The sequence below is a fragment of the Lutra lutra genome, chromosome 10, assembly GCF_902655055.1.
Source record: "Lutra lutra chromosome 10, mLutLut1.2, whole genome shotgun sequence".
Lineage (NCBI taxonomy): Eukaryota > Metazoa > Chordata > Mammalia > Carnivora > Mustelidae > Lutra > Lutra lutra.
In genome coordinates this window covers 19,477,229-19,549,317 of record NC_062287.1, presented here as the reverse complement: position 1 = coordinate 19,549,317, position 72,089 = coordinate 19,477,229, and the positions used below count along the sequence as shown (strand labels likewise).

Genomic DNA, 72,089 nt, shown 5'->3' with positions numbered 1-72,089 from the left:
TCACAGAAACTCAGGGCCCACCTTTCCCCAGATGTCTGCCCCCCACCTTTCTTGGTGCAGGAATAAACTCTGTCCTGCTTGATCCATTCTTTGTGCAATTCTTTGCTACCCATGTCACCAACCACCCTGACACTATGAAAGCATTAAAGACATACACTGATAATGTATGATTTCTAAACAAGACACAATCATCTCTGAAAGAGATTATAAAGGAAAAGTTTGATATATCATTCACATTAAATGAATACATTGATTTTATTTTTAAAAAATGCCTTAAAGTTTATAGAAGAGCCACGGGCCAGGAAAAGATATTTGTAGTACAATATAATCAATAAGACTAGTATCTAAAATACATACAGAACTACTATGAATCAATTTTATAAAAGTCAAAATACTAAACAGAAAACTGAACTAAGAAAAGAACATACATTTACCAAAGGAGGAAACCCAACCTGTCATGAAACATAGGAGAAGTTGCTTAACTTTATTAGTAATCAAGCCCTGTGATTTAAAAATACAGTAGCCACAACTTCACATCATCAGATTGGCAAGTATTAAGAAGAACGTCATTGCAAAGTGTTGACAATCATAAGATGTGCCATGAATTCTCATCCACCGAGGATATGGCTTTCATTGTTAGAATCACTTCAGAAAGCAGTTTGGCATTCCCTAGCAAATGTGCTATTTGAATTCCCTCCAATTCAGCCATTCTGCTCCTGAATGCATCTTCTAGAGAAACTCTTTGACCTGTGCTCTAGACACATGCAAAAGAATGTTCATAATAACAAATAAGAAGCCACCAATATGCCTTAGGATAGTAGAATGAGTAAAGAAATAATAAAATGTAAAATTTCAACCATATGCACCAAAATCAATGAATCTCAAATACAAGTTTGAAGGGAATAAAGGCAATCATGGATGAGTCTATTTAAACAAATTTCAATGCCAGAAAAAAACTAAACAATATGTTGTTTAGTGATGCCTACATAGTGCTAAATCCATAAATAAAATAAAAGGTATTTCCTTAACAAGAACAACTTGCTAATAACTTCTGTGAGGATGAGGATAACAGAAGTACACAGAAGTAATAGATTATATTCTATTTCCTATACTGGCTGAAAAGTACACAGGCATCTGTTAATATTCTTTACATTTTATAATATTTCTAAAATATGAAAGATATTTCATAATACAAATAATTTTTTAAACTGAACTAAATAAAAACATATTATTAAATTTGTTTTGGGTACTATAACACTATAAATAGTGGATAAAATATATATTATATTTATTCCCAATCAATTAAGAATGCACCCAAATTAATTTATTGATTATGGAAAAATAATTTATTGATACATAATTTTTAACAACTTGTGTTATGTTATGTTTGGTTTGATATTAAAATACAGATTAAAATTTCACTGTGTGTTAGGGCATGCAAATGGACAAAAACAGCTTAGGGTAATTCTAAACTTTACCTAAGGCCAAAACAGCCATGATTCCTGACAGCCTTTCTTGAAAAGCTCAAAATCAGTAGTTGGTGTGATTATGCCAAAGTATCCTGTAACTTTTGGCTCTGTCCTTTGGAATAAATATGTATTTTATGTTTATCCAGGGAATTAGGAATAGCAGAAGAATAACCCCATTATACTAAGTGCTTTGAAAGTTTTGGTGGCTTGGCACCATGGGGATTTAGGTGGTTGCTTTTATGGGTAACTAGGAAAGGAGAAGTTACCCCAGTATAGCTAGGAAGAAAGCGATCAATCTATCTGTCAGGCCACGGCTAACTCTAGTTTCTAGCACCACCTTAATAGCCCAGTTAGCTATTCTTAATGTTTCTTAATAAGAGCTAGTCAGGTTACCTGAGTAGATAGGAAATAATTAAAACATGCAGGTGGATGGTCCCTCCTAGAGAATTATCACCGGAGCCCATCAGTTTGTTTCTCTATGAAGATAAGGCAAACACAAAACCCCATGATTTCTGACACTGTTCTCAGAGGGTCTGCTCCCACCACTTGAATGAGCCATAGCAACTTACATACATACACATACCTCACCTTGTGTCCTTAAGCACTGAGCATTCAGACTAATGGCAGCACGAGGGGATTCACTCCATCTAGAACCGGGCTAAATTGATGTGATAATCCTGCCTTGGGACAGATTTTGGTAGACTTGTCAAAATCATATCCAAAATCATACCCTAGCCTATCCAATCACTCTTGGTGTTTTATGGATGGAAAACTAAAACAGTGATTGATGCTAACAGGGGGAAGCTGAGAAACTTCGGATGTGAAAGAGATTGTATGAGCAAGAACAATGTTCATTTACCTTCATGCCTATGAAAACTGGCCACAAGGATATAAGGAGCAGAGGTGCTGGGGCATGTCTAAGCATCAGCATGGATCATATCCAGAAGGCCTGCTGCAATGAAGTTCTCAGAATCCCTGAAGTCAGGTATATTATCTCCCATTTCATAGATGATGAAGAAATGATGATTCAGGGAAGTTAAATAACTTGCTCAGGTTCTCAGATACAGATCATGACAGACCCAGGATTGGAATGCAAGGGTTCTAATGCATCATACCATAACTGGAAAAAGAGAATAAAGAACTATGGAAATGCAGATAATAGAAAAATCAATATATTCTCTGAACTGAAAGGGCCTTAACAATAATTTAGCTCTATCACTGACATTTTAATTTGCATGTCGCCATAAACCTCCTAGCCAAGTGGTTCTCCAGTTTCTCTCTAATCATTCCTATGTTAATTCTATCCTTTTGTCTACTAACGCTCAACACTCCAGATACCTATGAAACAAAGAATGTTATCACTGCCTTCTTTTTTTCAGTCACCAGTTCAAACATCTCAAGAACAATCAAAGCAACAATGAGAACACTGTGACCTCAAATTGAACTTTTTCATATGTAAAACTCTAAGGAAGATTTTCACCCTGGTTTCTGCTAAGTGCTGGAACCATTCTTTTTTTTGCATATATAGTTTGAAGGTATCCAGTTTCACCATTTTAGTATTTACACAGCACCTGACCCTATGAAAACATCTTTGTGGATTTTGACTCTGTCATCCAGTATAGACTGTGTTCTTTTAATCAGTGGCCTCCTGGTATCTATCTTTAAGTACTTGCCCACTAGAAGCATCTAGATAGATAGATAGATAGATAGATAGAAATGCACCTATTTATATATATTTAATTTATATCTATATAAATATATAGATATCTATATTTATTATATTTATATATATCTTATATATATAGATAGATATAAATATATATATTTACTTTGGAGAAATTGGTAAGAGAATCTCTCCAAAAAGGTAATAAATTCTATCTCCTAAGATATAATTAATATACCATAAAATTCATCCTTTTAAAGTACACAATTTGATGATTTTAATAAATTTAGAGAATTTTGCAACCAATATCACAATCCAATTTTAGAACAATTCGGGTCTTCAGAAAGTTCCCTCATGTCCATTTGTAGCCAGTTCTCATATTCTCATCCCTATCTTCATGAATCTACTGATGTACTCTTTTAATCTTTATGGACTTATCTTTTCTGGACAGTTCGTGTAAACAAAATCATACATTATGTCATCCTTTGTGTCTGGCTTCTTTCATCTAGTGTAATGTTTTCAAGGTTCACCCACCTAATGTACTTTGTTCCTCTTTATGACCAAATAATAGTCCACTGTATGGATATACCACATTTTGTTGATCCATTCATGGGTACGTGGGTTGTTTCCACTTTCAATTATTATAGTAATGTTGCTATGAAAATTTATGCACAAGTTTTTGGTGGACATATGTTTTCAGATCTCTTGAGGCTATACCCAGTGCTAGATCCAGATGACTGGTATTTCAACTTGAATTACATACAGAAGGGAAAAATGTTCATGTTGACTTATACATTTCTTCTGTGTCACATTATCCCAACTATAAAACGATATGAACTCATGCTTAGAACCTTTCTGCAGCAATAAAACCAATATGAACTAAATGTTAAAAAAGGGGGGGGGCGGTGACTCAGTGGGTTAAGCCTCTGCCTTCAGCTCAGGTCATGGTCTCAGGGTCCTGGGATCGAGCCCTGCATCGGGCTCTCTGCTCAGCGGGGAGCCTGTTTCCCCCCTCTCTCTGCCTGCCTCTGCCTACTTGTGATCTCTCTCTCTCTCTCTCTCTCTCTCTGTGAAATAAATAAATAAAATCTTTAAAAAAAAAAAAAAAGCCCATAGAACCAATACAATTCTAATGGCACTCATTTGTTCCAATGGGTTATGGGGTTTTTTCCTTCTTGAAACTTGATAATTGATATCGAATTTAATTAAAGAAAAGCATTAGATTTGTGAATCTTAAATGCTTTATTTGTCAGCTTGATTCTATTACTCAAGGTATATTCAAACATCATTTGAATTAGCCTTCTTAACCTTTGTTGTAATTTTACTTCTTTTCAAAATGACCTTTTAAAAATTATCAGTGTGTTATGTTTACTGGTTAGTTAATTAAATTTTAAAGTTACTATGGCATTTAAATTTCAAAGAAAAGTCATCAATCCAAAGCAGTCTCCATATTGGATGTCAATGTGGAGGCTGGTGGGGAACAAGATGGGCAAGCTCCAAACTGTCCCAACAAAGTGATGGGCCGCTGTGGCTCTGCGCTTGGGCACCTCACCCCTGCCCCCAGAGGCACTGGCATTGTCTCAGCTCCTGCACCCAGGAAGCCAGATGATGGCCTATATTAATGACTGCTGCACTCCCCCCTGAGGGCAGCTCGGCCTAGGCCACTTCTGATGTCATTTTCCAGACCTAAAGCTATCTTACCCCTGAACTCTGAAGACTGTGTCCACCCAGTTTCCCTATCAGGAATTCATTGACCATCTTGTAAAGACCTACACCAGAGTCTGGTGCAGAGGACCAGGCTCCAGCAACGGTCACCACATAGCTTTATACGAACATACATACATTAAATAAGTAAATGAAGCAAATTAAAGCCTGTTAAAAATCCTTAACAGGAATGGGTCAATTCCAGCAGATTTGGAGACAGGTATAGATGACAAATGCCACCACAGAGCATTATGAATATCAGAAGAGGCCAAGAGAAGGTGTATCAAAGTGGAAGAGTGGACCTTCCTACCCACCAGTGCTGTAGTGTTAAGTAAGTCTCAGAGTTTAGAATCTGTTCCAGGGAAATAAGGGTGAGGGGCAGAAAGTTTAAAATAGACTAGGTTTCTTAAATTCCACACATGCATGGAACCATATGGTATTTGTCTTTCTCTGACTATTTCGCTCAGTGTAAAATCCTCTAGCTCTATCCACGTCGTTGCAAATGGGAAACAAAACAGAAGAACATACGAGAAGGGAAGGAAAAATAAAATAAGATGAAAACAGAGAGGCAGGCAAACCGTAAGAGACTCTTAACTACAGGGAACAAACTGAGGGTTCCTGGAGGGGAGGTACCTGAGGGATAGGGTAACTATGTGATGGGTGTTAGGGAGGACACCTGACGGAATGAGAACTGGGTGTTATATGCAATTGATGAATCACTAAACTCTACCCTGAAATTAATAATACACTATATGTTAACTAAACTGAATTTAAATAAAAATTTAAGGAAAGAAAGGAAGAAAGAAAGAGAGAGAGAAGAAGGAAGGAAGGAAGGAAGGAAGGAAGGAAGGAAGGAAGGTTTGTAGCATATGAATTGCAGTTTACCCTCCATATATCCCCTCAGTATGTTTGAAATCACCCTCTCAGTATGTTTGAAATCATCAGTATGTTTGAAATTGTGGCTCCCCAGGAAACACAAAGTGACATCAGATATATATAGAGACAGAGTCAATCAAAGGCCTAAGAGTACAATGGCTAAGAGGAGACTAAGGAAAATAATAGGCCTAATTACATTTAATGGACTTTGGAAATTGTCTGACCAGCCTGTTATTTTACTTGCAATATTTTCACTGACCTTAAAGCTTACATCTCATTTCAGAGGATTTAGCAAACTGGTTTTGATTGGTTGCTGACTCACAGGATCCTCGCTGTAAGGGCTCCATGGAAACTGAAGGCGGAAAGGAGTGCAGAGAGAGATAGTCTAATTAGTTTTAAGCCTGCTGTTTCTTTTTCCTTAGATTCTGACAATAGAGCCATTGCTTTTGGCATGGCTTATGCCAAATGAACATAAATATATTATATATTCTATAACACTATGACATAAACATTTTAATACTATAAAAATACTACATTTAGTATGAAATAAAAATAATGTATCACATTATGTGTATACACATATATTGTATCTACATAAATCTCATATATAATAATAATTCACATTATTTTGTAATAAGATACTGTATTATAAATATATATTAAGTATTATATGCTAATGATTTTTTTAGCTAAAGAAAAAAAGTGACATCTTTCTTATTTCCCTGACATTTGTTTACCTTAGCCTCTCCTAAATTTTCCTCCAATGGTTACCCCATGCCCAAATTTTTAAATACTGCCAGCCAATAAGACCCAGTTTATATGTTGTTCTTCCTTTAGGCTTCCCCTGATATTTCCAGATCAAATTAACCTCTCTCATTTGAACCTACTTAGTATTTTAACTATATTTTTCTTGGCAGGTAATATATAACTTGTTTCGTAGGTTAATTACATAACCTACCTACGGCTTCGTAGCATGAAGCCGAGTGACTTAATAGATCCTCAAACAATGTTTGCTGAATTAATATTTCATTTAATTAAAATAGGAGAAAACCTATTTAGGCTTCAGATGCCTGGATGGAGGACAGAACTCCCAATGTAGTACATTCATTTCCATTCCATCATTTAGCTATATAGGCCTCTTTCCTCATTTTGGGGAGAGGTATTTCTATAAGGGATCTTTGAGGTCCCTTCCAGCACAAAGGTTCTATTTAATAATCATGACATAAAAAAGAAAATACAATTGTGATGCATTTAAACTCACTTTTCTTGTGGGGTCCAGTCTACATTTTTCCTTTTAGTTCTGCTTGCCATTAGCTTCCAAATACATAAACTTAAGTCTGTAAATAATGAAACTGGCAGAGGACTGAGGTTCATGCTACATAAGGATATCATTTGCAGGATGATATCCAATTGCATATCACAAATCCGGGAAGTCTTTCAACCGTACTCAGGCCTGTACTGAACCACGGCAGGGGGAAGAGGATGATAGGAGGTACGAGACCTACGGGGCACACAGTATGTATTCTCAGGGAACCAGCAATCTATGAGGTGGATGATACAAATACAAAGAACACTATAAAAACTTATTCTAAGAGAGGTAAGATCAACCGAAGACTCAAATCCTAGATTATATTCCAATCCTGTAAGTAAAATAACTCTGAATAGCAGAGCATCTCATTTTGTTCTCTCTTGTTCTGGGTTATTTTATGTACATTGTTTGGTTTCCCTGGGTCCTGTTGTTTCTTCGTATATAAAATGAGATAATTCCTTCAGGTGATATTTAAGGTCTCATCCATCTCTATCCTCTTAAAGGGACATAAGAATTCATATCTTTATTTTGATAGTGACAGTTTGTTTATTGGAGGCCCTAAGAAGGTTTTGATGGTATTTAGTTAAAAACAAGAGATTTCATTATCAGTATTTTATCAAAATTATTATTATTCCCATTGATTATGTTATATGTGTGTGCAACTGTGTGTTTCTTTGTGTGTGTGTTCAGGTAATTAAATATTCCTTAGTGGCTCAGTTAGTTAAGTGTCTGCCTTTGGCTCAGGTCATGATCTCAGGGTCCTGGGATTGATCCCATGTCGGGCTCCCTGCTCAGTAGGGAGTCTGCTTCTCCCTCTCTCTCTGCCCCTCCACCCTACTTGTGTGTGCTCTCTCTCTCTCTCTCAAGTAAATAAAATCTTTTTTAAAAAAAATTCCTCAGTGCCCTAAAAATAACTAAGAATGTAAAGCAGCCCTAAATCTTGGATTTCAGAATTGGCAGGGTGGTGACATAAGGCATGAAAAACTTTCACAGCATGCCTGATGGAAACAATCATCAAGTATTCAGTTCATTTAAGCCATGAGAACTGTCATGGTTGTTAAATTGAGCCTCTTACATTTCCGCTTGAAATTCACCCTGAGTCTCAAATTGCTTACTCTGGCCCTGCTGTTCAGTCTAACTGCCTTGTTTTAATTCATGCTTTTCGCCATGTGCTGGGCAAAGTCAGCTCTGAGCCCTGAAACGTGATTGACAGTTTCCCGAGGCTTCTTGGAGAAAAAAGATTCTACACTCAGAATATGCAGCCATTTAAAACCTTGACGTTAAAAATTCCCTGTTTTCACTATTCTGTGAAGACTATCTAACTGCATCCTAAGTAGCAAGTGACATTTTTATCACTAACTCTCACAAGGAAGAGAATGTCATACTCTCTCAATGCAGTGATTTAGGAAGAGTCAGCCTCATGCTGGAAATGCTAGAAAAAACGATGTGAATGAAACTGTGCATGAGCCTGTGCCTAGCAAGGAGGCTGTAAGTTATATATGTGTTACATGCATGTTACATGTGTGGCTCTCAGGCTTGGTTTTTCCTTGGAATAATAACTGCAGAGAGAACTGCAGACTGTAAACATTTTAACAAGGCTTTTGCACTTCCTGAGCCAATTTCTAGTCTCATTAACTCACTTTGCCCTATTACACTGCTCACAAGTGGGGAACAAAAATAGAGGGAAAAAAAAAAGCCAAAGTCATAACGAGCATGAGAAGCATCTCATAGGACTGGGTCCCTCTGAGATTAATTAGGTAAAAAGTTCTCTTCTCAGTGACTCCCTTGGAGAAAGCTTGTAGCTTGAGTGTCAGAAAAAGTTTTGTAAATGTGTTTCTTTCCTGGAACTTTCCATTACCTACATTGAGAAACAAGGACCATTTTTCTGAGTTTCAAGTAATGATGTTAATAGGCAAGAACACAAAAACTGTGTGTTAAAATCAGTCACACAGATCATACACTGTGCAGGAGGGGCATGAGAGCAGAATTGGGCTTGGAAGTGTATTAGTTGGCCCAGGGCTATTGGTCACAAAATACCACAGACTAGGTGGCTTAAACAACAGACATTTATTTTCTCACAGTTTCAGAGGCTAGAAACCTAAGATCAAGGTGTTGGAAAGGTTGGCTTCCACTGAGGGGACTGAGCGGGATTTGCTTCAGCCTGTGTTCTTGGCTTCTAGATTGCCATCCTCCTGCTATCCTTTCCTGTAGTCATTCCTCTGCACGTGGGTCTTTGGAGTCTCTGTGTGACCAGCTTTTCTCATCTCATAAGGACACTGGTCACCTTGGATTAGGGCCCACCTCCAACAGCCTCATTAAATTGAATCACCTCTACAAAGGTCCTATCTCCCAACATATGATACTGGGGAGAAGACAATGCAGCCCATAACAGAGAGGAGACACACTTAGATCTGAACGCTAGCTGGAGAACACACACACTACATGTGCGATTTTGACCAGGTTCCTCGAGCTTTCAATCTCATACTTTTGAACTATGAAATCAGGATAAGAAGAAGCACTTCCTTTTTAGGTTACTATGAGGATGAGCTTAGATGGGCATGCAGAGGACCCAATCTCATGCGTAGCACATCATAAATGCTCTATAAATCTCCGCTAATCACAACAAACTTTTATGTTTTCTTGGTATCTCAAACACTTCCTGAAGGAAGTTTCGGTTTGTCCTTCCCATGCATGGCTATAATGCAATAAATCTGTCTGCTTGCTTCTTTAATCTAAGTCCCATTCAATCAAATATAACCTTTAATCTTGTCTTTTAGCTTCTTTTAAATTGTTTCAACAGATTCTCTATTTCTGATAGCATTTAGAAGCAGCAGCAGCATTTCTGGTTTTCCTGACAACTTTGTATCTTGTTTACTTCTTGGGACAAACTGGAAGCAGGATCTTTTGTTTTGTTTTGTTTTGGTCTAGTTTCCTTCCAAGGCTTTTGTTTATATCTGCCTATAATTTGTTAGCTATCGCTAAAGCCCAAAGAGATGATAGGTTGAGATAAACTGTGTAATTTCAATATTAATTCCATTATTTCAGTGACTTCAAGTGAACAAAAAGTAATTGTGAGGACTGTAATAGGAAACAGAGCCTCATCAATTTTGCCTCATCCATATAATTACATAACTATAAATTAATGTATAAAATGAATGTATTAAATTAAAATGTCATATTATACACAGTGTTGGCTATTACCATGTACTTATTCTATGCTAAGCCCTCACTAAGCCCCTTTGCATGGATAACACCATTTGACCTTCACAGTGACCCTATGAATTAGGTATTTACCACATCCTTCTCCAAATACATGTGAAGAGAGCTTGCCTAATACCACACAAATGGCAAGTGGCCAGGAGAGGACTTAAACTCCAATCTGTCTGGCTACAAAGCCCAGGACACTCCCAAACACTGTTCTTAAACACTACTCCCTGCCACTAAGAGTCTTGAAGAATCATTTCCAAAGAAAAATCCTGTGAACTGAACACTGCTTTTCTTTGTCTATTTTTTACTTAAAGAAATGCATTTTTTAAAGAAACAAAGAGGGGAAGGTAACATATTTATCATGTTCAAGATACAGTGTTAGGTGATTTAAGGAAACATCCAAGTCAGTGTTTACAATTCAATGAGGTCGGCTTAAATTTTGACATTTACCAATTACAGTATAGCACTTTAAGTTATTTAAGTAACTTGTTAAAAGTCAGAAAGCGCATACATGTTAAGGTAAAATTTAAACCACATTTGTCTGGTTTTATTACTTCTGTCAGCATAAACTAGTACTATTTTTCTCAAAGTAGAGCATGAGTCTGTTCCTAGTAGATGCTTAATAACATCTAACAATGTATATAGACTGAGGTCCTAGCCAAAAACAAAATATCATCTAGAGGGGCGCCTAGGTGGCTTAGTCTGGTTAGGCAGCCAGCTCTGGATTTCAGCTCAGGTCATGATCTCAGAGTTGTCAGATGGAGCCCCACATCAGCCTACACAGTCAGCATGGAGTCTGCTTGAGATTCTTTCTCCCCTCTCCCTCTGCCCCTCCACCCACTCAGGTGAGTGCGCACATGCTCGCTTGCTCTCCAGTAAAATAAACAATCTTTTAAAAGATTTTTTCTGTTTACTCAACAGAGAGAGACAGAGATAGTGGGAGAGTACATGATTGGGGAGGAGAGGGAGGAGCCTGTCAGCCCGGAATCTGCTTGAGATTCTCTCTCTCCCTCTGCCCCTCCCCCCAGTTACTGTTCACTTTCTCTCTCCCCAATAAAATAAATTTTTTTTTAAAAGATCTTATTTATTTACTCGAGGGAGAGACACAGAGATAGTGAGAGAGCACATGATCAGGGAGAAGAGGGAGAAGCAGGCTCCCTGCTGAGTAGGAAGCCCCATGCAGGGTTCAATCCCAGGACCCAGGATCATGACCTGAGGAGAAGGCAGAAGCTTAACCAACTGAGCCACCCAGGAACCCCCCAAAAATAAAGATCCTTAAAAATGTCATCTAGAAGTCACGCTTTGATTTATTAATGCAACAAATGAGGGCTTGTGTAGTTCTGAACTTTAAGTACCCATCTGTCTCCCTTGCTTCACCTCTCTGCTCCTAGATAGCTGTTACCCTTTAGGGTCACTTTGTCAAACTTTTTCTCATGTGATGAATTGTTATTTTGTCATAATATAAAATTGAAACAGAGAAATAAGAACTTGTGTCTGAGATAAAGAAATTTCACAAAAAAATAACTGTTCAGCTTGGGTTTTGAAGGATGAGTAGAAGTTTTTCTAACAGAGGAATCAAGGAAGGGAATCCCAAGAGGAGAAAATATATTTATAAAGGCACGAAATTATGAATGAGTATACTTGAAATGTGTTTTGGAACCTTCTTCAACGTCTTTATAGGATTAATCATTTCTGTTTTAATTTTACTAGTCTATTTTATATTTTTCATTCAATATTTATTATATTTTATTTTTTTTTACATTTTTATTTAAATTCTTTTTTTTTTATTTTATTTTTTATAAACATATAATATATTTTTATCCCCAGGGGTACAGGTCTGTGAATCGCCAGGTTTACACACTTCACAGCACTCACCATAGCACATACCCTCTCCAGTGTCCATAATCCCACCCCCCTCCCAACCCCCCTCCCCTCATCAACCCTCAGTTTGTTTTGTGAGATTAAGAGTCACTTATGGTTTGTCTCCCTCCCAATTCCATCTTGTTTCATTTACTCTTCTCCTACCCCCTTAACCCCACATGTTGCATCTCCTCTCCCTCATATCAGGGAGATCATATGATAGTTGTCTTTCTCCGATTGACTTATTTCGCTAAGCATGATACCCTCTAGTTCCATCCACGTCGTCGCAAATGGCAAGATTTCATTTCTTTTGATGGCTGCATAGTATTCCATTGTGTATATATACCACATCTTCTTTATCCATTCGTCTGTAGATGGACATCTAGGTTCTTTCCATAGTTTGGCTATTGTAGACATTGCTGCTATAAACATTTGGGTGCACGTGCCCCTTTGAATCACTGCGTTTGTATCTTTAGGGTAAATACCCAGCAGTGCAATTGCTGGGTCATGGGGTAGTTCTATTTTCAACATTTTGAGGAAACTCCATGCTGTTTTCCAGAGTGGTTGCACCAGCTTGCATTCCCACCAACAGTGTAGGAGGGTTCCCCTTTCTCCGCATCCTTGCCAGCATCTGTCATTTCCTGACTTGTTAATTTTAGCCATTCTGACTGGTGTGAGGTGATATCTCATTGTGGTTTTGATTTGTATTTCCCTGATGCCGAGTGATATGGAGCACTTTTTCATGTGTCTGTTGGCCATCTGGATGTCTTCTTTGCAGAAATGTCTGTTCATGTCTTCTGCCCATTTCTTTTTTTTTATTTTTTTTTTAAGATTTTATTTATTTGTCAGAGAGAGAGGAGAGCGAGCAAGCACAGGCAGACAGAATGGCAGGCAGAGGCAGAGGGAGAAGCAGGCTCCCCGCCAAGCAAGGAGCCCGATGTGGGACACGATCCCAGGACACTGGGAACATGACCTGAGCCGAAGGCAGCTGCTTAACCAACTGAGCCACCCAGGCGTCCCCTTCTGCCCATTTCTTGATTGGATTATTTGTTCTTTGGGTGTTGAGTTTCTAAGTTCTTTATAGATTTTGGACACTAGCCCTTTATCTGATATGTCATTTGCAAATATCTTCTCCCATTCTGTCAGTTGTCTTTTGGTTTTGTTAACTGTTTCCTTTGCTGTGCAAAAGCTTTTGATCTTGATAAAATCCCAATAGTTCATTTTTGCCCTTGCTTCCCTTGCCTTTGGCGATGTTCCTAGGAAGATGTTGCTGCGGCTGACGTCGAAGAGGTTGCTGCCTGTGTTCTCCTCAAGATTTTTGATGGATTCCTTTCTCACATTGAGATCCTTCATCCATTTTGAGTCTATTTTCGTGTGTGGTGTAAGGAAATGGACCAATTTCATTTTTCTGCATGAGGCTGTCAATTTTCCCAACACCATTTATTGAAGAGGCTGTCTTTTTTCCATTGGACATTCTTTCCTGCTTTGTCGAAGATGAGTTGACCATAGAGTTGAGGGTCCATTTCTGGGCTCTCTATTCTGTTCCATTGATCTATGTGTCTGTTTTTGTGCCAGTACCATGCTGTCTTGATGATGACAGCTTTGTAATAGAGCTTGAAGTCCAGAATTGTGATGCCACCAACTTTGGCTTTCTTTTTCAATATTCCTTGGGCTATTCGAGGTCTTTTCTGGTTCCATATAAATTTTAGGATTATTTGTTCCATTTCTTTGAAAAAAAATGGATGGTACTTGGATAGGAATTGCATTAAATGTGTAGATTGCTTTAGGTAGCATAGACATTTTCACAATATTTATTCTTCCAATCCAGGAGCATGGAACATTTTTCCATTTCTTTGTGTCTTCCTCAATTTCTTTCATGAGTACTTTATAGTTTTCTGTGTATAGATTCTTAGTCTCCTTGGTTAGGTTTATTCCTAGGTATCTTATAGTTTTGGGTGCAATTGTAAATGGGATGGACTCCTTAATTTCTCTTTCTTCTGTCTTGTTGTTGGTGTAGAGAAATGCAACTGATTTCTGTGCATTGATTTTATATCCTGACACTTTACTGAATTCCTGTACAAGTTCTAGCAGTTTTGGAGTGGAGTCTTTTGGATTTTCCACATATAGTATCATATCATCTGCAAAGAGTGATAGTTTGACTTCTTCTTTGCCGATTTGGATGCCTTTAATTTCCTTTTGTTGTCTGATTGCTGAGGCTAGGACTTCTAGTACTATGTTGAATAGCAGTGGTGATAACGGACATCCCTGCCGTGTTCCTGACCTTAGCGGAAAAGCTTTCAGTTTCTCTCCATTGAGAATGATATTTGCGGTGGGTTTTTCATAGATGGCTTTGATAATATTGAGGTATGTGCCGTCTATCCCTACACTTTGAAGAGTTTTGATCAGGAAGGGATGCTGTACTTTGTCAAATGCTTTTTCAGCATCTATGGAGAGTATCATATGGTTCTTGGTCTTTCTTATATTAATGTGTTGTATCACATTGATTGATTTGCGGATGTTGAACCAACCTTGCAGCCCTGGAATAAATCCCACTTGGTCGTGGTGAATAATCCTTTTAATGTACTGTTGAATCCTATTGGCTAGTATTTTGGTGAGAATTTTTGCATCTGTGTTCATCAAGGATATTGGTCTGTAGTTCTGTTTTTTGATGGGATCCTTGTCTGGTTTTGGGATCAAGGTGATGCTGGCCTCATAAAATGAGTTTGGAAGTTTTCCTTCCATTTCTATTTTTTGGAACAGTTTCAGGAGAATAGGAATTAGTTCTTCTTTAAGTGTTTGGTAGAATTCCCCCGGGAAGCCATCTGGCCCTGGGCTTTTGTTTGTTTGGAGATTTTTGATGACTGTTTCAATCTCCTTACTGGTTATGGGTCTGTTCAGGCTTTCTATTTCTTCCTGGTTCAGTTGTGGTAGTTTATATGTCTCTAGGAATGCATCCATTTCTTCCAGATTGTCAAATTTGTTGGCGTAGAGTTGCTCATAGTATGTTCTTATAATTGTCTGTATTTCTTTGGTGTTCATTGTGATCTCTCCTCTTTCATTCATGATTTTAGTTATTTGGGTCCTTTCTCTTTTCTTTTTGATAAGTCTGGCCAGGGGTTTATCAATCTTATTAATTCTTTCAAAGAACCAGCTCCTAGTTTCGTTGATTTGTTCTATTGTTTTTTTGGTTTCTATTTCTTTGATTTCTGCTCTGATCTTTATGATTTCTCTTCTCCTGCGGGGTTTAGGGTTTCTTTCTTGTTCTTTCTCCAGCTCCTTTAGGTGTAGGGTTAGGTTGTGTACCTGAGACCTTTCTTGTTTCTTGAGAAAGGCTTGTATCGCTATATATTTTCCTCTCAGGACTGCCTTTGTTGTTGTTGTGTCCCACAGATTCTGAACCGTTGTGTTTTCATTATCATTTGTTTCCATAAATTTTTTCAATTCTTCTTTAATTTCCTGGTTGACCCATTCATTCTTTAGAAGGATGCTGTTTAGTCTCCATGTATTTGGGTTCTTTCCAAATTTCCTCTTGTAATTGAGTTCTAGCTTCAGAGCATTGTGGTCTGAAAATATGCAGGGAATGATCCCAATCTTTTGATACCGGTTGAGACTTGATTTAGGACCAAGAATGTGATCTATTCTGGAGAATGTTCCATGTGCACTAGAGAAGAATGTGTATTCTGTTGCTTTGGGATGAAAAGTTCTGAATATATCTGTGATGTCCATCTGGTCCAGTGTGTCATTTAAGGCCTTGATTTCCTTGTTGATCTTTTGCTTGGATGATCTGTCCATTTCAGTGAGGGGAGTGTTAAGGTCCCCTACTATTATTGTATTATTGTCGATATGTTTTTTTTTTTATTTTGTTATTAATTGGTTATATAGTTGGCTGCTCCCACGTTAGGGGCATAGATATTTAAAATTGTTAGATCTTCTTGTTGGATAGTTCCTTTGAGAATGATATAGTGTCCTTCCTCATCTCTTATTACAGTCTTTGGCTTAAAATCTAATTGATCTGATATAAGGATTGCCACTCCTGCTTTCTTCTGATGTCCATTAGCATGGTAAATTCTTTTCCACCCCCTCACTTTAAACCTGGAGGTGTCTTCAGGTTTAAGATGAGTTTCTTGTAGGCAACATATAGATGGGTTTTGTTTTTTTTATCCATTCTGATACCCTGTGTCTTTTGATTGGGGCATTTAACCCATTAACATTCAGGGTAAGTATTGAGAGATATGAATTTAGTGCCATTGTATTGCCTGTAAGGTGTCTGTTATTGTATATTGTCTCTGTTTCTTTCTGATCTACTTCTTTTAGGGTCTCTCTTTGCTTAGAGGACCCCTTTCAATATTTCCTGTAGAGCTGGTTTGGTATTTGCAAATTCTTTCAGGTTTTGTTTGTCCTGGAAATTTTTAATCTCTCCTTCTATTTTCAATGATAGCCTAGCTGGATATAGTATTCTTGGCTGCATGTTTTTCTCATTTAGTACTCTGAATATATCATGCCAGCTCTTTCTGGCCTGCCAGGTCTCTGTGGATAAGTCTGCTGCCAATCTAATATTTTTACCATTGTATGTTACAGACTTCTTTTCACGGGCTGCTTTCAGGATCTTCTCTTTGTCACTAAGACTTGTCAATTTTACTATTAGGTGACGGGGTGTGGACCTATTCTTATTGAACTTGAGGGGGGTTCTCTGAACCTCCTGGATTTTGATGCTTGTTCCCTTTGCCATATTGGGGAAATTCTCCTCTCCAATATACCTTCTGCTCCCCTCTCTGTTTCCTCTTCCTCTGGAATCCCAATTATTCTAATGTTGTTTCGTCTTATGGTGTCACTTATCTCTTGAATTCTCCCCTCGTGGTCCAGTAGCTGTTTGTCCCTCTTTTGCTCAGCTTCTTTATTCTCTGTCATTTGGTCTTCTATATCGCTAATTCTTTCTTCTGCCTCATTTATCCTAGCAGTGAGAGCCTCCATTTTTGATTGCACCTCATTAATAGCTTTTTTGATTTCAACTTGGTTAGATTTTAGTTCTTTTATTTCTCCAGAAAGGGCTTTTATATCTCCCGAGAGGGTTGCTTTCATATCTTCCATGCCTTTTTCAAGCCCGGCTAGAACCTTGAGAATCATCATTCTGAACTCTATATCTGACATATTACCAATGTCTGTATTGATTAGGTCCCTAGCCTTTGGTGCTGCCTCTTGTTCTTTTTTTTGTGGTGAATTTTTCCGCCTTGTCATTTTGTCCAGATAAGAGTATATGAAGGAGCAAGTAAAATACTAAAAGGGTGGCAACAACCCCAGGAAAATATGCTTTAGCTAAATCAGAAGAGATCCCAAATCGTGAGGGGGGAGAAAGGGGATAAAAAGAGGTTCAGAAAGAAAGAAAAAAAAATTAAAAAAATAAAACCAATAAAGAAAAAGTATTAAAAGGAAAAAAAAATATATATATATATATATATTAGATAAACTAGTTAAAAAATGTTTAAAAAGAAAAGGGTAAAAGTTAAAAAAAATTTAGCAGAAGAAGAAAAAAAATTGAAAAAGAAAAAAAAATTAAATTAACTGCAATGCTAAAGAATCATGGGGAGAAAGCCCTGAGTTCTGTGCTTCGCTTTCTCCTCCTCTGGAATTCCGTTGCTCTCCTTGGTATGGAAACTACACTCCTTGGTAGGTGAACTTGGTCCTGGCTGGGTTTCTTGCTGATCTTCTGGGGGAGGGGCCTGTTGTAGTGATTCTCAAGCGTCTTTGCCCCAGGCGGAGTTGCACCGCCCTTACCCGGGACCGGGATGAGTAATCCTCTCGGGTTTGCTTTCGGGAGCTTTTGTTCCCTGAGCGCTTTCTGTAGAGTTCCGGAGGGCGGAATGAAGATGGCGGCCTCCCGGTCTCTGGCCCGGAGGAGCCGAGACCCCGGGGCCCCACTCCTCAGTGCGCCCCCAGAGACCAGCGCCCAATGACTCCTGCCACCCTGGCCTCCGGCCGCGCTCCGAGCTGACCGAGCCTGCGACCGGTTCAAGGTAATCCCGAGCTGAGAGTCACTCCTCGGCTCTGTCTCTGTAGCCGGCTTCCCCGTTCTAATACCTGTAAGCTCTGTGACACTCAGGCACCCCCAATCCTTCTGTGACCCTGCGGGACCTGAGGCCACGCTGACCCCGCGTGGGCTTCACCCCGGTTAAGCCTCTGGAGTGATGTCCCTCAGTGGAACAGACTTTTAAAAGTCCTGATTTTGTGCTCCGTTGCTCCGCCGCTCGCCGGGAGCCGGCCCCTCCCCCCGCGGTCTATCTTCCCGTCGCTTTGGATTCACTTCTCCGCCAGTCCTACCTTTCAGAAAGTGTTTGATTTTCTGTTTCTAGAGTTGCTGTTCTTCTCTTCGATCTCCCGTTGGATTTGTAGGTGTTTGTAATCTTTAGATAAGCTATCTAGCTAATCTCCCACTACCTGAAGTAGTCTCAGCCTGCTACTTCTCCGCCATCTTGACTCCTCCTCCATTTTTATTTAAATTCTAGTCAGTTTATATACAATGCAATATTGGTTTCAGGATTAGAATTCAGTGTTCATTACTTACATACAATACCCTGTGCTCATCATAATGAGTGTTCTCCTTAACCTTCAACCCTCAATTTGTTCTCTATCATTAAGAGTATCTTATAGTTTTTTCCCTCTCTCTTTTTATTATGTTTTACTTTAATCATGTGTATATCCACCTCCCGTATTTAGCTATAAGCTTCTTTAAAAAAAAAAAAAAAAGAACATTACTTAGAGATTTTTATGACTTCAGTGTTTAGCATAGTAATTACTCAATACATATGTGTTTGTTAAAAGAACAAGACAACAAATAAATAATGTAAAGAGGTATCTTTAAGGAATAGCAAGGGCAGTTTAGCTAGGAAGAGAGTGTGTGTGAGAGAGACGTATGTGTCGCTGGGTGAACGTTTGGCTTTGATGAGACTAAAGAGGTACGTTGGATCTGATTGTAAATTTTACAGATCCTTTACTAGTTACTAAGTTATTATAATTCAACCTATAAGCATCAAATGATTGTTGAAAATCCTAAAGAAGCAGAGTAATATTGTGTGGTTTGCATTTTGAAAGATACTAGTTTAGAATTAAAAGAATTATGACCATAACATTTCTTAGGACCTCAGTCCATATCCCCTTACCCCACTCCAGAGGTCACCTTCAGGCAGTGTCCTTAGGTACCATGGACTCTCCATGTCTTCTACCTGGAAGTAGTCTTTGGCCAAGGAATTTTTTTGAGTCTACATGTATGGAGCAGTCCAGATACTTGTGATAATTAATGCTCCCAAGAACATCTACCAACCAATAGGGGGCAGGAATTGGTATAAAAATATACCCAGATTCTTTTGCAACTCAGTAGGACAACTTTGAGGTTGTTATACACCATTTTTCAGAAGATCCTTGGTACAGTTGAGCCCCAGTTCCTCACAGTGTAACCCATTCATTGACACTTGCTTAATTGATTCTTCTTTCCCTGTGTCACTTTCCTTCTCTTTTATCATGTTTTCTGGGATAATCTTCCCCCCAAAATTGTTTATCCTCAAACCTTTCTCTCAGAGTTTAGGAAAACCCAAACTAAATAAAATTTTCATTTTCTCTTTTTTTAGAAGGAAGTCTTAAAGAGAGACTGATGATTGTATCCTTGTGTCATATCTATATATACCAAAAGTAGAAAGAACCCACCAAACATTTTGGCTGTTTAAAATGAAAGGATTCTTATATTGTGGAAATTCACATTTATTTAAAAGTAAACACAACAAAAAGTTAACGTTGATAAATCTGTACAATGGAATTTGCACTTTGGCAGTAATGAACTAATTTCAGACACATGCAAAGACATAAATGTCAAAAGAGTAACATTTAAATAAAAATAGCAAATTTCAATAGAATTAAATTAATATAAAGTTCAAAAACTTGCAATATGGCATTGAGAGACACAAACATATGGGGTAAAACTTAAAGAAAAATGAGAATAATAAGCACAAAATTCAAGTGAGTAATGACTTCTGGAGGGAAGAAGAGTATGGAATCAGGCTGGGGTCTACTGAGAACATCCAAGGCACTGAGGTCCCTTACCCCAGTGGCAGAAGGCACAGACCCAGAGGCACTAGTCTGGTCTGGCAGGTTCCTTGGCTGCTCCCTCATTCTAAGAAGTACAGACAGGAGAAGAGAGCTGGTCTCTCTGTTTTTGCCCTTCTTCTTCCATTGCCATCCTCCCTGTGGCCTCTTTCTATATCACTGTGAAAAGAAACATCATAGCAACAGTATTCCCCAACTGGAACATTCTCCTCATTGCATTCAGTCATAAAAACAATAGTTTGTTGTACTGAAATAGTGCATGTTTTCATTCTTACCATATTTCAGCCAGTAAGTGAAGAAATTTAGTGATGGGACCAATCTTCATCCCCTTTGTTAAACAGAGACACCAAAGATACAAAACAATGATAGCGTGAACCCAACATCACTCCCTGGTGGCAGTGAGCAGTACAAAGCCAAGTCCAAAGAGTATCACAGCACAGTCACCCCTCTGTGGATTCCCCCATCTGTCCCTTCCACATTCTCATCCACGCCTGCTTCTACGTCTGAGCCCAGCAGATAGCGTCTGTAGCTGACTGTACATCAGTCAGAAGCTCTGCTCCACTCAGAGGCCCACCTCAGCCCTCAGCCCTCAGCCCTCAGCTGGAAGACTTCTCTTCGCACAACTTCTTTACGTTTTTGTAGGGTGTCACTTGAAACCTCAGGTATGTACCCCTCCCATTTTCTTTCAACAACTCCTAGACCAGTAAAAGGAGGGCTTCACCAAAGCAAGCATTTGAGGAGACAATCACTGCAGCCAGGTCAAAGAAATGCCAGGGTGAGGGGGAAAGAAGAGGTGGAGGGGCTATAGGAGGTGGCAGAAAATAAATACTGGGAAGCAGAAGGTCCAGCTTGTTCTGCTTCCTAGGGAGAGCTCCTTCCTTCTTTCATTAGCAGCATGAGATCCTCAAGAGAGAAGTCCCAGAGCCAGAACACCCACTCTAGAGTCTTCATTCTACCATTCCCTCCTCATGTGTCCTCCAACAAGTCACATTAAATTCTTGGAATTGTAGTCCCCACATTCTAAAATGGAGATAATCATAATAATACCTGTGCTTTCCAATTCAAAAGTATTTGTGAGAACCCCCATAAAATTGTTACAGAAGCTACAAAGTGTGGTTGAACCTTTCCTAGCATTCTATCCCTACAATGGCTCAGGAAGGAAGCCCAAGTGATGTAGCACCTTCCTCAGAGATGATTTCACTTCCTTGTTCCTGAGGCTGTAGATCAAGGGGTTCAGCATGGGGGTGACCAGGTTATTCAGGATCTGGACAGTTGCATCCAGCCAGGGGCTTGGGGTTGGCCTTAGGTAGATGAGGACCACTGGCATATAGAAAAGCAAGATGGCAGTAAGGTGTGCACTGCAAGTGGAGAAGGCACGGCGCCGGCCCTCTGCAGAGCGGATCTGCAGGATGGAGCAGACAATACGACTGTAGGAGGTGAGGATGAGAAGGAAACAACTGAGGGGCATGAGGCCCACACTGATGAACCCCACCATCTCCAGGGCTGAGGTATCAGCACAAGCCAGCTTCAGCATCACAGGGATATCACAGAAGAAATAGTCCACCTCGTTGGCGCCACAGTAGGGCAACTGGAAGGTGAGAGCGGTTAGAAAGGTGGCCTGAATGCAGCCAAAAAAGGAGGTCCCCACGGCCAGGCTGGCGCACGCTCTGTGGCTCATGATCACCGTGTAGCGCAGAGGGTAGCAGATGGCGACAAAGCGGTCATAGGCCATCACCGTGTACAGGAAGCACTCGGTACAGCCCAGGAAGTGGTAGAAGAAGAGCTGGGACGCGCAGCCTGCGTAGGAGATGACCCGGCTGTTCCCTGAGAGGTAGAAGAGCATCTTGGGGGAGCTCACAGAAGGGAAAAATATGTCACACACAGACAGTTGACACAAGAAAAAGTACATGGGGGTGTGGAGCCGAGTGGAGGAGACAATGGCCAGGAGGATGAGCAGGTTCCCCAGAAGAGTGAAGATGTAGAAGCCCAAAAACAGGACAAAGAGCATGCTCTCCAGGTCCTCCGTGTGGGGGATGCCCAGCAGGATAAATTCAGTCACTACTGAGAGATTCCTCATAGCTGTGAGAAAGTCAGACCTCGAGAAGGAAATCAAGACACCAACGTCCGAACACCAACATCAAATTCTCAAGCATTTTGCTGATGAGTGCTTTGGCTCTGTTTTTAACAATCAAGACCAACCTTCTTGTGAATGGCAAGATGTACATAAAAACATCAGATAATAAGAAATGCCAATTTCCATCCCACTCCTGGGAGGAATGTTTTTTAGAGGCTGATGGTTGTCCTCTGTGACTAGATCAGAAGTTTAGAGACAGATTCAAAGTATTCTCATGTTGAGAAATCTTTTTACTGCTGTTCATTCACTCTTTAGTATTTACTGTCTTTAGGCATATTTGTATTTTGAACTCTCATGGTGTCTTTGAGTAACAAACTTCCACAATTCATGTTCCTCTAGAAAAATCAGGGGGGATATTGTGTTGGAAATCAGAGCACTTCATTTGAATCCTGGCTTTGCTGCTTATTGGCTACACTATTTAAAACCACTTATACATCTTTGATATATGTGGCTTCATTGTCTACAAAATGAAAATCATAATTATTATAACAACAATATCAACAATAAAAATAACCTGGTATCTTAGGAAAGTTTATGACATGTCTGTGAGAGTGTCTGGCAAAAAGATAAATCCCAATTTAAAATGTCCCTTTATTTTAAAGATTTTATTTTATTTTTTATTTATTTATTTGACAGAGAGAAATCACAAGTAGGCAGAGAGGCAGGCAGAGAGAGAGGAGGAAGCAGGCTCCCTGCTGAGCAGAAAGCCCGATGTGGGGCTTGAACCCAGGACCTGGGATCATGACCTGAGCCGAAGGCAGCAGCTTAACCCACTGAGCCACCCAGGCGCCCCCTTTTATTTTATATAACTTAAACTTACTCCTTTAAGTGCTTCCCTTTAACGTTGGCATTTGGCAATTATTTGTCAATAAATGTCTGTTAAACAAATTATTGAAGAGGGGCACCTGGGTGACTCAGTGGGTTAAAGCCTCTGCCTTCGGCTCAGGTCATGATCTCAGGGTCCTGAGATTGAGCCCCGCATCAGGATCTTTGCTTAGCAGGGAGCCTGCTTCCCTGCTCTCTCTCTGCCTGCCTCTCTGCCTACTTGTGATCTCTGTCTATCAAATAAATAAATAAAATCTTTTTTTTTTAATTATTGAATAGACTTCAATCATATTATCTTCAGATTACATCCCTCCAGACTTACCTGGTCTAATATCCCCATCTCTATCTATCAGGAGATGTTGCCCTGGCTTTTCTGGTGCTTTTAACCTTTTCTAAGTAGACGACAGCAACCCTGAAATATTAAGCAAAAGAAGTAGTAACAACAGAAACGCGTTAGTTTCATGTTATTATGAGGAAGAAATAGAGTGACCCTGACAGCAAGAAGTCAAACAACAGTTCAAACAATGCGAGAGCACAGTACAGTGCCTGGAGGACATAGAGGCTTCTTCCTCCCATTTCTCCTTTAATAATAATACTACATAGATAGACACATGCATACGTAGGCATACATACATTTAACCAGTATCTCTGTGTTCCAAGGACTGGGCTTAGCACTTTCCAAATGTGATTCTTTTTTTTTTTTTTTAAGTAAACCTATAAGAAGAAGCTAGTACTATTATTTCCATCTACAAATCAGGAAACTGAAGCTTGGAAAAATTGAGCAAGTTGCCCAAGGTTACAAAGCTAATAGGTGACAGAGCTGAGACCCTGTTCCACTGCATTCAGACTGCTCTGTACTCCTAATCATTAGGAAAACTGTCCTCGGCCTCTGCTTTCTAACCCAGCCTGTTCTGCTGCTGGGCAATGACATGCTTCTAGATGGGTTCACATTATTATTTTAAATTAAGGTGGGAAAAGGCCTCTCGTCTTACTTCTTCCTGGTTATTTCCAGTCTTAACTTTACAGCACACCTAGTTAATATCTAATACAGTTTTAAAGATCAGACAAGAGGCTTTTTCTATCCCTTTGACACGAGACCTTAATATCAAACCCCGACATAGGAGCTCTCAGGTGACAGAGTCACATTCAACATGGGGATTGCAATCATTAACGGTGGCAAGTAACACTGAAAAACATATCAAAGAGAATGACTAAGTCAAAAAAGTCCCTTGTAAACCTCCCTACAATTGGGCAAAGTGGAAGACAGCAAAGAGAAACAGGGGTGTTCTGGGGGAGAGATGCTGCGGACAACCTGCTTCTTGTTACTAATTCTAGTCACACCTGCATTGTGTCTCCAAGCAATGCAGATGTTTGTGAGCTCTGATCGCCTCTCCTTGGTCAAAAAATGTTCTCAGAGGTCTGTGGTCCTTGTCTACAATCAGATATTATATCATTCTGTAACCCTGTTTGATGTAAAAGTCTATTTCTGGGAAAAAGCAGTTCCCAGGAACCAGAAAAGCCCCTGTGTGTGGACATGCTAGTGTGTGAGAGGCAGAGGTTAACAGTGAGACATGGATAGCAGCCTGGACACACTCACACAGTCCACCTGAAAACACAGTCACGTTTTCCAAAGTGTTGTAACAAGACCTCACCTTCACCGTCTCTGTGCAGAGCACAGAGTGCTCCAGCCAAAGAACCTTCGATCCTCCTACTTATAAAGAACCGAGTCTCATAGGGTTTATACAATTAAGACTTGTACACACTCACTCTCCCTGGATTGCTTCCTTGGAAGTTTTCTCAGATTCCCTTAAGCCCTACTTAGGATCCAGAGATCACTCAAAGGGAACAATTAGTTTTCCAACTTTATTATCCAACTATGAAATAATAGCAAAAAGATCATCAGAAAGGGACTTTGTAAAACAGGACATATCTGCTCCTTCAATATCACTTACATGGTAAGCAAGAGCTCTAATTCTATACCCCCCCTTTTTTTGGTGGCTGTATACACCCTCAAGTCTTGTTTATATTATCTGTCAGTTGCTTTTGAAGTTATCTGTACATTCATGTGACTATATAGTTATCTAATAAACATCACTATTCAAGACAGGAATCTAAGCAGTTAGTAATTATTTATTATGCCTCTCCTATCATTATGTGTCCTTCAGGTCTGTACTCCTGAAGAGAAATATTTTTTTAAAAGATTTTATTTATTTATTTGAAAGACAGAGATCACAAGTCAGCAGAGACACAAGCAGAGGGAGAGGAAGGGAAGCAGGCTCCCCGCTGAGCAGAGAGTCCCATGTGGGGCTCGATCCCAGGATCCTGGGATCATGACCTGAGCAGAAGGCAGAGGCTTTAATCCACTGTGCCACCCAGGTGCCCCCTGAAGAGAAATATTTTTATACCAGACACATCCATAGGAGATGACCAGGAGAGATAAAGGGGCTGGCAATAAACTTTCTCAAAATTACTGACGAAAATTATTGCCTAGCTAACATTCAGTTAATCCACAGTAAGCATTTTACCATGAGCTAATTGCTATGCTAAATTTTAAATTCATTATTATATTTAATCTCTAATAGAAACCTTATAAAGTAGGCAGTATTATTTGACAAAGAAACGGAAAAGTAGTGGAACCTGTGTGGCTCAGTCTGTTAAGCATCTGACTCTTGATTTGGACTCAGGTCAGCCGAGTTGTGCTCGGCTCTCAGTGAGGAGTCTGCTTGGGATTCTTTCCCTCTGCCCCTCCCCTGGCTCATGCTCATGTCTCTATCTCTATCTCTCTCTCAAATAAATAAATAAATAAATAAATTTTTAAAAAAGAAACTGAGAAGTAGATGAAATAGCTCTAGAATTACATAGCTAGAAAGAGAGTGAACCGAGACTCTAATTGCCAAGCCAATGCCTTTAAGGATTATGCTATGATGAATTCCAGAGATTTGAATTTTGTACCCAAATAGAAACAGAGATATAATATAATGTGGTCCTCGGGTGCTTGCAGGGCTGGTAGTGTTGATATGCACCACTCCATGTGATGATTCAGAAATCATGGGCAGATGTGGTATAAAGACAGATTTACTGGGGCGCCTGGGTGGCTCAGTGGGTTAAGCCTCTGCCTTCGGCTCAGGTCATGATCCCAGGCTCCTGAGATTGAGTCCTGCATCGGGGTCTCTGCTCAGCGGGAGCCTGCTTCCCCCTCTCCCTGCCTAACTCTCTGCCTACTTGTGATCTCCCTCTCTCTCAAATAAATAAATAAAATCTTTTTTAAAAAGGACAGATTTATTTTCAGAGTAGAAAGAAAGTGTTTAATTATTAGCAAATGCAAGTAGACGAAACACACAGGGTTATGAGATGATTAGCTCCTTGTCACTGGAAATATCCAGGGTGTGGAAAGAATAATCTTGTGGGTATGCCATTAAGAATATTCTCAATTTGGGGGCTCCTGGGTGTCTCAGTCAGTTAGGCGTCTGCCTTGGACTCAGGTCATGATCTCAGGGTGCTGAGATCAAACCTCGCTTCTCCCTCTCCCTCTGCCACTCCACCTGCTTGTGCTTTCTCTCTCTTTCTGTGTCAAATAAATAAATAAAATCTTTTAAAAAAAGAATATTCCCAATTTGAGTGAATAACTTGAATTGATGCTCTTACTAACTCTGAAATTATTTGGTTTTATTTATACTGCAAAACTTTTCAATGATACTGACCTGACACAGTAAAAGTAGAACTTTTATTTAATGATGATAATTCTACTAATCCCTATGCAAGAGAAATTATGGTATGGCCAGTGTCGAAGAGGTTACTGCCTATATTCTCCTCTATGATTTTTTTTTTTTTTATCAGAAAGAGGGAGAGAGAGAGCGAGCAAGCACAGGCAGGCAGAGTGACAGGCAGAGGCAGAGGGAGAAGCAGGCTCCCTGCTGAGCAAGGAGCCTGATGTGGGAATCGATCCCAGGATGCCGGGATCATGACCTGAGCCAAAGGCAGCCGCTTAACGAACTGAGCCACCCAGGTGTCCCTCCTCTATGATTTTGATAGATTCCTGCCTCACATTGAGGTCTTTTATCCATTTCAAGTTTATCTTTGTGTATGGTGTAAGAGAATGGTCGAGTTTCATTCTTCTACGTGTAGCTGTCCAATTTTCCCAGCACCATTTATTGAAGAGACTGTCTTTTTTCCACTGTCTATTTTTTGCTGCTTTGTCGAAGATTATTTGACCATAGGATTGCGGGTCCATATCTGGGCTCTCTACTCTGTTCCACTGGTCTATGTGTCTCTTTATGTGCCAGTACCATGCTGTCTTGGTGATCACAGCTTTGTAGTCAAGCTTGAAATCAGGCAACGTGATGCCCTCAGTTTTGTTTTTCTTTTTCAACATTTCCTTAGCAATTCGGGGTCTCTTCCGATTCCATACAAATTTTAGGATTATTTGCTCCAGCTCTTTGAAAAATACTGGTGGAATTTTGATCGGAATGGCAATAAAAGTATAGATTGTTCTAGGCAGTATAGACATTTTAACAATGTTTATTCTTCCGATCCAAGAGCATGGAATGGTCTTCCATCTTTTTGTGTCTTCTTCAATTTCTTTCATGAGTGTTCTGTAGTTCCTCGAGTACAGATCCTTTACCTCTTTGGTTAGGTTTATTCCCAGGTATCTTATGGTTCTTGGTGCTATAGTAAATGGAATCGATTCTCTAATTTCCCTTTCTGTATTTTCATTGTTAGTGTATAAGAAAGCCACTGATTTCTGTACATTGACTTTGTATCCTGCCACATTACTGAACTGCTGTATGAGTTCTAGTAGTTTGGGGGTGGAGTCTTTTGGGTTTTCCATGTAAAGAATCATGTCATCTGCGAAGAGAGAGAGTTTGACTTCTTCATTGCCAATTTGGATACCTTTTATTTCTCTTTGTTGTCTGACTGCTCTTGCTAGGACTTCTAATACTATGTTGAACAAGAGTGGCGAGAGTGGGCATCCTTGTCGTGTTCCTGATCTCAACGGGAAGGCTGCAAGCTTTTCCCATTAAGGATGATATTTGGTGTGGGTCTTTCATACATAGATTTTATGAAGTTCAGGAATGTTCCCTCTCTCCCTATACTTTGAAGTGTTTTAATCAGGAACGGATGCTGGATTTTGTCAAATGCTTTTTCTGCATCAATTGAGAGTACCATGTGGTTCTTCTCTCTTCTCTTATTGATTTGTCCTATCACATTGATTGATTTGCAAATGTTGAACCACCCTTGTAACCCAGGGATGAATCCCACCTGGTCATGGTGGACCCCAATGTTCATAGCAGCAATGGCCATAGTCGTCAAACTGTGGAAAGAACCAAGATGCCTTTCAACAGATGAATGGATAAAGAAGATATGGTCTATATATACAATGGAATATTATGCCTCCATCAGAAAGGATGAATACCCAACTTTTATATCAACATGGACAGGACTGGAGGAGATTATTCTGAGTGAAATAAGTCAAGCAGAGAGAGTCAATTATCATATGGTTTGACTTACTTGTGGAACGTAAGGAACAACATAGAGGACATTAGGAGAAGGAAATGAAAAGTGAATGGGGGAAATTGGAGAAGGAGATGAACCATGAGAGACTGTGGACTCTGAGAAACAAACTGGGGGTTTTGGAGGGGAGGGAGTGGGGGGACAGATGAGCCTGGTGGTGGGTATTAAGGAGGGCACATATTGCATGGAGCACTGGGTGTGTTACATTAACAATGAATCTTGGAACACTGAAAAAATAAAATTAAATTAAAAAAAAAGAAAGAAATTACAATATGACCATGGTGGTTACAGAAGTAACTATTGTAATACCAAGACTATTGGGAAAACATTTTTAAAAACGAGAAACATAGGTCATGGAGGGAGTCCATATGCTGCACAGACAGGGTCTCACAGACAGATGAGAGTGGCCTGTTAAGATGTCTTAGTGAGTAGAACACTTTTATTTTATTTTATTTTTATTTTATTTTTAGACCAAAATTTTAATATTAGCTAGCATTTCTTGTGCATTTGCTACATGCCAGAACTGTGTTGCATGCCCTACAAGTATTATCTCTTTTAGTTCTCACTAGAAATCCGTTAGGCAGGTAGTAGTATTTCCCCCATTTCTAGTAGGAAATTCGACTTCAAAGGAGAAAAGCAATTTAATCAAAGTAATAAAGTTGGTTAATGGTAGAGTTGTATCACAAACCTGGGATAATATAACCCTTCCTTTTGAATTATAAAAATATGTTCATAACTAATTCTGACTTTCAAATATTCATTCATAACTAACATCACCTCACTTTTGTGATTGTTTACCAGGTCACTTTATGTCGTTTTAATTAATTCTCTCAAGAACACAATGTTATAAGGTCGCCCTGATGAGACCGATTTTACAAATCAGGACATTGGAACTCAGAGCAACTGTGACTGTCCTAAAGTTACACAGTAGGAGCGCCCAGGCATTCCCAGGCTTAGCCCTCTTTCCACTGTATCATTCCTGCTTCCAAAAATGACTCCCTACAGACAGCACCTGAACTTGCATCAGAGGAGAATTATTAGTAGACTTATTCTAGAGATTTATTTATTTTTTTAAATCTTTTTTAAAATTTTCATTTATTTATTTGACAGAGAGAGATCACAAGTAGGCAGAGCAGCAGGCAGAGGAGGGTGGGGGGAAGCAGGCTCCCCACTGAACAGAGAGCCTGATGTGGGGCTTGACCCCAGGAGCCTGAGATCATGACCCAAGCCAAAGGCAGAGGCTAAACCCACTGAGCCACCCAGGCACCCCTCATTCTAGAGATTTAGAGGAGGCTTATGTATAACCTTATAGTCATTACTGTTTTAATCTTGTACAAGATTATGGCCTTACACTATGAGAGGGAGGGAGAGAGCAAGAGAGAGAAGCTCGTTCATCTCGTGTGTTGTTTCATAGGGAATGAGTCCCAGAAGGTTCAGTAGAGATTTCACAAGAGAGCTGTCTCACTATGGTGTATTTGTAGGGAAATTTGCCTTATATTGAAATCATCCTTGTTTTAATCAGAGAAAACCACCTGCCTTGTTTAACTCCTTTTCCCTCTACTCCAGAAATGTAAGTCCGGAACTTTTTTATTATAAATAATCGCAGGGCCAAGTCTAGGCATTCTTGGTCCAGTGACAGGTGCTTCATTGTTTGTTGGTGGGACTGGGGTCTGAGGGGGAATGGTCAAACGAAATTTCCCCTCTTACTGTAAAAACTCTGGGGAAAATTAGACTATGAACGAAAATGGAAAAGAGCAGGATGATGGCTAGTTAAGAGGTGAAATTTTTCTTAGGCTGCTCGTTCATTCTTTCTTTCTTTTTTCCTTTCCTTCTTTCCTTTTTTCTTTTTTTCTCCCAGTGGGAAAGTGCTCATTTTCTTTGCTTGATTCTTGACAGTTTAATGGTTTCTGTGAAAGAAATGTGATCCACCTAAATGAGGAGTTAAAGTAATTAATACCAGAACTGACTCATATTTTCTGCATTTTTGTGGCAGAGAGATGGGAATGATAGAAATACCAGGGACTTGAACCCCTGGAATTTTCTTGAATGATTTGGTGTCCTCGGTCATCAGCCATTCCTGAGTCATTGCTCACGCTCCTATCTGGTTCCACTCCCATTAGCAAGGCCTGTAAACTGCCAGGATATGGTTCAGGTATCCCCAGCAGGCTAGGATACTGGAACAGCTCCTGGATCAGAGAGAGCAGACAGATACTGCAGAGAAATCACTAATCTAGCAGGGTCTGAGATATAGCCCCATCTGCCAAGCAAACTACAGTATCCAGTTTCCATGGCTTAAGCTGACAAGTAGGTCAAGATTCAGAAAGAGTAAAATTTTAGCAAGCAACAGATATCCTAGAAGATGCAGTAGAGCATCCCTACAAAAGGGAAAAAGAAATCCTAAATAGAAAGAAAACCCAAAGATGAAGAGAAAAATCTTGAAAGAACCAGAGTGGGGGAAAACACCTTATCCATTAAAAAAGAAGAGGAAAAGAAAGAGGAGGAGGAAGAAGAAAAAAAAAGAGAGAAAGAAAAAGAGAAAGAAAAAAAAAGAGAAGAAGAGGAGGAGGAGGGAAAGAGGAGGAGGAGGGGAAGGAGGAGGAAGAGGAAGAAAAAAAGATAAGTATAGCAGATTTCTTGTCAAAAACTATACAAGCAAGAAAAGAGTGGAGTGAAATTATTTAAAGTGTTGAAATGCTTCAAATACAAGATATAAAATTCTTCCAACAAAATCTCCCCTCAAAAGTAAAGAATTATAAACTTTCCCAAACAAAAATTGAAGGAACCCATTTCCAGCATACCTGTCCTGCAAGAAATGTTCAAAGGGATCCTTCAGGAAGAAGGAAAATGATATAGGTCAGAAATTCATATCAACGTAAAAAAAGAAAGAGTGTCGGGAAGTAAATTAAGTGAAATAATATTTTCTCATTCTTAATTGATTTAAAATTGATTTAAAAGATAAATTTTAAAGCAATAATAATAACAAAGCATTGGTAATCATAATACATGGGTAAGAGAAATGAATGTCAGCAATGCCACAGTGGGTGGGAAGGGGGATTAGGCAAACTCTGATATAGTGTGTGCACTACACATGAAGTGGTAACAGTTATTGATGATGGACTTCAAGTTGGTTTCAAATGGCCATTGCAAATTCTAAGGTGGCAATTAAATAAATTAAGAAATATAATCGATAGGTCAAGAGTGGAGATAAAAGGAAATCACACAAAATGCTTAATTCAAACCAGAGAAGGCAAAATAAGACGGGGGGGGGGGGGAAATTAAGAACAAAGGTGACAAATAGAAAATAGTTAAACATGGTAGATATAAATCCAATTACATTAATAATTGCTTTAAATATGAATAAATACATCAATTAAAAGATAGAGATTGTCAGAGCAGATAAAAAGAAAAGAGACCCACGTATACACTGTCTACAGGAAACCTAATTTGAATATAAAGAGGGACATAGGTTAAACGTAAAGGGTTAGAGAAACACATACCGTGCTGATGTTAACCAAAAGAAAGCTGGAGTGGCTATAGTCATTTCAGAAAAGCAGATTTCAGAACAAGGAAAACCATCAAAGATACAGGGATTATACAGTGATGAAAGGGTGAATTCTCCAAGAAGATCTAGTAATCCTAAATGTACACCTAACAAGAGAACATCACAATACATGAGCCAAAAACCAGTGAAGCCGAAAGGAGAATCAACACATGGAGCTAGCTCATTGCATGAGGTTTTTCTTGGTTTTTTTCTTCCCATCAGTATCTGGGTCAATCAGATACTAGAAACACATGGTCAGTTTTTAAGGAAGCAATGGCTGATCTGGGAGTGGAACAGCACATGCTAATGATCCCCAGTGTGACTGTGCTGGAACTAGGGAAGATCAGCACCAGGCTTCATTAATAAGTGTATGTTCAGGGGTGCCTGGGTGGTTCAATCGTTAAGCATCTGCCTTCAGCTCAAGTCACGATCCCAGGATCCTGGGATCGAGTGCCACATAGGGCTCCTTGCTCAGCGGGGAAGGCTGCTTCTCCCTTTCTCACTACCCCCGCTTATGCTCCCTTTCTCACTGTGTCTCTCTGTCAAATAAATAAATTTAAAAAAAAAAAAAGTGTATGTGGAGCAGGGTAGAGGTACTGGGCTGAGTGTGAGTGGGAGAACCTCAAGGCAGTGTTATCTGCCATCCTCCTCGTGGCTAAGTCTCTACAGCCAGGAAAGAGCTGCGGGGTATGCACGACCAATGGGAGCTGAGCTCAGCTTCTCTCCTGGGCTTCTTGCCCGGAACATCAGTTCCTGAAAGTACAGATGGTGTTTCTTATTTTCCAAAAACATGAGGCACCAGTCTTGACAGTGGGCTTCAATAACTGTGCCAAAACATACTTGTTGATGATGAAGACCGACGCTTGTTTAAATGTGAGGAGTTTACAGTTGGCACAACATTTTATCGTGTGAGCCCGAATGGAAATATATAATCATGCTACTTTAAAACCATCCTTGGTTCTGCATTTTAAAGAAGACAAATGGAAAGCTGCTTTTGTTATTACGGTGTTTTGCTCTAGAAGCCCCAAGACCTAGGCTAGTCTGCAAGCTGAAGGGTACAAAAAAGGGAAGGAACAATAAATGTAATAAAAAATGATCCATATAGGGCGCCTGGGTGACTCAGATGGTTGGGCATCTGCCTTCCGTTCAGGTCATGATCCGAGGCCCCTAGGATCAGGACCTGAGTCGGGTTCCCTGATCAGTGGGGAGGTTCTCCCTCTCCCTCTGCCATCCCCTCCCTTTGTGCTCTCTGGCTCTATTTCTCTGTCAAATAAATAGATAAAATCTTAAAAAAAAAATCTGTATGATCAATGTAAAGGGCCTTTGTGAGTCCAAGATAGCTCTAAAAGTTGCATGGTCTTTAGGAAGCTGTTTCTTGTCATAGCACGTATAGGACCTATCCAGAGGGCAGCCGCGGATACAAGCCTAAAGACTAAGCCCTCAAACTTTAATGTGTGCATGAATTACCCGGAGACCTTGTTAAAAGGCAGACTTTGCTACAGTAGTTCTTGGAGTTGCCTAAAACTCTGCATTTCTAGGAAGCTTCCAGGTGATGCCACAGCCCTATTCCCCCAGTCACTCTCAGCCATAAACAGACTCAGAAGAAAGTCCTGGGAATCATTTTCCACTATGCAAGTCAGGCCAACCTCCCTAATGTTCACTGAGCAGCTCAACAGAACTCAAGTCTAGGCCATTCTCCACCTGAGTGAACAGATATTCAGGTTCTACTCAGAATTCTTGAGTATTCGAGATGAAAGTGATAATGGAGTTCTAGTGAAGTCCCACTTTACAAATAAGGACACTAAGCTCCCAGGGGGGTAAATCATGTATCCATTATTACATAACTATTTAAGTGTGTTGTCAGGATTCTAACAGTGGTTTTCTGGCCAGTGTCCTTTACTTGCCTCATGTAGGACAGAAAATCAGCCTACAACAGAAGATGCAGGAACAGGACATGGTATGAATGGTGTAGGGGTCAGCAAAATTTTAAGGGAAAATAAGGGATAATAAAACCAATGCAGGTTCTAAATGTACAAAAGATCAGATACAAGAAAATGAAGTGTAGATATAATCATATAATCATTTTAATATTGATACAGTAGTATTTTGGGTGACAGCACACCAAACAGGTCATTTCCACTAGGATAGAGTATATAGGACAAAGGTCAGAAACAATCATGGGGAGTTCCTTTCTTCCTCATGAGCTCAGTGAACCAGGCTCAGGTCTCAGGCAAAACTGCCTTTAAATACACTTTTTCCTTCATTACAGATCAAAGCCTAACATAGAGGCCTCAAAGGTTCAAGCCAGGACTAAAGATCTCATTGTCATCTCCTTACATTTCAGGAAAAACATCTGTCTCCAACAGGTGTGATTCAATCCATTCCCTTAGGCAGTGAGAGGGAAGGCACTGTATTGGCTAGCAAAATCCAACAGAATCAACCAAGAAGGCCATCAGCAGTGCCATCTCTCACAGTGGATCCCCATAGTCTCTCTTGCTTTGTGATCTCAATCTCGAGGCTGTATTGATCCCGATGTTGGCTTTCAACCTCCCTTCCAATTCTCAGTCCTATCTTAGAATAGAAAATTGGATAGCTCTCCTGTCTGGTCCTGATAAGTATGTAAGATCAAAAGGCACAGATGACTATAATGCACAGCATTCCCTTATTCTGCAGCCCTAATATCAGGGCTGTACCCTTTGTGTGGCATCCACCCCACCTGTTTTTCACGTGGTCACTCTGGGAAACCCAGGAGGAATGTTACTGCCGATGAATGCTTGAAATCCCTCCAAGAAGGGGAACAGGTTCTAGGACCACTGACGCTGGGCTGACGGTACATGCCAGGGAAAGAAGATCACCCTACCCAAAGGGAACCTGGAGAGGAAAGGTGGGGTGGGCATCCTTCACTTTCATGGCCAGAAACTGATAGGATAGGGGTAAAATACAAAAATACACAGGAGAGCATGAAGGAAAGGGCAGTAGATGAGAGAGGCACTTGTATTTCTGGACAATCTCCTCAGATGGCAAAGATGGCGGGGTCCACGGATGACTTGATCAAAGCGATAGCAGCTTTCACAAGCTCTTGCATGATGGAGGCTGTTAGGAGGAGAAAACAAGAAGTAGGGCTGAGGAACCACAGCGAGAGTAAACACTCTTCCCCCAGTCTCCCCTATGCCTGCCTGTTCATCTCCCTGACTCCTGCTCCTATCTTTCTTCAACACCCCTGACTTTGCCCTTCCTACCTCCCAGATTCCCTTTCATCTTCTCAGGTCCCAGAAATACTCAACAGCAGTGATATAATAAACCCCCAAGGAGTGAGAGCTCCTGTCCAGTCCTCTACTCAGTATAGTACTGAGACAGTGAGGAGAACAAATGCCACTTTGTGCATGTCCTTCTTCCAATCCACACTCCCCATCCATGTCCCTTTCCCTCTTCACTCACCTCCCCGCCCCCCCAATGTAAGATGGCACCCTTATCCTGCCAAGGAGAGGACTATCCGGGAGGCCAGAAAAGGTCAGGGGAGGGGACTATGAGAACTCCTCCCCAGTCACCTTCTAGCAGGCCCGGAGGCTCTGTGCAAGGGAAGGGGACTAGCTTCCTAAGGAAGGAAGGAGATGTGGTCTTAGGACTGCACTCCTACCTGCATGGATGTGAATCCAGTCTCTGGCCTTCTTTTCCAGAAGTTCCCACTCACCCTTCATTTGTATAGCATTGGAATGCAGCCAGACCACTGCCAGGACTGTGGCCCAGCTTAAGGAACTGGCATCCTGTACAACAGACAAAGACAAAGTCTTAAATTTTAAATCCAGCATAACCATCAGGATGGTGCTTAAAACTCCTACGACATCCCCAACAAGGACTACCAAGTTATAAGGAGAGAACCATGTGCCCAACAGCTTTATATTTTATGATGTATTTTCATTCGAATCTTTGCCAAACCAAAAAAAAAAAAAAAAAAAGAGGAATTATCAATAATGACATTCTTAAGAGAAAAAACTGGTTCACACAAAAGTGAAATGATTTGCTGAAAGTTAGCCTTCTAGCAAATGACACAGCTGGAACTTGAGGCCCAATATGCTGATTCAAGTCATTCTGCTCATGTCACTCAAGAGAGTGTCTTGGCCACAGAATGGAAAACTGTCTCCTGTGAGTTTTCACCCATGGTCCTAGTTTCAGATTTTAGAGTCAACAGATCAAGAGAAATTGTTCTTTTATATCATGACCCTTAAACCTTGGAAACAGCTATCAAGTCCTCTCTGAGGGGTCCTGTTTCAATCAAAATTCTCAATTCCTGGGGCACCCGGGTGACTCAGTCAATTAAGCATCTGCCTCTGGCTCAGGTGATGATCCCAGAGTCCTGGGATCAAGTCTCTCATCAGGCTCCCAGCTCATCGGGGAGTCTGCATTTCTCTCTCCCTCTGTCCCACCGCCCCCCCCCCCCCAGCTTGAGCTAGGGTGCACAAGCACACACATTCCCTCTGTCTTTAATAAATAAGTAAGTAAATAAATAAATATATTTTTTTTAATTCTCAATTCCTTTAATTTTTTCTTAAGGGGACTGCTCATGTCAAAGCAGTTAAGAATCCTCATGCTTGCTCTAGTCTAGAAACAAACATGACAGTGGTTTTTAAAATGTATCTCCTTAAACAGTCATATCTGGAGGTGAGTGTACTCATGAATTTCTATGACTACAGCCCAAAATATGTAACAAGCACAGCTCTTCTGACAAGCCTGCTCTCTTCCACTGATCCTGTAATCACACAGCCTGGTCCTCTGAAGTCTGTATCCCATGTGCAACGGTTCTTAAGTCATTTTGCTTCTAATCTCTACTTATATAGAGAGTATTTAGAACCAAAAGCAGTAGTTTGATTCCCAGTAAGTTGTGTTGTTTGGGTTTTATTTTTTTGCCCCACAAAATATTGCAAGTCTTTCATTGTTCAAGGCCTTTTGGGATCTCGATTTTCTCAATACTCCATCTCCCAGTTTTGGCAAATCTACAAATGGGAAAGAATGGGATCTGAATCTTCACTGAAAATATAACCTCCAGATAATTCAGAGTCCGGTGGCTCTAAAAATCTGTGTGAAGTTTGAATAAATTCATTACTCAGCACAATGAATTTTCAACGAGTTTGTTCTCAGTCCATACACTCATCATTTAAGAAAATTCAAATTCCTTACTAAAATTCAGGTACACTGGTGTTCCTGACTCTAGATTTACTGGTCCAGTTGCCATTATCAAAGAAGGAAATGTTAAAAAATAAATTAATTGAAAAAACAGAGTAAGAAATGTTAGTTTGACCTGTCATTGGTTTCCCAATGAAACCAATTAGAATGTCATGATTCTTGTATCTTCTTCAACTTGATAAATTATCCTTCTAATTATTTGTTCCAGAACAGTATTTTTCAACAGATATATAATGCTAGACACACATATAATCTAAAATATCCTAGTGGCCACATGTAGAAAAGTAAAAATAAACAGGTACCATTATTTTACTAACATGTTGTTCCTAACCTAATATATTCAAAATATCATTTTAACAGGTAATCAATATAAAAATAATGAGAATATTTATACTTTTTTTTACATTAAGTTTTCACATAAGTGAAATCAGCATGTGTTTCACAATTCATAGCACATTTTAATTCAATTAAGAATTTGGCTCCTCGGGGGCGCCTGGGTGGCTCAGTGGGTTAAAGCCTCTGCCTTCAGCTCAGGTCATGATCCCAGGGCCCTGGGATCAAGCCCCACATCGGGCTCTCTGCTCTGCAGGGAGCCTGCTTCCTCCTCTCTCTCTTTCTCTGCCTGCCTCTCTGCCTACTTGTGATCTCTGTCTGTCAAATAAATAAATAAAATCTTAAAAAAATAATAATAATAATTTGGCTCCTCGAAAGGGGAACGCTCCTACACTGTTGGTGGGTGAGCTGTTGCAACACTCTGGAAAACAGCATGGAGGTTCTTCAGAAAGTTGAAAATAGAGCTACCCCATGACCCAGCAATTGCACTACTGGGTATTTACCCTAAAGATACAAATGTAGTGATCTGAAGGGGCACGTGCACCTGAATGTTTATAGCAGCAATGTCCACAATAGCCGAACTATGGAAATAACCTAGATGTCCATCCACAGATGAATGGATAAAGAAGATGTGGTATATGTATACAATGGAATACTATGCAGCCATCAAAGAAATGAAATCTTGCCATTTGCGACAATGTGGATGAACTAGAGGGTATTATGCTTAGCGAAATAAGTCAATCGGAGAAAGACAACTATCATATGATCTCCCTGATATGAGGAAGTGGAGATGCAACGTGGGGGTTTGGGGGGCAGGAAAAGAATAAATGAAACAAGATGGGATTGGGAGGGAGACAAACCATAAGAGACTCTTAATCTCACAAAACAAACTGAGGGGGCTGGGGGGAGGGGTGTCGGGAGAGGGTGGTGGGGTTATGGACATTGAGGAGGGTATGTGCTATGGTGAATGCTGTGAAGTGTGTAAACCTGGCAATTCACAGACCTGTACCCCTGGGGCTAATAATACATTATATGTTTATTAAAAATTTTTAAAAATTTAAAAAAAAAGAATTTGTCTCCTCATTTGCATTAGCCATATTTCAAGTGCTCAAGAGCCACAAGACTAGTGGATACTATAGTGGGTGAGGCAGTTAAAGGATTTCTGAGGTTTATTTAACCACTTTTCACATTTAAAAAATTCAGAATGACACCCGTATTTCAGGCTTTTGGCATTCTGTCCATATTTAACAATTTCTCAATTGGAAGATTTGGTCAGTTACCTTGAGATTGTGGAATGTAATCTGTCCTCGTCAGCATACTCAAACACATTTGAAATAAACTAGGTCATCCCTATTAATCCTCACCTATCCTGACTTCAGTGAAATTTTGCTAATCTGTGGACCAAATCCTTGATTTTGAAGAGAAGCAACATGGGTCTTGAAGACAGTTCTAGTATTGAATCCAGCTCTACCACTGACTGGCTGGCTAAACTCAGAACCATTGTTATAGTTCTCTATAAACAACAACGTGAATAGGATTTACCTTCTTTAATTATGGTAATGAATAAGTAAGTGGATGTTAAGTGCTTACCACAGTTCTGGCACAGAGTAATGGCTCAAAAAATACTAGATGATTGGCAGGGAATATAAAGTGAAAGAGGATGCTTGCCTTCCCTTTGTCATCCATCAACTCCCACCAACCAGGTTATTAGTTCCCTGTTCTTTCTGGTCTAACATAATCAAGAAAAACCTCCAACCTCTGTTTATTGGAAATTAACTTAGTTTATGTCCTCCTCTATCCTCCTTTCTCAGATGAGCCATGATTCACCCCAAATCTTACTGACTCCAACCCTCAAAAACATGAGCCCTCCTTTTGCTTCTCTGAATCTTACCTTGACAGGGACTGCAGCCTGTAAGTCTTCCAAACTTTTACCTAGGATCCCAGCCAGATTTTCATCCAGACACCAGGAACCATCTGCATTCTGGAGGGAGATCAGCTGCACAAGATGATTTTCTCCAAAGACTTTGGGGAAGAAAAAAGAGGATGAGAAATTATGGAGCTGAGCCCTTAGCATACCTGAGAAAGATGGACCTGACTTCAGAGACAGGCTATAGCAAGAGTGCAGTGTGAACCAGATCCTACCTGTTATAGTCCTTCCCCTGTGTTTTCTCTGTGACATCGTAGGCCACCTCAGTGACAGACTAACTCTAGGGGAGCGGCACTTAAAAATTTAGCAACAAGGAAATGATAATGCTGCTTAGTTTTATCCAGTCCTATTTAATGGGCCTGAAAACTTGACATATATTAAAAAAATTCCAGACCAATACATCTGGAATTTTAATTTTAAAAAATTTCAAAAGAAAGCAGATATAAAGAAGGCAATCAGCAATGTACCTCGAAGAGTAGTCTAGTGTCTAATCCTGTCGGTTTGACAATTACTTAGAGACCACATAGAAGGTGTTACACATCTGTGTCTCTATCACATACGATGATGTACTTAGAGCAAGTGAGAAATTAGCAGGCAAGGAAAAACATAACTAGAGAAACAATTCTATTCTAATGGGGGGAAAAAATCTAAGGGTCTGAATTTCAACAGTCTTCATCTGAATCTCAGTTTGGCTAATGCTCAAAATCCAACAGTATGTAACCAATGCGAATTTCAGCCTTCTCTGGAAATTGGAGCCAATAATGCTCCATGCATAAGGAAGAACTCGAAGTACCTTGAAGGCCCTTTGTTGGCTCCCTACAAGAAGTAGTTGTTAATAAGTTCAAAAAAACCAGAAGCTTAACACTGCTGGATAATTTTTATCTCTAGAGACGATGGTCAAAGCTGGAATATTCTAAGTGAGGAAGGTCTAGGGAACAATCACAAAGCGAGAAGCTACTCTGCGACTAACATTAAGAATTTTCTCATGACAACCCTGTGAGGTGAGTAGTTGTGTAGCTGAGGAAGCTAAGGCTCTGGAAAGTGACTTAGTTTACCTAAAACACCACAGTAATTGAGAAGACAGAGATCTGACTCCATGTGAGACCTTGAAGCCCTCTCTTTTTTTTTTTAAGATTTTATTTATTTGAGAGCAAGAGAGAGAGTGAGAAACTGCACGAGCAAGAGGGAGGGGCAGAGGGAGAAGCAGGCTCCCCGCTTAGCAGAGAGCCCGATGTGGGACCTGATCCCAGGAGACTGGGATCATGACCTGAGGTGAAGGCAGACAGTCAACCAACCGAGCCACCCAGGCACCCCGAAGCCCTCTCTTTGACTAGCAACCTAAAGAGAATGAATAAGTAGAGGGTAAGTGGCAAGTAAGATGCTTAAGTGATTAAACAACTGTATACCACAGACTCTGGCTACAAAAACTGAAGACTAGAAAGAAGTTGCCTTTAAGCCAATTTTAATAGAAAGGGTACTTCTTGGTGATAAAATGTCCTTTGACTCAATCCATCCTGTACAGGAGAAGCCCAGCTGTTTGGAACACAAGGTAATGACCAAGGAACACCCTTTGGTGACAGAAAGTCATTAGCCAGCATCAGGAAGATCTCTTTTCAAACCCAACTTGTAAAAGACTGATCCATGTGGCAGGTGACCCAGACAGGGCAGCAGCAGAGGTCTGCAGGGGGAGGGCCCCGGCCTGCAGGCCAACTGGATGAGCTGAGATGACAACACGGGTGTGTTTAACCAGAGCTTACCCCAGACCCCACTGGCTAGGATGTGGGGTCATACACTGTAGACTAATCCAAGGCTGACCCTGGCCAACACAGAGACAGGACAAATCTCACCCTCTGCCTGACACTTTTCAAACAGATTACCTCCTAGCTAGAGAAAGCCAAAGGAAATAGAACGTGGAAGATAAGCTCTTCAGTACCGCAGATCCAAGAAGAGAACTGAGGCCCATCTCACCTGCGCAGTGAGTTTCCAAGTTGGTACTCTGGGTGGCATAACAAGCCCCTTCCATCTGAGGAGAGGTCTCTTTGAGAGACATGCACGTCTTCTTTAGTCTATGATCAAAAGCATGGGCTTTGTCTAGTCCTACACAGGTGACAGACAAACATGGGTGAGAAAAAGTCCCTGGAAAGATGCTTACCTAGAGCACACAGGTCCTTGTTAATCATGGGCCCACAAGGTTTGCAGCCATCCTGCTGATTTGACATACCCTTGTAATGATTCCTCCGTGGGGCCGGAGATACACTACGGAGGCACATGAAACTTGGAGGAGCTGAAAAACACCAATACAGACATAAAGACTGAGACCCTACTGCTCTCTGCTATGGGCAAAGGGCCCTGAAAATGTAGGACACCTGCCCTCCTATCCATGTCTGCCTCAGCCACCATCTTTTCTGGGCATTTTTTTCTCTTCTTCAAACACCTATCTCAATTAACTACCCCTTTCTCCTCCCCAAAAATGTCAGCCCTCTCTGCTGACACTCTCCTACTGGTGTTACAGCATCTTCAAATCTCTCTGATTCTGAAATTTTAAAGAGATACATTAAATACCAAAAATCCGCTCCAACTCTACAGCTTCTATACTTACCACTTTCTATTCCCCTTTGCAGCTCAATGTTTACCAAAAGTGTCTATACATTCATTTCCCACCTCTCTTTCTCTTTAACATTCTGTAATATGAATTCTTTCCTGATCTAAGCCAATGAAATCGCTCTTGTTCACATTACCAAGAACTTCTTGAATAGCAAACCCATCATCCCCTTTCAATCTCTGCAGGAGCTGATACTTTGATAACTTCCTTTGTTAAATCATAGTTTCCTTTATTTTGAATATGCACTCATTTCTTTTCTTCCTACTTCATTCCTTTTTATTATGGTTTGGGGAACGCTCTGCTACCCATCCCTAGATGCTGGGTTTTCTTCAGTGTTTCAGTCTCATCCCCCTTCCATCTCACTCTATACCTGCCCCATGAATCTCATCTATTCTCCTGATTTTATGACTCAGATGTTAAATATTGCCAGATGTGTATCCTTATCCCTGAGCTCTCCTCTGAACACCAAACCCATCTATTGGTTTTTCTACTGGACATCTTCATGTGCACATTCCATAGGGATCTCAAGTTCAAAATGCTCAAAAATAATTCAACATGCTACCTTCTAAGCTTGCTCCTGTACTTTTGTTACTCTAGTTTAAATAAATGATACCATTATACACACAGTTTTCTCAATGAAACTCTGGGCTCGCCTTGAAGCCTGCCTCTACAACTCACATCACACTTTTCCCTCCGGCCACAGAATCCCGCCCAGTGCATTTCTCCACCTGATGCTAACCTTCAAGCCCTTCCTATCTATACTCAAGCATGCTTGGCTTTGTCCTGGGACACCGATTCCCTAACACTCCTAGATCACTACCATCAGCCATATGTGTAATCACTAGCCATCGAATTATCAATAAGATCAGCTTCAGATTTAGACAGTTTGAGTACTCGATGTTTATGTGCACTTTCTGTTTCAATTGTCCTTTTTTTTTTCCCCCACTCTGAGATTATTTAAAATATCCTTGCCTATGGCATATTTTCTAGTTTCCTAGAAAGGCACCGCACCAGCAAGAAATCCTAGATTGGAGGGACAGGGGAAAAATTCAGCATCCCAGGCTTTCACTTCAAATGATGTGCTTAGATACTCAGGGCCCCTTAACTGACATGTGTTCCAAGGAGGTAAAACTCACCACATGCACAGTGTTGTGGCATCACTGAAGCTGCACCCAAAAGAACTGGCCTTGGAATGTCCCTACAAGCCAGAGGCCCCTGAACTGGCTTGTTGGAATTCTCACTGACGGCAACGAAGGCTGTCTGGGAGCTAATGACTCCACAATCAATGCTGATTTTCAGCACATCTTTTTTATCATTAGCTGGAGTATCCCTGAAGCCCATGTCCTTGGCGTGGAGAAAGGACTTGGCAGCAAGGCGATGAATGGTGAAGCTGAAAGAGAAACACTCCCGTGATTTAGGGAAGCGCACTCATGTGCCAGTTACTCAGGGCCCTCAGAAGTTAGCATTGGCAGAGAGAGGAAAAAGGCAGATAAAGGGAGAGATAAGACTTGAATGGGTTAGAAAGGTGAAGTGATTGTGATTGTAGGGACACAACTGAGCCCCCCAAATTAAAAAAAAGAAACCAACCTTCTCAATGATGGCAGAGATGAAAGAAAGAAAGAAAAAAGAAAGGAGGGAGAGGGGAGGAAAGAAGGGAGGGAGAGAGAGAGAAAGTAGCAAAGCAAAACTGAATTCTCACTTGTCATCAGGCTTGGGCTGTAGAGAAAATGTCACCCTATTGTCGAAACTCTTGCCCTGGAATGTATACTTGAGGTAGACTTCTCCTGTTGCCTCTGCTGGCTACAAAGTAGAGACAAGTAGACATGATGGAAGGGAGAGGTCACCAAGAGAAAGGTCACAACTGAGGCCACTCCCCAACGCAATGCATTAAAATGTCTGACTAGGAACCAGGCAGCTCAGAGAATCAGAAACCTGAAATTATGAAGCAGGGGGTAGGCTGGCTCCACCTGGCAAGTACTGTGATCTCTTGATGAGACTCACCAGTTTTAAGAAAATCGTCCAGAGCAGAGTTTAGGGAAGTAGCTACTCTGATGAGAAGAACACACAAGAATAGGAACTCACAGGCATGGTCCCGCTCAAAAGGGCATAGACGATTAACCTCTGGCCCTTATAGAGGACAGTCTGTTCTGGCGAAAGCATTTTAGCAGACAATTTAGCAGGCAATTCCCAGGTCACAGAAACATCCTCTACTGCAGGCTGTAGAGCGTATTTCAGGGCCCTAAGAGCCTGGTGGAGGAAAGAGAACAGAATAAGCACAAAAGAATATTAGCAATAATGACCACTGTTAGCTGAATATTTATTACGCACCAGATTCTAGGCAACACGGTATATGCTAAGTCTATTCCTGAATACTCTACTAGGACATGGTAATGAAGGATAAGGCAAAGGATAACACCACCCGAGAAAGAGGAACTTACAAGTATACGCAGAGCTAGAAGATGCCTTCCCTTGTGTATACGAATCAAATGGAGTATCAATGTACCACCTCTACCCATCTACCAGACATACTACAATTGCTCCTCCTCGTTTTCTTTGTCTCGTGTGCATGGAGGATAGGATATGGCCAACCAAAAGAGTTCCTCAAGCGCACATCTAGAATCTCAATCACGACGGTCAAAATTCTGTTTCTCTATTTCTGGTCTTAAACACAAAGCTCTGACCTCTTCCAGCATCTTGTCTCTGAGCTTCCAACTAGTCAGCCCAGATGCCATTCCTCCAGAAACTACCGTGGGCCCTTTTTACACAAAGCCCAAAGTAGCCCCACTATGTATTATAGCCCAAGGCACTATGGATATAAAAATAAGATTCCTGGTGCCAAACTGTTGCTTCTGCCCTTATGACAATGTCTCCCGGCCCCCGCTCCACACTCCCTCTGAATCACCCGCTATGACACAAGGCCTGTCCCTCACCTTGGACTGCATCCTGTCCTTGCCTGTGATAAATTCTGAAGTGCCACCTGCCACTCGGGCAATGCCTTTTATTAGGCTGGTAGAGGCTCCTTCTCCAATTCCAAAGGAGAAACATCTGCAATTATACAAGGGTAAGAGCTTAGAGACCGGCACTAAGGAGTGAAATTATAAAATTAATACATAGAATCAGGAATACCTAAAGAGATAGTCTACTTCCTTGACCAAAAGCATAAGGGCTACAAAATGTTGAGCATATTCTATATTTCAGGAGACCAAAGAGTTCTAACTGGAGAGTTCTCTCCCTGCCATAATCCATGTGCACCAAGCTTTTTAATCACAATTTGGCTTCCCAAATAAATACAACTGTCTATAAACAGAATGTGTTGGTAATATCAATAGAAACATTTTTAGAAGGCCTAACAAGATTTCTCATTATAAATTAATACACTGGAATTTTTGGGTTATGTATCAGTCTCTTTTGAATTAGGTTAGTATGAGTCATCATCCCCAACTCTAATGACATCATCATCAGGATTAATATTCTAAACTTGTAGGGCTACGAACTGAACTTCTAATTATCGTAACCTACCTTTGAACGTGCTCCCTAGAGACCACAGCCTGCCAGCATCTTGATATTATCACCTTCAAATTTCCCACCCAATCTTGCAACTGAAGTGTATATTCCTTATGGCTTACAAAGGGCATTTATGTGTATGTTAAGTGTCTTATGTATAAAACTAAAGCCAAGCGATATTTATTGATGGCTAACAATATGCTTAGAAATTACATGCTTCTTGTGGGTGATAAGAAGAAGAAATATAATAATGGCAAAAATTTACATATCACATATTTTGTGTCAAGCACAGTTCCCAATGCTTTACTTAGGCATACCCTTTGAACCCTCAGAGTAAACTCATAAGGTAAGTACTGCTATTATGCCCATTTTCAAATGGGGAAACTAAGACTTAGGGAGTTTAGCTGATTTATCCAAACAGCCAGCAAGCAGCACAAGTGGAACTTAAATATGTGATTTTTGATTTGAAGTAGAATGCCATAGGACATTCTGCTCACAGTAATGCCAAAGCTGTTTCAGCCAGTAGAGAACTGGAAAAGCTGTATACAATATTCTTAATAATCTTTTTGAAAACATCAAATGGTTACCAAGACAACAGGAAATCTATGGGCCATGACATGGAATAGGAGGGAGGTAAAAGAAACGAGCCTGGCATCTGGTATCCCATTATCCCTTAAAGCTAGTGCCAAGTACAAAATGGATGGCTCAAGGCCTGAAAAGCCAAGCGGTTTCAGACTTGGACTTTCCAAAGAGAAGGTGCCCTTATAGACACCCCAGGTGTTTTAATAATAAACCCTTTAGATCTACAGCCCAGAGGCAGAGGTGAATCTGAAATGAACCAGCCATCAAATGACTGAAGCTTCCTTGACTCTAACTGGATCCTGATTATCTGCTTCTAGTCTAGCAACCCATCAGAAGCAAAGAATACATCCTTGCAGAGGGAAGATAACATCACCTAGAGGCTCAAAGAATTTCTACAACTTTTCACATAAAATATCTGACAACTAATGAAGGAATAGAAAAATCCCCAAATATTGGGAAATTATACACTGGACCGCTGAACAACATAGGCTTTAAAAAATCGTAATAGTTAATTAGAAAAATCTTCTTAAACGATGTCAATGGAAAGTGACAGATCCAGACTGAAGATTCAGATATAGATATGCTTAAATCTAGGGATATAAATTCATATATTAGAAAAGAAAAAGCAGGGCTCTCTGTTCAGTAGGGAGCCTGCTTCCCCCCTCTCTCTGTCAGCCTCTCTGCCTATTTGTGATCTCTCTCTCTCTCTCTGTCAAATAAATAAAATCTTTAAAAAAAAAGAAAAGAAAAGAAAAGAAAAAGCAGTCTCGAAATCAACTACCTAAGCATCCATCTCCAGGTGTTAGAAAGAGAACAGCCAATAAACCCAAAGAATTGAAAGGGAAATGAATATATATGGGGGCAAATTTAAAGGGAAATAATAAATATGGGGGCAAGCATTATGATATAAAAAGTTACCATATAATAGACAGGATTAAAAAACCTCAAAAGTGCTGATGCTCTGGAAGGATTATTAAAATTGACAAGGAATTAGGACAAGGGAAAAAAACAGAGGACACAAATAACCAACATCAGGAATGAAAAGGTAATATATCACAGATTCTACAAAATGTCACAACAGCATAAGGCAATACAGCATAAGAGAATTTTATGCAAAGAAATTTGAAAATTTGAAATTTTAGATAAAATTTGAAAATCTGAATTTGAAAATTTAGATAAAATATACAAATGCCCAAAAAAGACATAAAATTTGAAAATTCAGATAAAATAAACAAATGCCCAAAAAAGACATAAAGAAGTTTGAATAATTCATTTCCATGAAAGAGATTTAAAAACTTTCCCACAAAAACGTCTCCCATCAACTTCTTTACTAAAAGGTAAACTAGAACATTTAATAAAGAAAATCTTTAAGATAACAGAAAAATAGACAACTCTTTTCAACTCATTTTATTATGACAGCATAACACTGATTTCAAAACCTGACAAGAATGTTATAAGAAAAGAAAGTTCAAGTTGATATTTCTCACAAAAATAGATTTAAAAATCCTAAGCAGGTATTTGCCAACTGAATCCAAAAATACATAGAAAAGGTTAACAGATCACAACAAATTTGGGTTTATTTCAGAAAGGCAAGGTTGGTCTAATACTTGTCATTATAATTCACCCATTAAAAGAAAAAAGGATAAAATCATACACTTATCTCAATAGACACATAAAATGCATTTGATGTAATTCCACAGACACTCATTATTTTTGTTAAAAAAAAAAAAGGAGCAAAGAACTCTCAAAACAGAAATGAAATTTACTTAACCTGATAACTCTGAAAACAGAAGTAAGATTTCCTTAATCTGATAAAGGATATCTATAAAAAGCAAAAACAAAAACCTCATAGCCAACTATCACACTTATTTTTTTAAAGATTTTATTTATTTATTTTGAGAGAGAGAGAGAAAGTGAGAAAGAGAGCACAAGCAGGGAGAGCAGCAGGCAGAGGGAGGGGGGAAGCAGGCTCCTCACTGAGCAGTCAGCCTGATGCAGGGCTTGATCCCAGGACCCTGGGATCATGACTAGAGCCTAAGGCAGCCACTTAGCCAACCGAATGAGTCACCCAGGTGCCCAACAATCAGTTACTTATGCAGTGTCGAACATGTCCCCTCAGAAGGCCAAAATAAGGTAAGAATGCCAGCTATGACCACATCTATTCAGGTTTGTGCTAAAACTCTTTTCTGGGGCAATAAAGAAGGGAAGAAAAATAAAGGTACAAGGACTGGAAAGGAAAAAAATAAGGCTGGTGTTATTTGCAAACATGATTATCCATAGAAAATCTACAAGTATCTACAAATATACTATTAGAATTAATATTTAAATAAGAGAAAGTCACTGAATAAAAAAGTCAATGTAAATTTTAAAAGCCATTAGAATAAATTTCTACATAGAAATAAATGCCCAGCAAATAAAATGTTTCAAAAATACTATTTAAAATAGGAGAAAAATCACATAGGGGAAAAATCTATTAAAAAAAGGCAGGAAAACATCTACACAGAGAATTAGAAAACATTATAGAGAGATTTGGTGTGTATTGTTGGATTAAGGAAATGAGTATATTTACTAATTTTACGGAAAACCAGATTTTTCATCATGGAGGAAAGAAAATACGAATATGGAATAGAAGAAGAGAATTTTATGTCATTACCTTGGATTAACATTCACTGCTTTAGTCTGCCAAAAATGCCTATAATCAATAAGAGCTCAGTAATGAAGAATTACACTTAATACTCAAATATTGACTTCTACTTATCATTTTCACTAAAATAAGCTTCTTGTAGAAATAGCTGGCTACAGGAATGGGAAAGTACAGGTGAGTCTGAAATTCTTTTTTAAGAATGAAAGGAAATCTTCAAAAACCAAAGATACACATGAAAAAAGACATAGAAGAAAGTGAAAAGCAGCTTCCACTGGCCAAATCTGGAATTTTGAGAATCTAAATGAAAAATGAAAGTAACAAGTCTTAAAAAATTGAAAAATAGTGGAAGAATCCAAAAGTATATATTGATAGAACAAAAGAAAGGGAGAGAGGGAGGGGAAAGAGAAACTCTTCCTTATGACAGGTTGCCAACTAATCTGGAAAAGTTGACAGAATTTAAAAATCACTCTTTGTAACCACTGACAGAACATCTGGACAATAATCATCAATGAATGCTGGATCTACTAATATTTGTTAAGAACAGAATGTTGACAAAATAGCAAAGTTACCTGTCAGATACCACGTCTAACAATGTGGTCAAACTTATCACCAGACCCAACATTACTTTTGGAATATTTCTTCAAGAAATATTTAATATTACCCTAAACGTGAATTTAAATAGTCAACCAAACATAAATTGAGATTCTACAAAAATAAGTAACTAGTACTCTTTCAAAATACCAGTGTCATGAAAGATAATGAAAAGTTGAGGATCTCTCCTAGAGTAAAGAAGATTAAAAAAAAAAACAATGAAAATACTTGGTCTTGGATTTCCTCTTGGAACAAATGCAAAGACAAAAATCTATAAAGGACATTATTAGAAAATTTCTTGGGGCACCTAGGTGGCTCAGTCCATTAAACATCCAGCTCTTGATTTTGGCTCAGGTCATGACCTCAGGGTCTTGAGATTGAGCCCAGGTCAAACTCCATGCTCAACAGGGAGTCTGGTTTTCTCCTTCTCCCTCTCCTTCTGCCCCTCCCCCGACTCATACACTCTCTCGGCACCCTCTCTCTCTCTCTCTCTAAAGTAAAGAAGTAAATCTTTTTGAAAAATTTCTTATAAAAAAGAAAACTTGGCAAATATGGCCTATAATTAGATAACAGTATCATCTCAACATTAAATACCCTCCATTTAGTAGTTTTATTGTGGTTATTTATCAGGATCCCCTTATTCTTTGAAGATGAGTGCATTATTATTTGCATATGAAGAATTACAGTATCACTGGCTTGCTCTCAAATGTTTCAGAGAAAAAAAAAGATGAAGCAAATGGGGGAAAATGTTGACATCTGGCGAAAGAGTATATTGTTCTATTCTTGCAACTTCTCCATAGTTTAAATTTCTTAAATAAAATATTGGAAGCACATATCTAGAAGAATCAAGAAAGACCTAAATAAATAGATGGACATACCATATATAGATTAAAATACTCAATTTGGTAAATACTAAATTCTCCCAAAACTGACCTATAAAATCAATGCAATTCTCTTTTTTGAAATAATATCTATGTTCAACTTGGGGCTCAAACTCATAACCCCAAGATCAAGAGCCATATGTTCTACTGACTGAGACAGCCAGGCACCCCTAAGGTCAAGACAGTCCTAATTAATATCTCAACAGTCTACTTTTTAGGTAAAAATTGACAAGCTAATTCTAAAATACAAATATCAAGAGTCATGAATAGCTGAGATAATCTTGAAGAAAAAAAACAAAGTTGAGTACTTACTCTACTGGGAATCAAAATTTATCAAAAAGCTACAAAAATTTACCTGGTATTGTTCTAGCACATGTCTAGATAAATAGACTAATGGAATGGAACAAACGATCCAGAAATAATCAATACATGTGTAGATGCTTATTTGTGATGAAATGACACTGTACATCGGGGAGGAAAGGACAAACTTATCAAAAAATGGTACAAGGTCAATTTGATATCCACATAAAGAGATAATGAAAACTGGCCCCTACCTTCCACAATGCATAAAAATAAAATCCAGGCAAATTACAGATCTAACTATAAGAGAAAAAAATAATAAAACTTCTAGAAAATAATGAACAAAAGTAGCTTCATTACCTTGGGTAGGGAAAGACTTTTAACAAGACACAGAAAACATTAACTGTAAAGGTAAAGACTAAAAAATTAAATTATACTAAAGTGAAGAACAACTATTAATCAATAAATATCATCCTGAGAGTGAAAAGGATAGCTATAGAATAGGAAAAAATATAGTTCCAGAGCATACTAATGAAGCTCTTATGTCTTCACCACAGACAGAGCTAGAGATCAGTAAAAGAAGAAAGTCTAACAGAAAAAAAATAGGAGAGACTTGAAGGTACATCACAAAACAGGACATCCAACTGGTTAATAAATATGAAAAGACACTCAACTTCATTAGTTACCAGGAAAACGCAAATTAAAACCATAATGAGATACCACTTTACACCTATAAAATTAGTTAAGATTTACAAAGACAAACAAAGCCAAATTTTGGATAGGGAGCTGGGCAACTAGAACCCTCATACAATGCTGGTATGAATTAAATTAGTACAATAACTTGGAAAACTATTTGGCATTCCCAATAAATTCTACAACTATGTCAACTCAAAAAAATTTTGTGTGTATATGTATATACATACACATATATATGAAATCAGTATGTGTACATGCATATGTGTGTATGTGCAAAAAAATACATATATAAGAATGCTAGGATAGTGACAGAAGAATTATTTTTAGCAGCTAAACCAAAGTCTATCAGCAGTAGAATCAATAAATAAATTATGGCATAATCACCTTAGGGAATACTATACACCAATAAACATTAACCACAGCTTAATGCAAAATATGTATGAATATCAACATACTGCTGAGGGAAAGAAGATACACAGAAACAAAAACATATTGTATAACCCATTTATTTGTAATTAAAAACAAGCAAATTAATTTAAAAAAAAAAGCAAAAATAATCCACAGTGTTATAAGTTAGAAAAGCGATTTCCTTTGGAGAGAATGAAGTTAGTAGTGATCACAGTGATACAGTGATCAGCTGTATACTTATGATTTGTGAACCTTTGTGTATGTTTTACTTTGATAAAAATATTTATAGTTTAAATAAACTGTCTTGCTATTCAATTTTTGTTTCCATTGTGGTTTAGAAAGACTAAAGAACAATGACTTTATGGTGTTACTGATGTTATTTGGAAAATTACTTTTATCTTTAAGTAGAGAGGGGGAAATGATATAGAAAAAACTTGTCAGCTGGTAAAACTAAAATTCTTGAATTAGTCTGTCTTCTAAAAGGAATGTCAACACTGGTATCACGTAGGTTAGACTAAGCTGGGTCAGTCACCCAGAAATCACATTCTCTTCCTACCTGTGCCTCAGCCTGTTCCTCTTGACTTCATTAATTATATTAAACGTGTCAGCAACTTCTCCATCTGTGAAGACAAAAAGCTGTCGAAGGAAAGAAGACATTCATGAAATCTCTGTGAGGATCATTTTTAAGATACCAGAATTCGCCCTTGGAAAAAATCGACCGTTTCGTTGCAGAGACTGATGCCTCCTCAGACTGGCACAAGGTCCCTAATTTTCCATGGTCCCTTGCACCACGTCCTCACAAGGTTTGTTGGGCACCTGGGGTTTTCCTCACCTCCCCCTTCTCGTCTCATCTAAGGCTTCTGTGGCACTCTACAAAAGGACTTCCATCACCCAAAGCCCACAGCACGGAGCCAAGGAAGAGGAATTCTATTACATGCCTCTTGTCTTCTTCTCTTTACTGTATGACAGAAGACTCCGAATTACATATCGTATTTTACCAATGCTACAACAAAGTTCAGGGGTATGGATTCTTGAACAGAGATTTTTCATTCCCTTTGTCTCTTCCAGTTCCTACCTGAAGGGGGTGGCCCTCAACGGGAGGTTGCCCGTAAATGATTTGGAGTGGTGTCAAGATTTCCGTGCCCCCCAGGTTAGCCTGCATAAGTTTAACTCTCCTCAGTGCCTCCTCCATGGTCTGCTGAGTGTATTTCACACTATTCCTGAGAAAAGAACAAACATGCCCAGTGACATCACGCTCTTCAGTATCATGCAGCACCGAGTCCCGGAACTGAGATGTCCCCACTGTAAACACCCTCATCTGAAATACCCAAAGCCAAAGTCATCTGTGCAGCAACCCCCTTCAACAATCTAGTCCTTCCTTTAAAGTATATTATTGGACCCTCAATGAGCTTTCTAGAAACTTACGGAAAGAATGCCTCATAGGAACTTCCGAATCCATAGATATTGAAGTAACAGCCCATAGGCAAACTCTTCAGCAGCAAAATCAGTGTTTCCTGAAGGAAGAGAGTACAGGGAGACAGCGCGAGAGAATCTTCTCAGACACATGGACGCTGCCAGTCGAACTCTTGACGGGGTGGACCTTCACCCACTTCATGAGTCCAGGCCCCTATGTTCCAAGGCTAGCCTCAGAGTGGTCATGTTAGACAGAGCTCAGATGGAGAACACACCCAAAGTTCCAGATGGACCCTAATTTAACCCAAGATTCATCCCCATTTACGCATATTACCAGAAAGAGAAAGGAACTAGTTTTACCTTGGCTGCCTCTATGCGCAGCTGAGAGTTATCCTGTTTACTTATGGGGGACTGCATACTTCCTGAGCGGTCCATGAGGAAGATGAATTCTCCAGAGATAACCAGTGACTGAGTTTCTGGGATATTTGGGTAGAAACACACCATCGCAGACGGATCTTTCATGAAACCATCTACAAAGACATTGTAGCATGAAAAGGAATTCAAGAATAGTAAAGACCTCAAGAATCTATTGTAGTGTGTTATTTATATAAGGAGCTGAGAAAACCCAAACCTAAAACACTGTTTGATCTTCATTCTGTGTCTGCTGGCAAAGGGTGAGTTATAAACACAAAAGATATAGAAGCAGAAAAGACATGAAAGAGAAAAAAGAAGGTAGAGGTTACCAAGCATAAGCAATAATTAAAATATAGAATTGGATGCTGGTTTCCTAGCAGCTAGGTAGATAAGTGAAATCATGAAGTTAAAATGTTCCAGCATTTGCCAGAAGAATCGAGCTGATTTATTTGCAGAGACACCTTCCTTTCAAATCAAATCAATGGGAAATTTATCATGTGGGTCCTTGTTTAAGTCTTTAATTACACTTTTGAAAACATGATGCTCATAAGCAGTTCTTATATTGACAGTTTGCAAGAGCTGAGAGTATAGCGTCATACACACCAAGGAGGGTCTGTCTGCTTTGGGTATGAAACATCTCCAGAACTAACAGCATCACCCAAACAATGCTATGGAGGAAACCTATGGGAGTCTGGCCTTTGTTACCAAGTTGTCAAAGCTCTGATTTTATTTTGAGGAACAAGTGAAAACTGATGCAGGAACTGAAATGTTAGTATTGAGATAGAAATGAAAATGAGAAGGGCTGAGTTATATCCACTTGTCTTACAGTTCAGAAAATATATAAGTTGACAAAGAATGGAATTCCAATATCCTATCATTATAAAGTGATTCCGGGATGATGCATTTAAATTCTCAGTAGCCTTGGGATTCAGTACACCTACAGGACGTGGCTCAGTTTCATCTCTTAACCCTGGGATACCCCAATGACCAAAGTGGCTTCCAAATAAAATGGGTATAGCTCAGCAAACACGTACTTAAACGCTGGTTCAAGGATAACTTCTAAAAAATCCAGATCTCTAGATGCATGGTGGAAGAGAAGCTTTTTTTTTAATAGGCAAGGTAAATTTCTTTCCATTTTAAGAGACTGCTGATTGTAGTGGGATTGGTGCTAGACTGGTAAATCAGAAAGGTTGCCATTACAATGAAATATATACCTAATGTGTTTAGAACAATACCAGATACACAGTATGGACCATCTAGGTATTTCTACTATAATTCCTTTGGCATGGCTCAAGTTATTTCCACCTACAGGAGTTTCCACTTCCTCATTTTTAAATAAGATATTTCCAGCCCTACCTCCTCAACTTGCTAGCCTCAGTTTCTCCATCTGAAGAATCCAAGCAGTAACACCTGAGTCAAGATTATGTTAAGGGTTAAGTGATATCATACATTTAAGGAACTCAACCTAGGGTTTAACTCTGGTTAAACTCTTCATAATAATTTTAGAAAGCTTTTTATACATTTTTTGTTAAATTATACATATAGTTTTTTAAAAATCATGTTTTTAATATGCTTAAGTACATTTTAAGTTTAAAAAATACAAATTTTGTATTTTCATCATGTAGCGGTATGCTTCATTTGGCAGAACTCTCGATGGTTTTAGTAAGCCAAGCTGCCAGCTGTTGTTTGCTTCTTTATATGGATGGAAACAGCAAGTTATCTTGACCAGACAGATGATCTAGAAGGCCAGACCTGAGTGGCCCTGCTAGGAGGGATTCACAAATTCATAAAGGCTGCTCCTAATGTCCCCCTCTGGCCTGCAGAGCCCACCATAGGAAAAGATGGGGAATTCCACATAGGGGCCAAGGGAACTGCTTGGAAGGAAAGGAACTAAGATCTCAATTCATATCTCTTAAGATTCAGCAATATTAAACTTTCTGTGGTACATTAAAATAATGCTGACTGAAGACCAGACTCCCAGTACTGTGGGATATTTCCTGGACACCCAAGGGGGAACCCACCAAAGGGAAAGGACAGAACCAATACAAAAGGAATCAACTAACGTACAGAGCGAGCGTGGAGCCTCATGGAAGAGGAGCTAGAGCAGACCTGGTTGAAGCTGGGAGCCCCTCTAAGGGCTTTAGCATGGACAGTTTGCCTGGAGGAAAAGTGGTTGAACAAGTGAGGACAAACTAAGGAGTTCTCAGCAGCCCTAGCCAAATGGAGGACCAACTACAGGAAACTGTCTTCACAGTGGTTGTAGTTACAGAAGAAAGAACCTAACCCAAGCTATAGCACTTTGACTATGACTGTTCCTAAACATCCTTCCATTCAACCAAGGTGGAAAATGCTTCAGAAGTGGCAGTATCTTTCTAGTCAGGCTTCACGGTCCCTGCAATCCAGGGGCATGGCTTCCCGGGAAGGCCCCAAGAGAGCAACAGACTAACATGCATGATACCAGTTATAATCATAAGGAAAAGTACACATATAGACAGGAAAATTTAGAAAACACAAGAAATTAAGAAACTAAATTTGTTAACAGACTAAAACTTAGTCTTAGGAATTAAGATACCAGGGCAAGATGAAAACTGTCTGGAGACGAACGATGGGGTATTTGGAAATCTTCGATAGTTTGAAAAGGGAAAATGTCACATCATTATTTTTATTTCGTTTTTTTCCTACAAATGAATATTTACTTTTTTACTGAAGTATAATTAACATAGTGTCATGTTAATTTCTGGTATACAACATAATGATTTTACAACTCTATACATTACTCAGCACTTACTGCAATAAGTATAGTCCCCATCCACCACCAAACAACATTATTACAATCTTACTGATTCTATTCCCTGTGCTCTCCTCTTCATCTCTGTGGACTTACTTATTTTGCAACTGGAAGTGTATACCTCTTAGTAAAATAGATAATAGATAATGGGACAGGATAGAAATAGAAATCAATAAAAGGGATTAAGAGATACAAACTTCCAGTTGTTTTTATTTTATTTTAATTTGCACTTGTAGAGTCATTTATGTCATTTAATATTGTCATTTATGTTTGTAAACTAGTTGTATTTCCTCTTGTGAATTATGTGTCCATGTCCTTGATCTAGTTATCTACTGATCATCTTAATCTGCTTAGGAGACACAACCACATAGATGGATACTCATTGTATCTGACCATTTTTGCACACTATAATGTAAGCTATTTGAATGTTTTACCCACTACTGGATAGGAGGAGAGAAAAGTGAGGGTAATTTGAGGCTAATTCTAAGACAGGAGTTCCCCTTTAGGTCATCATACAAAGGAAGGAAGAGAATACCTGAGTTGTCTCTAGGTTGCCCCATCTCCACAGCTACAGTGGGGGTATGCACCTCACTGTAGTAAATCAGGAGTTCCACATCTCGATCGAATTTGTGTCCATCAGCCAAGGAAACCTGAGTTGAGAACAAGGAAAAGATCCATGTTAGAACTATCACTGCTTGCTGTGTACGGCTGAGGTCAGGGCTGAGAGCTACTTCCTCCACGAGGGAGTGTGGTCAGGAGCAGGGACAAGAATGGAGAGAAGGCACTGGAGAAGAAATGGGGATTAAAAAGGAAGAAAGTGGGAGTCCCTCTAGTTAACAAGGAAAGTAAGGACCATTCTGGAACAAGATCGGAACCCAAAGAATAGGGGTGCTGCCAATAACAGTGCTTTCTTATGAATTACCTGGGCAGAAGTCTTATCTTCTCCAAGGTACTTGGTAGGACTGAAGGGGCAGTTGGACTGGACCCTCTCAATGCCATGCTGGGAACTGATGGTGGCAACCATGCTGAGTGTATACGGCAAGTCCTCCAAAGGAACTACAGGAGTCTTCATATCAAGGCAACTGTCCTCAAATGATCCTACAAAAAGTGACCTTAGTTCTGTTTCTCCTTCCCACACTTCTTAGCACCCCTACAACCTTGAGGGGACCTCCCAAATTATACCACCCACTGCCAGGAATTGAAAAGAAAAGAGACTCACCAGAGCCACGGTATCGAGGATTCAAGACAGCTGGGAGCACGTAGCGCAGGGCTCCATCTGCTTCCAAGGGGAGCTCCTGCACATACTTCAGGGTGAGCGCTACACTCGACCCTGGGTTCAGGTTCCCCACACTGCAACAGAAGACGTCCTTGGAGTACTTGTCCTCCTCCAGTAGGAAAGCTTGCCGGCGGTTGCTGATGGCACTCTCATAGATGCTGTGGGCCTAAGAACAGAGAAATAGAAGCGATGGAGAAGGCCTATGAAGCTCACAGCTGTACTTTAAATGCCCCTGATTGATTCCCACCACTCCCCCCCCAGGTGATTTTAGGAAAACAGCAGCCAGAGGGGAGTAGAAGAAAGCATTCCATATCAGCATTTTTTGTGCAGGTGCATTCGTAGAGATTCTAAGAGTATGCATTAAGGAAATAAGAAGGGAGGAGATAATCTACTTATCCCTAGTACCTTTGCCTTCTCCTTTAATTCTGCTTTAATTTTCTCCCCATCCATCTCGGCCTCAAAGCTGTAGACAGCTGAGTCATCATCCATGGGGAACACAAAGAAGGTCTCCAAAGGAACTTCCTCCTCATTCTTATAGTTCAAGGTAGCAGACACACCAGCCACAAACTCACGAATGGACAAGGTCACAGAGATGCTCTTCAGGGGTACTGGAGATAGACCAGAGTTCAAGAGGTGAACAAACTTTAGTAGAAGGCCTCCTGTCTGCCAGGCATGGAGCCAGATGCCAAAGATATAGTGGCAAGTAAGGGTCATGAATCAGGCTTACCTGGTTCCTCTCTGCGGGTTAATAGGCCACCCTGGAGCACCATGGTGACGCAGGACTACTGTGAAAAAGATAGATCATGAATACAGTAATATGTTGGGGGATATCTATTCAAATACCAGACTTTACGTGCTACTCTTTGGCATAAGAATACATTCAGAGGACTAATGATGGAGCTGGAAGGAGAAAGAAGCTATAAAGAAGGGGACAAAGAAACCAATGGGAGGGCTCCTTCTAAATGCCAGACCCAGATGGGGAAGCTGTAAGAGTCACAAAGTCCCTACTACACAGGAAGTCTCCGAAACACCCTGAGGCTGGTTCAAATACCAGTTCCACTTTTTCCCAAGTATATGTAATATACCATTCCTTAGATATATGGGTATAAGGAACTTACCCCCTGTGAAACTCAGTGTTCTCCTTCTAAAATGAAAACCATATACCTATTTCTCATATATGCATATGTAAATTTATATATGGGAAATCCCTAGAAGAGTGCCTGGTCTATGGGAAGCATTTAATCAATGATAATAGACTAGTGTTGCTCCTGTTATAATTATTACAGTTGTTAAACAGACCTTGGCTGTTAACTTTGCATCATGCTACCCAGAGACCTGCTTCATAAGGAACTGCTTGATCCAAAATGGTCCCCTGCAACTTAGATCACTTAGCTTGTGACTTTTTTCGGGGGGCTCACAACTGAAACCACTGTTTGTTTCCTCTGTCCAAGGTATTCTGATATACATATATAAATATCATGTGTGCAACACATCCTCTGTTTTAAATCATGCTGTCCTAACCGTATCTTCCGAATTTTATTATAATCTTAGACCACCACTTCACGTGATATGGTAACAAGGAGATAAATTTACATACCTATATTATGATTTACATTATGATTCTTTAACCCGGAGAATAAGCAGGTAGGTCTTGCACTAATCATTGGCCCTAGTAGCCCTAGAAGCTGCCCTCCAACCACTCTGAACAGAATCACTTGTGACGTTGCCTCTCCCTGCTCTGTCAAGGAGCGACTGCAATTTCCAGTACCAGTTAGGGGACTTTTCACTGAAAATACAACTTAAGGAACTAATATAGAATTGCCCGGTGCCCAGGGAATGCTGAAGGAAAGTGAAACTGATGTGTTTATCCAGAGTCCCAGGGCAGATCAGTCCTGGGGAAGTCCAAACTTCACTCAGGAACCCACAGTCCATAGTCCAGAAAAACATGTAGGTTCTTGAGAAAGGCAACTTTCCTTCCTAGAACAACACCCCCCTCACGGATCCTAAAGCTTTTGGCAGAAATACTTCTAGACCCTTTATGCTCATCCCAATCACTGTTTAAAACCTCACACCCTACCCCCATCCAGAGCAACTCCCTGTGACTCATCTGTCTCATAGCGATGGTGCTTCTTGTAGACTGTGTCCCATCTCCACAAACCGGCACCAAATACATCAGGTTTTCGGTTTGGTGTTTGTTATCTTATAGAACTGGATAAAAACTGAGTGTAGCTAAATGGTCCGTGTTTGATAGAAACACAGAGGGCAGAGGCAGCTGTAGGGAGAAGAGAATCCTCAGGAAAAGGGTTCTCATTCAGACACTTGACTGGGGTAAGCTCTCTGGGGGAACAGGCTGGCGCTGGGGGAGGGAAGAATTTCTAATAACATCAGGAGGAAGCTTAAACCAGGAGAAGGACCCAGGACATAGGGGAGCGACAGGTGAAGAAGCATCAGGCAAGCAAAGCTCCAAGGCTTGGCGATACTCACCAAGGGTGGCTTCCAGGTGGAGAGAGAGCGGAGAGCGATCTCCTGCAAAACAAAACCAATCAAAAACAAAACATAAACCAGCCTTATGTCCCCAGAACAAATCCCTCACTGAGGAAAACGTAGTTTCTGCAGCTCCTCTCCCACCGTTCCGAGTACAAACTGAAGTGGGTCACAATTAGTCCTGGGCCCCTCAGGATGGCATTTCAGAAATGCACCTAGCAACAGGTGGCAAAGACTGACCACAGCAGCTGACCAAGGTCAAAGCGTTGAATCCGAGGCAACTGGAAGCAGAGAGGGGGACTCCCTGGGTCAGGGGCTGCGTGTGAAGGTGGACTCCTCAGGAAGCCAGGAGTCTGGGCTCCTGGCAGTTCCGCCCCACGCCAGGGAGAAAGAGGAGGCCGCGAGCTAGTGACGCAGCGAGCCACACCCCTGCAGCTGGCTGCCGGGAACCCGCTGAAAACTCGTGATGCAGCGCAAGAGGCGATTTGAATGCGCAGTGGGGCTTAGATAGAAAGAGAAAGCGATTTAATCTTTAAACTTTCAGTTCTAGATTTGCCGCGTCCAAGCATTAACGGAAGGGATCACTGTCGGCCCCTCCAATACCTCTATATGAAAGGGATTAGGGGCTGTAATCCAGCTGGGTTTTAAACTTCATTTCCACATCATAAAATTAGATAAAAATGAGAAAACATTAATTTTCTACAAAAAAGAAAGAGACAAAAGTAAAATAAAAAAGAAGAAAAAGTTAAAAAAAAAAATAAAAAAAGACCTAGAGAGGATCAGGGATGCCTAAATCCCCTATCCAGCCCCCATAAAACTCCCCTAAACTGCCAAACCTGCAGAAAACCCCCAGAGACCTAACACCAGAACTCAATTTCCCACCCCCTAGGCTTGCAGTTAAAACAAGCCCCCCCCCCCCCCCCCCCCCCCAGATTTGGCGATGGGAAAAGAACGGGTCTCAGCCACCAGAGTGGAGGGCTGGGATCGAGCCCCAGCGAGAGCAGCCGCAGGTCACCTACCTTTTCCGGAAGTCTGAAGGCTCTGAGTCACAGGTAGCAGAAAACAACCGCTGACAAAATTCCTGGGAAGACCTGCCCCTTCTAGGGACCGGTTATAAAGTAGCGACTGCTTGATTAAGGGATCAAGGGAAAATTCTTCAACCCTATGACGTTTGCTTGTTTTCCTTTGCCTAGTCTCAGTGAGGGAACCTTCAGAGGATAGGCAAAGGGAAGAGATTTTTTTTTTTTTAAACCAGTGAAATGCTTGAACATCAACAGTCACATCAGATCACATCATCTTTCTGTAACAGACTTAATTATCAAGGGCTTACTGTACACTGGGCCCTACTAATACTACTGTGTGATAGATCCTGAACTTTGTGGGCATTATATCATTGACTTCCTAACATCATGGGGGGAAGGGGTGGCCAGAGGGGAGGAGGAGGAGATAGGGCAATGCTTACAGGGACCAAGTCTGCCAATCATGGGTGGTTTATGGGTTTTCATTGAGATCATAAAATTAAGGTGTTTGGTTTTGGGTTTGGGGTTTTTTTGTTTGTTTTTGTTTTTTGGGTTTTTTGATGGTGGGGATAACAATTTAAGTGAGAACATCTATGCTCATTTTCCAGCTAAAGGACACTAGAAGCGATCAAGTTTCTTATGTCTTCTCTATTTCAAAATGATGTTAAATCCGACACTTAAAGAATCATATTGCCATTGAGACTATGTATAGGTTAAAGAGAATATATGTATGAAAACTCAGGTTAATTTTGGTATCTGCAATGTCATTCACATCTACTTTCTCTGAGTTTATCTTATTTGCAAAATGAAAATAATGGCATACCTACTTCCCTGGGTTGTTACTGAAGACCGAATGGATCTTAATGGATGTGATATCTGTGTGTGTTTGTGTGTGTGTGTGTGTACACACACATATAGTAAACCACAATATAAGCACAGATTCTATTTTATCATAATTAGGCTTTGGGACTATGTCCCTTACATGTACCACACTAATTGTGAAAGGAAATGACCCTTTGCTTTCGGTAGAAATCACATCTGGTATTGTTTCTCCTGACTGTAACTTCTGTTGGCTGCAGTGTCTGGTCAACAACAGGGAGATGCTGGGAAAACGGACAGTTTATCATCTGACCCAGCTGAACTAGAGAAACTAAAACTAGACATCTGCCACAGACTCTACATGGCATCTGGGTTGGAAGAAACCGAATCAGGAAACATACCTATGATGCTGGTTATCAGAAGGACACTTATATGAAAGACCTCTGTACTTGGCACAATAGACATAATTAAACAGACCTTTATAGCCATTAAAAATATGAATACATTTTATTTATCTGCTTATTCATACTTTCCATAAACACAGTGAATAATTTCACTCTTTGTATATAGACTATTAAATGAATCCAATGATCAGATATTAAAAAAGAAAATGTTACTCATTCTTTTAGTCAACATAAAATTATTGGACTTCTACTGTAGGCAAGGCATTGTTCTAAACACTGTCATTGTAGCAATAACAAGACACAAAGACCCTTCCCTAGGTGAAGTTTACATTACAGGGGGAGGAAATATTCAATAAACAAATAAGCAAGTAAATAAAAAAGAAAATATCTGATATTATAAATGCTTAAGGAGAACAAAATTTGTAATATAATAGAGAATAAACACAACCTACTTTACATTAGGTGTCTTCATCCAAAAATCTGTCTTTGTGACTGCATGTTGCTAAGCATCCTCCAATATCAACTCTCAAGTTTACCCCAAGTTGAGCCAAGTCTATGGCCATTCAGAATAAGGACATTTCCCAGCCTCCCTTAAAACTAAGTGTGTGACCTTAGGACTAAGTTCTGGCCAATGGGAAATAAAAAATGACATGTGCAACATCACACCACACCCTTTCGAAGAAAAGATTATGACCTCCTCACTTTCCCCTCTTCCTATTCACTGATGGGAATGCAGATACATTCTGAGCCACTTTGGACTATGGAGACTAGGGTGAGAACCCCTAAGAATAAGAGTCCACAAGACAGAAGGGTCCCAAGTCCCCGAGGCTTTCATGGAGTAGAACCACTGTATTAACACAGATTTTACAGGAGAAAGTAATGAATTTCTCTATGATTCATAACACTTATCTGGGCTCTGTGCCACATGCTCCTCATCCTCCCTATATCTGATTATGATCAATAAGAAGAGTAACCTTTTAAAGCCAACAACTTCTTTTGAATATGAAAAGCATATTGACAGAAAATGAGAGAGAGGTCTGTAATTATGAGAACAGTGTCTGATCCATTTCAGCACCTACCAAGACAACACATAGACTCTGTTTATGCCTGTGTGTGTTGATCATAGAATGCTGCTTATTTCCATCCAGTTCTTTCCACAGTCGTTTCCCTTCCTGAAAGAAGAGCTGTTTGTGTTACTGCATAGAAATACTTAACACAGGGCACTTGAGTGTCTTAGTTGGTTAACTGTCTGGCTTGGGCTCAATTCATGATCTCAGGGTCCCGGGATGGAACCCCAAGTGGGTCTCCCTGCTGAGTGGGGAGTCTGCTTGTCCCTCTCCCTCGGACCCTCCCCCTGCTAATGTGGTCTCTCTCTCTCTCAAATAAATAAATAAATAAATAAATAAATAAATAAAATCTTTTAAAAAGAGAGAGAGATACTTAGTAAGGTCTGAACAAGTTGTTCTGGTCATCCCCTTATTTCCTACTTCCTATCTATCTCTCTTATCATCATGGAGTTTCATATAAATCTCCTGTTGTTCTTTTCTCTCCTCTAATGTTTCCTTGGTGATTCATCTAAGACTTCCTCTTGTTCTTATCATACTTGAGCCCTTTATGTGTTCTTAAAAGTTTTAATCCTTTATGTAAAGAAGTGCCTGAAATGCATAAAATTATTTGATTAATGAATAAATACATATAAATGCTGATGGTTGTATACTCTTAGGTCTTGTGATTGCTATCTATCATAGCTATTGTAAAATAGATTTCAAACAGACCAAATGGATAAATGCTCAGAAATGTACACAAGTCTTATAAGCATTGATTACCTGACCTACCAGTGATAACAATTGCAATTAATAGCCATCATTTTTATCTAACTTGCAAATTTTATGCTTGAAGAGATCACATGAAAACTGAACCCTAAAGGAACTTAATCATAAATGGGTAGATAAGCAATAAGGTGGGTTGGGGAAAAAAATACAGATCTAGCTACTTTATATTAAATTCTTATTAGAAACCAGTGTTAAGGGGCACCTGGGTGGCTCAGTGGGTTAAAGCCTCTGCCTTCAGCTCAGGTCATGATCCCAGGATCCTGGGATGGAGCCCCGCATTGGACTCTCTGCTCAGCAGTGAGCCTGCTTCCCTCTCTCTCTCTGTCTGCCTCTCTGCCTACTTGTGATCTCTGTCTGTCAAATAAATAAATAAAATCTTAAAAAAAAAAAAAAAGAAACCAGTGTTAAGTAATTTACACAGTAGGATGAACAGCTTTAATTTCACACAGGGTTAATGGCTGCCACCACAAAGCCACTTAGTTGCTCGTCAGAAACTCCTTAAAAGAGGCTGACTATTGTTTAACAGTAGTAATTGTCATCGATGACAAGCAAATATACTTTGGACAAACAAGCACAAATAACTACAAAAGGAGATAGGCAGGTTGAAGCTCTTGGGTCTAAATCCCTGAGGATGAAAAGAAGGCATACCTTCCTCATCCAGAGGCTCAAAAATTGTGAGGAAAACTAGGAATCAGGTTCTGATCTTTTAATACCAACTTGGTTTTGCCATTGAATTCAGTCTGTGAGTCTAGGCTCAATTCCTACCTCTACTACTGAACAGTTGTGGAATCTTGAGGAAGCGACTTCACTTCTCTGGTGGGATCCATGACATCATTTGTGAAGCACACTAATAATACTTACCCTATACCTATGTTGGGAGAATTAAATAAAATGGGATTTTTTAAGTCATTTGTCACAAGTAGGCACTCTTCAAGTGTTAGTTCCACTTTCCCTTTCTTGGGGCTTTTTCCCCTTTCTTGGATTGGTCTGGTTAAATGCTGAGAGTCTGGAAGTCTTCTATCATTTAGGTTCTTTAGAGAACAGGCTATTATTATGAGAAGGATTCCTAAATTTCTTACATTTTTATTAACTCTAGAAATATTAGTTTGTTTTGTTTTTGTTACTCACCATGTCTCTCGCTGTAATTACTAGTAGTTAAAATAAGCAAAACTAAAAAAAAAAAAAGCAAAACAAACAAAAAATTAAGCTCACAGACAAAGAAAACAAAACTTCATCCTAAGATTGGGTAGGGCAGGAGTAAGGGGGGAAAAAAGCAAAGTTTCTAATAATGAAGAGAAGTCCGCATTCCATCTATTTTCAATAAAAATCAGGGGAGCAAATAGTTTATGTCAGGAACTGTGTAAGCATTATTTCATTTACAATCACCGTGTGAAATACCGTTTTAACTCTATTTTATAAATGGCTATATTAAGGTTCAGAAAGGACTACTGACTTTCTCAAGGACTTATAGCTAATGAGAAACAGGCTTCTTCTTCATACCAGAGCCTTCTGGTTCCAAGGAGGATACTTTTTCACCATGCTAGAATTTCTTCTACAACTGAAAGAGGTAAGGGAATAAGTAGAAATTGGAAGGGGGAAAAAATGACAAAGAAGCAGTTAAATCTCTGAGGTTTGTAAAGAACAAAAGGATTCCATGGGAAGTCTACTCAGAACAGAAAAATGGGGTGGTTGGGAGCTCCACAAGTTCTTTGACTCCTAATTCCTTTCAAGGTTATCTTGATTACCATGTACTATTTTTTCACTCTTAAACTCTCTCAACACCCAGCATTTAATTGCTCCCTGTGCTCAGAGGGCTCTTGTTCCCTGGGTCTTGGACTACCTCACGGATGGGGCTCCAGAGGGACTATGATGTAATTGAAAGTCCTACACAGATAGGAGATTATTTTGTTTCTGCTAACTCTGAGGAAATCACACTAGGTGATAGGACAGTCATTGAATATATAGCATCCTCCCTCTGAGTGAGTCTGAATGCAGAAGACCAGTTGGGGTCTACAGCTAGAGCACCCGAGTCCAATTCCATGGCACCTACGGAAGACAGACATTTGAAATGGAGAGCCCCACACCTCTATAGAAGAAACTGAAGATAAAAGGAGGGGAAAATTTGTTTCCCTTACTTGAGCCAGTCATGACAATTCGACCATGTAAGTCTCAGAGCATCTCCCCATCTTTCTCAACTTTTCACTTTGACTCTCAACTCTGGAGTCCTGGGTAGCAAGAATTGTTGGAAGAAATCACAGTTGAGGGCTTCCTTCTCATTTTACGCAATGACTAGAATCCTTTCCTCCATCACTCTATCAAATAGCAGGCAGGAATGCATTCATTTATTCTTTTATGTTCCCCATGCCTTAAGTCATATCTTTCATGTTCCAAGCACCACACAGTTGCTTAGAATTAAAAAATTAGATATATTTCCTGATATGGAGAAGGTATATTTCTTTTTTTAGGATTTATTTATTTATTTGTGTGGGGGGAAGGTCAGAGGGAGGGGGAGAGAAGGAAACTCCCCACTGAGCACAGACCTGGACATGGGGCTTGATCTCATAACCCTGAGATCATGACTTGCACCAAAATCAAAAGTCTTATGCTTAACCCACTGAGCCACCCAGGCACCGCAAGAAATTATATTTCTATGACACAGAGAAAATATCTTTACGATACAAAGATATATAAAAGAGATTATCCTGGTTCTCTTTCAAATTCTTCAAAGATTTAATATATTTCTTCATACACATTCCCTTTCCTTCTCCTTTTCCAAAAATGTATTTCTCAGGGATTGGTCACCATACCTATTTTGGCCTCCTTTACCGTATTTCCTATAAGGGCCTCGTTAAGACTTAAGACACTGACTATCATCTTCATGCAGGTAACAACTTCACAAATTCTTTAGCATGAGACCCTCTATAATAAATATTATAATAATGAACCATTATATAGCACTTTATTATGGATCAAGATCTTTCATAAACATCATCATATTTAGTCTTTACAATAATTCTAAGAAATAAATATTATCTCAGTTAATCAAAAACATTTAGTGAGTACCTACTATATACCAGGCACAGTTATAAGACTACCCCACATTTTGGGGCCCCTGGGTGGCTCAGTTGGTTAAGCATATGACTCTTGATCTCAGCTCAGTTCTTGATCTCAGGGTTGTGAGTTCAAGCCCCACATTGGGCTCCATGCTGGGTATGGAGCCTATTTAAAAAAGAAAAATAACCCACATTTCAAGGAGCACAATTACAGTGGTGCATATCAAAATACAGATTTGTGGACACAGACGAGGGGCATAATGTTGAGATTACTCAGTGGAGTGGCAGAAAGTTTCCTATGTTACCACTACCGTACTGCCTTAATTATTAGTAATGCCTTCTTTCATTCTCAAAAAATTTCCTAGTTGGAATGATAAATTCAGGCTGAGGCTACTGGTACAGGGAATGCTTTCTGCTTCTTTATAGATGAGAACATAAGGTTCAGAAATATTAAGTTTCTGATCCATAGTCACACCACCAAAAATCAGAACTTGAACTTGGGTCTTTAGATCTCTAATCCAAGTTCTTTTAATATGTCATATTGTTAGGAGTTTGTTGGACACTTAGGTAGTCAGGGACAGGGTCCCCAACAGGAAAACAGGGATCTAGGAGAGCTAAAATGAAACCACACTAGCTTCCTGTTTTACAACTTAGGTAGTATCCTGTCTAGTAACCTCTGTAGAAGAGACTTCTGCAAAACATCCTGAAACAAAGCAATTAACCATAAAACTTTGGTCACTATCACAAGTCGAGGCAGCTAATCTCCAGAAGTTAGCCCAAAAGACCATTAACACATGAACAGAACCTGACAGGTGCATGATCAAAATCCCGATTGGCACACCTTAGCAGCCAATCCACAGGGGGCCCACATTCAGGATACTCAAGATAGTTCCCAAAAATAACTTACGAAAACCCCTAGATTTGAATGCCAAAATGGCAACCCTCTTGGGTCCCCACCCTCTTTGGGAACTTTTTACTATTACACAACAAACTTTGCACCAATCATGACTTATTCCTTTTCCTTCTCCTCAGGAAGGTTGGTTCTTCTTCCTTAGTTCTCTACTTCCACCTATCACTTACATGACTTTTTTCCACCAGCAAGAGAAAACAATGAGTTGTCATCAATTATGAAGATGTTCAAGGTTCATCTTATCTTTTCTAGTTTGGGAATTAGATTCTGTACATTTCGTTGTGTACCTAAATTCCTTTCATTAGGCATGGACTCTCAAGCCAAAAGGAGGCTCACTACAGCCATTGACTCCCAAGGTTAATAAAGAAGGCTTAAAGTAGTCTGAAGACAAAAGGGATAATTTCAGAGCATTCCTAAATTTAGGGTATTTGACAATGGCTTTGAATAACCCTAGGTGTGTTCTGAAAAGGAATTTCAGGTGTGCTCAGAAAGGAATGCATAATTGGTTGTGGATCTTGATTAAATTATGTTCATCTGTTCAGTATTGAGGTCTTTGTTTCCTTAGCCATGGTGGTGTTTCATATTGCTCTGTATCCGTACTCATGAAAGAAGATGATATCTTGAGACATAAAAGCATACATGTGCTTTACCACCCCCTAAATGTCTTTGGTAGAATCCCTAATTCTTAATTTCAGCATCACATTTATATTTAAACAAAGGCTGGGGCACCTAGCTGGCTCAGTTGGCAAGTACGTGACTCTTGATCTCGGGGTTGTAACTGAAAGCACCACACTGGCTGTAGAGATTACTTAAAAATAAAATCTTCTTTAAAAATGTAAAAAAATATTGGTGGTGATGAATGTGTTGGTATTGCGTCTGCCACGAGTCAGCCTCTGCATCTGTGCTTTCACCATCTTGTGTGCTCCAGGAACATGAGGAATCACACAGAGCTCCATGAGTTTATTCTCCTGGGAATACCTCAGACAAAGGGACTGGAGACTGTGCTGTTTGTCATCTTCTCATTTATTTACCTCTTCAACCTGCTTGGAAATTCACTCATCCTTATAGCAGTTGTTTCTTCCTCTACCCTTCACACCCCCATGTATTTCTTCCTGGGACTTCTATCTATTTTTGACATGCTGTTCCCATCTGTAACCTGTCCCAAGATGCTGTTCTATCTCTCCGGCCAAAGCCACACCATTTCTTATGAGGGCTGTGCTGATCAGCTCTTCTTCTACCATTTCCTTGGGTCTGCTGAAGGATGCCTCTATTCTGTGATGGCGTATGACCGCTTCGTGGCCATGTCACCCACTGAGGTACATGCTCATCATGAAACCTGGGGTCTGTGTGGGTTTGGTTGTGGCAGCCTGTTTGGTGGGTTGTCTCCATGCCACCATCCTGACCTCCTTCACCTTTCAGTTAACATACTGTGACTTCAACAGGGTGGACTACTTCTTCTGTGACATTCCTGCTGTCTTACCCCTGGCCTGTGCTGACAGTTCCCTGGCCCAGAGAGTGGGCTCCACTAATGTTGGCTTTCTGGCTTCAGTGCTTTGGTTCAGTGTCTGTGTCTCCTACACTCGCATTGGGATTGCCATTCTGAGAATCCGATCGGCAGATGGCAGACAGAAAGCTTTCTCCACCTGCAGTGCCACCTCATGGCAATCCTCTGTGCCAATGGTCCTGTAATCATCATCTATCTGCACCCCACACCCAACCCCTTGCTTGATGCCGTGGTGCAGATATTAAATAATATTGTCTCACCCATGCTGAACTCATTAATATATTCCTTAAGAAACAGAGAAGTGAAAAGTTCCCTGAAAAGAGTGTTCCACAATGTAGTATTTATTTCTCTGGAATAAATTATGGGTTTTTTAAAATGGATTTTGGAAATTTATTTCTCAACATCGTCCATATATTTCCTCCTTTTAAATAATAGAAAATGCTTCCTTGAAAGTGCTCTATTTTGTTTTCCTAATAAGATTTTCTATGTTTGTTTTCTCTGTAACCCCTGGGGCCCTAGAAATAACTCTACAACTAATGCTATCCTCCTGCCTTGTTCCTGGATATGGAACCCATGGGGCATAGCATGCATCTGGAGACAGATTTCTTCTTCCTCTAATGGACTCAATTTTGTCTCATTGAACATAGTGAGGAGTGGTGGCCCAGAAGCACCCCTCACTATTCCATCTCTGTGCCAGATCACTCTCCTTTCATTTATCTCGCTGAACTTAGAATATTCTTTTCTGCCTATAAACATTTCTGTTCCTCCATGTTGCCAAGAACAGTATTAATATTTTTTTCAAAGACTTCCATTTATTTATTTGACATACAGAGATCACAAGTAGACAGAGCGGCAGGCAGAGAGAGAGAAGGAGGGGAAGCAGGCTCCCTGCTGGGCAGGGAGCCCTACGAGGGGCTTGATCCCAGAACCCTGGGACCATGACCTGAGCCGAAGGCAGAGGCTTTAACTCACTGAGCCACCCAGGTACCCCTATTAATTGATATTTATAGAGCATGACCTGTTCTCCGGGCACTATGATGAACATTTCACAGATATTATCTAATCTTCATGTCACCTTCATATAGTAGAGTTTTTGTTGTGTAAAACAAAGAAATAGGCAAACAAAAAAACAGTTTGAGGATAATGCTATGGTATCTGGTAAAGCTTAGATGGTGTTTTCGGGCATATATTCATCACACTAATATTGATACTTGTTCAGCAGATTTCTTGTCTGTCTTATTCACTGTCATGTACTCAGGACATCACCCAGTGACATAGTAAGAATCCAGTGTAAGTTCATTGAATGAATGAATGAATGAATGAATATCACTCAACCATTGAAATTATGATATATTGCATATTTAGTCACACAAAAAGAACATGAGTGAAATAATTAGAATGCATGACAACAATAGACACTAATTTAAATATAGGTCCACATTTAAGTAAAATTAAAGGTGGATAAAAGCCGAAATGTAAATGGACTCTGACCACTTTTTTGACCATTTCTAAATCAGTATTGCAATGACTGTTTGGCATTGGAGGGAAAGAAAACCTTTAAAACAGTTTAAATCTTTCTTATATGTAAAACTTCAGCAAGAAATCAACATAACATTGTATTTAAAACATATGCACACACGTATGCAAACCACTTCTTTTTTTTTTAAGATTTTATTTATTTATTTTGACAGAGAGAGATCACAAGTAGACAGAGAGGCAGGCAGAGAGAGAGAGAGGGAAGCAGGCTCCCTGCTGAGCAGAGAGCCCGACGTGGAACTCGATCCCAGGACCCTGAGATCATGACCTGAGCTGAAGGCAGTGGCTTAACCCACTGAGCCACCCAGGCGCCCTGCAAACCACTTCTTAAAATCTTACTCCATCAACAACAAAAAAACCAAATAACTTGATCTAGAAATGGGCAGCTCCATTTTTAAATAGATACTTCTCCAAAGAAAACACACGAATGGCCAACAAGCATATGAAAAGATGCTCAATATTGCTAATCATTAGGGAAATGTAAGTCAAACTCACAATGAGTCATCACCTCTAACCCTTTAGATGGCTATTACTTAAAAAAGAAAATAATAATTGTTGGCAAGGATGTGCAGAAATTGGAAACTTTGTGCACTCTAGGTGAGAATGTCAAATGGTGCGTCTACTCTGGAAAATAGTCTGGTGCTTCCTCAAATAATTTAAAATTACCATAGGATTCAGCAATTCCATTTCTGAGCATATATCAAAAAGAACTGAAAACTAGTTTTGGAAAAGATATTCATATTCATAGCATGTTCATAGCAGCATTATTCAGAATAGCCAGGAGGTGGAAGCAATCCA

At 39.9% G+C, this 72,089-nt stretch overlaps 3 protein-coding genes across 8 annotated transcripts; 1 reads left to right on the top strand and 2 right to left on the bottom strand.

The window, feature by feature from the left end:
* Positions 1-21,320: 21,320 nt before the first annotated feature.
* On the bottom strand, positions 21,321-22,256 carry LOC125079448 (olfactory receptor 149). Its single transcript, XM_047693052.1, has one exon. The coding sequence runs from the start codon at positions 22,254-22,256 to the stop codon at positions 21,321-21,323; it is 936 nt and encodes a 311-aa protein (XP_047549008.1).
* Positions 22,257-34,245: 11,989 nt separating this feature from the next.
* VWA5A (von Willebrand factor A domain containing 5A) lies at positions 34,246-61,254 on the bottom strand. Of its 6 annotated transcripts, none has more exons than XM_047691972.1 (20): positions 61,234-61,254; positions 60,215-60,256; positions 58,458-58,515; positions 58,136-58,338; positions 57,674-57,896; positions 57,377-57,552; positions 56,990-57,104; positions 53,613-53,782; positions 53,265-53,353; positions 52,915-53,059; positions 52,396-52,475; positions 45,164-45,278; positions 44,316-44,480; positions 43,933-44,033; positions 43,368-43,623; positions 41,784-41,916; positions 41,600-41,668; positions 39,596-39,726; positions 35,828-35,954; positions 34,246-35,283 (listed from the first exon to the last, which is right to left on the bottom strand). In XM_047691972.1, the coding sequence occupies exons 3-20, from the start codon at positions 58,498-58,500 to the stop codon at positions 35,204-35,206; spliced, it is 2,421 nt and encodes an 806-aa protein (XP_047547928.1). In that variant the 5' UTR covers positions 58,501-58,515; positions 60,215-60,256; positions 61,234-61,254; the 3' UTR covers positions 34,246-35,203. The 6 variants fall into 6 exon arrangements, with proteins under 6 accessions (XP_047547928.1, XP_047547926.1, XP_047547929.1 ...); XM_047691970.1 differs by lacking the exon at positions 61,234-61,254 and adding an exon at positions 60,818-60,997; XM_047691973.1 differs by lacking the exon at positions 61,234-61,254 and adding an exon at positions 60,818-60,997 and having other exon boundaries at positions 58,458-58,512.
* Positions 61,255-69,177: 7,923 nt separating this feature from the next.
* LOC125079165 (olfactory receptor 148-like) lies at positions 69,178-70,113 on the top strand. Its single transcript, XM_047692627.1, is given in 3 exon segments — positions 69,178-69,551; positions 69,553-69,899; positions 69,902-70,113. Coding segments are annotated over 3 exon segments (927 nt in total). The 5' UTR covers positions 69,178-69,183.
* The last annotated feature ends 1,976 nt before the right edge of the window (positions 70,114-72,089 follow it).

Bases quoted from the DNA above. Each gene is read 5' to 3' on its own strand.
- VWA5A (XM_047691972.1), bottom strand. From the start codon at position 58,500: ATGGTGCTCCAGGGTGGCCTATTAACCCGCAGAGAGGAACCAG. The intron at 53,354-53,612 runs GTAAAACTAGTT...CTCTTCCTTCAG, and splicing joins TGCGCATAGAGGCAGCCAAG to GAAACACTGATTTTGCTGCT. The intron at 35,955-39,595 runs GTAAGATTCAGA...TCTGTTGTACAG, and splicing joins AGGCTGCAGTCCCTGTCAAG to GATGCCAGTTCCTTAAGCTG.
- LOC125079448 (XM_047693052.1), bottom strand. From the start codon at position 22,256: ATGAGGAATCTCTCAGTAGTGACTGAATTTATCCTGCTGGGCATCCCC.